The sequence below is a fragment of the Arachis hypogaea genome, chromosome 3 (genome assembly GCF_003086295.3).
Source record: "Arachis hypogaea cultivar Tifrunner chromosome 3, arahy.Tifrunner.gnm2.J5K5, whole genome shotgun sequence".
Lineage (NCBI taxonomy): Eukaryota > Viridiplantae > Streptophyta > Magnoliopsida > Fabales > Fabaceae > Arachis > Arachis hypogaea.
In genome coordinates, this window is record NC_092038.1 from 121,635,792 (window position 1) to 121,707,607 (window position 71,816).

Below are 71,816 nucleotides of genomic sequence, written 5' to 3' on the forward strand. Positions count from 1 at the left end.
ATTATTTGGTATATCTAAGTAGTTATTTTCCATAGCGGAGATGTAAAAAATTATATTAAGATTTATTGCCAAATAATTAGTGGATGAATAATAGTAGAATGTATTATTTTGGGAAAGTATTTTCATTATAATTATATCAAATCAATATTTAATTATGATAAAATATGTTAATTATAATTATATCATAGAATTATAATAATTATGATATTTATGTTATATATTTTAATCATTTATGTACATAAATAATTAGAAATCAATCAAATCGAATTATCACGGTAAATAATATGTTGTATATTATTACGGAAAATAATTCGTAGATAAAATTGAAATTACACCCGTGTCATATAATTATAATTGATTAATTGGTATAAAATAAAATTATACCCGTGTCATGAGTAATAATCTAAATAATTATATCTTAACAAAATATAATTTGAAATAATTTATAAACAATTATCTTAACAAAAATAATTATTTAATAATTGATTTAAAAATCAATGCAAAAAATAATTTTTAATAATAGTATTTTTAACTGGGTAAATAATATAATTTCAAATTATTACTTGAAATATAAATAATATATGGAAACCAATTGAGTAAATCAATAATTTTGCACCTTAATAATTTGACAATTATTACTCAATTAATCAGTTAATTGAATTAGTAATAACAATTTTCAATTTCAAATTTTGTATATTGAGTAATTATTAAAAATTGGGTAATAACGATTTACACGAAAAAATCATTGATAAATTCAATTAACCATAAAGAAGATAATATACTAACAGTTTTAGTATATTATTTATAGTAAGGGAAATTATTTCCTCAAATTAAATTTTATATAATTATAGTAAGTCTCTATAATTAAAGCAATATAAAACTACTTCATATATAGCAATAATATTATACATATTTATATATCTCTTTTTTTATTTTTTTTTAATATTGGCATATAATTAATGTAAAAAATATATAATATTAAACTGTTTTGTTATGCATATATATGGATTTATATAATAATCCGTATAATTTATACGTATGGCATAATACATATGTCAAAAAAAGATTCCATAAATTTTGAAAATCACTGTTTTGTTATATGAAATTGAAATTGAAATTAAATAATTTCTATTTATATAATTTTTTTCTATTAGTATCAAGTATTTCCATTAAAAATTCATATCATTTGTAATTAGTATATATATTGTAATAGTCAATTGTTTCAATTATTTTTTATCTACACAATTCGTACTTTATTCGTATTTCTTTTTCTCTTTATTATTTTCCATACCTAATGACTACGAGTTATGATTCTATCAACAGTATTACCTGTAGTAGATTATGTAATGAAAAGGTTTGAAAAATAAAGGCAATGATTATAAGGTTATGGAAAGTTCCATCCAAATTTGATAAGAGTAAGACAGTTTATCTATAAATGGTTCTCATAGATGATAAGGTAGGTTGATTATTCTACATGATTTCTTCGATTGATGCTAGGTCCAGTTTATATATATTTACTGTTCACATTTTAACTTTATTTCATGAGTAAACTTTTGGAGGACTCAACCACAGTGCGATTTAATAGAGTTGTAAGTGCTAATAGTCTTCGTTTTTAATTTGTTTTACAGTGTGATAAAATCCATTGTTCAGTGAAGAATTATTTGGCAAGGATGTTTGAGAATGATCTGATCGAGGGGAAAGTTTATGTCTTCTCAAATTTTCTGATTGAGGAATCAAGCGGAATTTATCTTCCGACTACACATGTGTGTAGAATAACCTTTAAAAAGGAGTCACGTATAGTAAATACGATCGATGATCGTAACATTCCTGACAATCATTTCAATTTTTTCGATGATGCTGATATATTGAGACAAACAAATAAAAAAGCTAACTTATTTGGTATTATTATTATTATTATTATTATTATTATTATTATTATTATTATTATTATTATTATGTTGTTTCATTTATTTGTCTTTAATTTTATGCTTTTAATTCGCCTTTTTTTTAAATTAGATATTATTGGACTCTTAACCGGACAAGGAGAAGTTATATCATGATCAAAAGCAGGAAAAAGTGGCTATTACATTGTGGTTGATCTCCATAATTTGCAGTATGTGAATATTTAAAATGTCACAATTAGAATTTGTTTTGTAACAATTATCTATTCATATGCAAAATTTTTTATTATATATTATTACTTATTTGTTCTAAATGTCTTACTAAATGTCTTACTAAATCTATTTATTATTAACAAAATGTCTTACTAAATCTATTTATTTATTAAATTTATTACTATCACTTAAAAAAATTTAAAAATTCTAGGAACTAATAGATGAATTCTTATTGTTCATTAATAGTTTAAAAATATTAAAATTATCATAAAAATCCGTATAATTTATTCTCTTGACAAACAATTTTATAATTACGTTAATCATATAATTTTATATACAGACATTGATACAGTGTTGTTTCATGTATATATTTTGCAGGTATCAAAGGATAACATTGAATTGTTATTCAGTAGGTTTAAATTATTTATTGTTTATTACAAAACTTTCTGCAGTAGGATTCTCTATTAATTTGTTCTTCATTTTGAGCTGATTTTGATATTTTCTTACTTCACAGTAAACCAACATATAAAAATTTGTTGGTAGATTTAAGTATTACTAGATTATTTATGGTCATATTGAGTATATATACCTGATTTATTGAAAAAAGTAGATTAAATAACTATTTTATAGTTAATACAATTAACATTATATTAAGAAAAGAAAAATAACGCATACAAGTTATTTTTTTATTAATTAAATTATTATAATTAAAATAAAATTTAACATAATAATTTAAAATTATAATTTCAATCTTATCACGTGCATGACACGGGTGATTAAAGTTGTTTAAATAACACATACATTGATTTATTGTCCTTTGTTTTATATTTATAATTTTTTATTTTTACAGATGAGAGTGAGTGAGGGGGTCTGAGTCTTAGAGAGTGGTATACGCGCTCTTATCGAAGCTCTGCAACTTCTTCTTCTTCTTCTTCTTCAATCTTCAGGTAATGCTATGCTCTCTCCATTCACCTCTTCTTCTTATTCTTCTTAGTCGGTGTTCTATGTGCAATGTATCAATCAATTGCTTCATTTATATTCGATTACTTGTCCCCTGTTTTCTCACTTGCTTTCTTTGCTCTTGCCCCACCCACTAATCCACCATCTCATCTACTTGTGCGTAATCGAATTGGGGCATCGCACAATCTTAGCTTCTGCGTATTATACTTATTGCTGGGTTCGTTTATGTATTGTTTGTTTCGTTGTTTACTGCTTGCACACAACCTGTTTGATGCAATTCCCCAACCACAATTTGAATTTTCAACAACCCATTTTTCATTATTTGTAGCTCTTCCCTCTCTTTTTTTTTTCCTCTTTGGGTTTCGTGTGCATTGATCCTCAATGTTTTTAGATGCAGTGGTTGCAAAAGTTACTTTCTTTTTTGCTTAATTACGCTCTCCGCATTTGCCACTTTCTTGCTCTGTATACTCTGCTTAATTGCTGCCTTGTGCCTGAGTTATCGTGCCCTTATTGGTGTCTTGGAAACAAAGGAAGTTACTAGCTGCTGCTACTACAGTGCATTAAAGTGAAGAAAAAATGAAAAAAGTAAAACCAAAAAGGACCCAATATGGTGCACGAATAAGTTAGCAATTTTAGAGACTTAGCAAAACTTAATCTCTTGTGAATCAAGTTTCTTTTTTGCTCGTGTTACTTGTTCTCCTTAATGTTGATATTAAGCTGTTAAAATTTAACTTCCCCCTAAATTTGCTGTTGCATGCTTACAAAATCAAACACCAGCTTTGATTACCTCTTTTTTGCATATAGCAAATTTTTGGGACTGTTGCCAACTTTGCTCATAGATTTCTCCTGAGCTTGCTAATAAGTTTTATCGAACTCTTAAAGATATATGCTACACGGCCCATATCCTTGATTAATTTTGCATAAGGTAATCCATATAGGAATGTTGAGAGGGGAAAAGTTTATATTTTGCAGATAGATTGAAATGCTAGCCTTCTTTTGTTCAATATTCAGTTCTTTGATGTGGTGGAATGAATGAGGGAGAAATAGTTGTTGTGACTGTTGATAAATAACTGAGTTTTGTGTGATATGCCAAAAAGTTATGTGATACTAACAAATGAAGTTTCCTTTGCACCGCAAAACAGACATGGTTATCCCTTCTCCAGTAAGGCCTCCAAGGATCACACAATTTCTAAAACCCTACGTTCTGAGGATGCATTTTACTAATAAGTATGTGAGTGCCCAGGTGATCCACACGCCAACTGCTACCGTGGCCTCTTCTGCTAGCTCACAGGAGAAAGCATTGAGATCAAGCTTGGAAATTAAGCGTGATGTGGCCGCGGCTGCAAAGATCGGAAAGTTACTAGCCGAACGCCTCTTGCTTAAGGACATTGCTGCTGTTTCTGTTCATTTGAAGAGAGAACAGAAGTATCATGGGAAGGTTAAGGCAGTTATTGATTCTCTCAGGGATGCTGGCGTTATGCTTCTTTGAGTTTAAGGTGGTTGTGTGTGTTTTAGTTGTACCCGAGTGAGTGACATCATCATTGTTGGAACTTGTCTTTAAGGAGAAAAGAAAGATGGTTGGAAATTTCTGGTACTTTTGTATTATTTTAGTAGAAAATAATAACTAAAAAGTTAAACCAATGTAATATCTTTTTATTTTGGTAGTACCCTCATATCAAGAAGGTTCACATTTTTTATGGTGGTTTGTTTGCTCGACAATCTACATCTTTTACGTATGAACATAACTTGCTTCAAGGGATAGTTATTAAAAGGTATGGAAGGATTACAAATCTTGCTTACGGATTATAACGTCAACACTGCGAAGAGTTTCTTCCATGATTAATAATGAAATGAAAATTATGATTAATCAGTAAAAGATATGAAATATTCTTAAAGTCAATATTTACAATATTAAATTCTAATCTGAAGGTGGTTGTCTAATTTTAATTTATCATGTATAATATAATATAGAATTTAAATATTAATTTGAAGTATATATCTTTTTAAAATAGTCATAATTTGCAATTTAAATAACTATTAGGATAATAATATTGTCACTACTATTTTTGATAATGTCACTTCATATATACTTTTCCTATATTATATATTTACACGAATTTATAAAAATGGGTGACTATCAAAATAAAAGTGATGATATCTATTTTCTAACTGTTGTATTCTATTGTTTAAAGAATATCACTCTATTTTTCTTAAAGTGCATTAACATTAGTCATTGCTATCAGTACTTAGAAGTTACAATGTTGCTATTTCTTATTGATATTGTAGAAATAAAATATCTAATATTAAATTAGTTATGTTACAAAAATAAAAAGAGAGTAAATAAAAATAAAATATGAATATTTAAAAATAAAAAATTACACATGTTAAAATAAGTAAATAACCATCCTTACCAATTTATTATTTTTTAATAAAAAGAGAAATAGAGTAGACCTATGTTAAATAGTTTTGTTTTTCTTTTTGTCATGGGACCTATTATTAAAAAATACAGCTTTTTTTGAAATAAATTCTAATTATTCGGGTCATGGGACCTATTATTAAAAAATACAGCTTTTTTTAAAATAAATTCTAATTATTCGCAACAACTGTATCTAACATAAATACTTCTAGTCTACCAGTAACATAAAGGGGAGACCGGAAAAGCTATTATGACTATATTATATCACGACCGAGTTCTATTCTTGTAATTTTCATAACACCGAGAGACAGCAGACTCAGATAAAGTGTCCCAAACCTACAAGGTATGAGTGACAACAATAAATTTCACAGAAAAATCTATCAAGAACACATTTGAATTTTTCTGTGGCACTTTTCACTCACTTGCAACTTTTTCCCTGAGCCTCCTATAGCCAACACAAAGGGGTTGTCCTCTGAAAACGAAATAGAAAATACAGCTCCCTGAAAAGTCGCATCCAAAACCAGAAGTCATCAGTGTTACTTGTATCATGATTCAGATTAGAGAATACATTTTTTTCTTTCGGTTAAATCTCAACAAATAAAAGAAGCAAACTTACAGCATTGGAGTTTTTAGATGCCACAACAGATGGTTGGTTGTTCGATAAATCCTAAAGCTTTACCTGCAACAAATAATAGTACTCGAATGAGATGATTTCCAATTCTGCAAGATATAGTATATAGGAATAGGAACACAACAAACGGACTTCACAATTACTGTTTTGTCCATCGATCCAGTAGCAAGTAGCTGCAAGAAGGCAACAATGTATGGTTAAACTGAGTACATAATAACTTGGTATTTCTCATCAAAACATTGAAAATACATACATTAGGTGCTGACACATTATAGGATACTGAGGTAACAGCTTTGTTATGTGCATGAAGAGTAAATGTAGAACTTAGATCTGATGTGGATTCAGACATTGCGGTCCGAACATCAAAACACTTGACAGTACCATCCTCGAGACTCACCTAGAAGCACAATTTAATTATTATTAGTGAAGCTAAAACTATGCATCCATAAAAATACAATTACAAATTCAATCACTGAAACGAGAAATCAAAATTAACCATAACACACCACAAAATCGTGGTTAGCGTGTGGATCCCAGGCCAAGCTCTCGACATCAGCTGTGACTGACCACTTATAACCAGGATGGGATGGCATCCTTCCATCCCTCTGCAAAGTGTAAAAGCATTGAAAGCATTAGAATGTTAGATAACTAAAAAAAAAAGACAGACAGAGATTCCAATGTGATCATTTTTAAAGAGAAAGTCTGTTTTGGCACATGAATATTATACAATCAAAATCTACAGTGTAATAAGTATCCATTCCAGGACCTCAGTATAAAAAAAGAAATGCAAAAATATAGAGTATATAAGCAACATTCTGTCACTACTAGGACCACAATACGATCAAATGAACCAATAAGAAGAATTTTTGGTTCATGATGATTCCAAGCAACTGCTTGAACGTGTCAAGATAGATGAACAAAGGCATCAGACAACATATTGACTCAAGCAACCTAAATTAATGTTAGTAAGACAAAATATACAATATTAAATGACTTAATTAAGGAAAAAAGTGAAAATCTTTCCTACCAACATATAAGTAATATTTCTAAGCTTGTACACTATTTAGAACTAAGGGAAAAAAGAAAAGAAAAGATGATGGACATGAAGAGGGAAAGTCCTTTTTATCAACAAAAGAAGCTCATATTTGTTATAATTGATTGCACTTTAGCATACTACTTGCCTTGTCTGAGTGATGCTCCATTGTACTCTCACACTTCCCAGTAGCCACATCCCAAATCTTGACTCGCTTGTCAGCACTGGCACTAGCAGGTACATTCCTGAATGTTTTAAGAATGACTATCATCAGAGGTGCAAAAGAATAGAGTTTCAAAATAAGTAATAAATAAAACCTTTATGTCCCAAAAGGTGCCCAACAGATGAAATAATACCAAAATCTAATTTTAAATTTAACAAACCTGAACTTTTTGTTCCAGGTAAGACCAAGTACAGAGTCAGTGTGACTGTCATCTTTGTATTTGATTGATTTCTACAAAACCAATTAACAGAATTAGTAACTGGGTCTATACTCAGAATTGCACTTCAACACAAAAAGATGTACAAACCTTCTTCCCCTTCTTCTTTTTCTCTGAAATGCCACCTAAAACCATGCATGGCTACACTGTATCAATCTGGGAACAAAGGAAGCTTAGAAGGTATTCAATGAAAGTGGCTTTATATTCTGAATGATGTTTCTAACTTTTCAGTGAAATTTATTAACCATATTCACTTACAACATCAAGGTCCCAAATTTCTATTGACGGTTCCATTGAACCAACAGCTAAGAAGTTTTCTGCAATGATAATGAAATAATAATGCGATAGAAAGTAGAGGAAGCATAAGGGGATCAAGTCAAATTTTGAGCATGCAAACGAATGCTAGAATTTAGAACTTATTTACTAAAACAGACAAGAGCACAAAAAACCAACATATTTAATAAAACAAAGGAGTAAACAAGCAAGATGCATTGACAAAGGCAATATTCCCCACCTTTCTCTCTTCCTTGAAGGCAGTCAAGCCAAGCTGTGGATAGTGGAAATGCAGGAATTATGATATCATGATGGACATACATGTTCATCTCACTAGTACCGGCGTCCTCAAGTATATGAACCTTGTGGTAGAAATAGACGCAACTCATATAAGTCTACCATTGCATCACGTAGCAAACATCAAAGAAAAATACATCAGCCAATAAGTGAGGATTTGTTTACCTCGAGAAGACTGAGATCGTCCTCAGTACGAGCACAAACAATGACGGAATCAGTTGGATTAATGAGCATGTCTTCGAGTTCATCAGAGTCATCATCATCCTTAACAATGTAAAACAATATGATGTTGTAGAGTCACAAATGAAGGTCAACAGCAGAATGCAGACAAAGTATTGGAATTTACTTTCTTATCTTTGATATAAGGATCCAGGTCGTTACTTGGATAATAAAGATCACCAATCCCGGAACTAAATACCTCAACTCCTAAGGTCAATAAAAAGATGCAAATTAACACAGACAACACAAGGAGACAGAGCTAGCTAGCTAACCATAGCCATGGCTGATCTCATGCTAAGTGATTCGATAGCTAACTCTAATTAAAACCGCTAACTAAAATTAAAACCGCTAACTAACTAACTAACTAACTATAATAGATAACTCCCTGAGATATTATTGTATACCTTCATCTTCATCATCGCAATGTTCCATGTCAAGATCCTTCAAACCGAGGGCAATATCATCCAATTTATCAGCCTTCCTGAGAGCATCAGCAACATTGAGTGCTCGCGCAACTTTATCGACGGCGCCACCGGCATCATCCATGCATTCATCCCCAGCTTCTTCCTCATTTTCACTGTCTGCTGTACTGCATAACATACATGTATTGTAAAGTATTTGATAAAATTTTATAATTGGCTACGTGAGTTTTGAAGAAGAAGAGAAAGAACTGGCGGCGGCGGTCGTGAATATATCTTGAATTTCTTCCTTGGAAGGAGGTTCCGCTATGTTGGGTTCCGCCTTCGAAGCACCTATCGGTATCCACGAAATAGCTGAAATCATTTTGAGACTCGAAATCAAACGAAAGAAGAAAGTGGTGTGTGTGTGTGTGTAGAATGGTGGTGGCAGCCTCCTGAACCCACAAACAAAGGCTGCCACAATCCACACCATATAATTTCTCAAATAAATATCGTTCCCAACACACTTAGAAAGCACCTTTTTAGAAGTTCAAAAAATACATTAGTTTTTTTCTTTGAAAAAGAAAGGACAAAGTTTCAACAATAATAAACATGGATATGGAGTTGAGCACCACAACGCTTGTTTTATTCATATTGCTGGATGCGTGTGGCATAAGCTCAATCTCTTGTCGTTCCTATTGCAAAATATGGTGGGGTACCTAATTCAGATATAACTCAGGCTCTTACAAATGCACGGAGAGAAGCATGTGCATCACAAACAGCAAGAAAGAGTATTATACCTCGTAGGAATTTTAGAATGCGGGCAGTATATTTGAAAGGGTCTTGTAAGGCTCCTATTGAGCTTTATGTTGATGGAACAGTTATAGCACCAATGAACCCTCGTGGTGTTGGCGATGAATGGCAATGGTTTAAGGTTCAATATGTTGATTACTTCACCCTATCTGGCAATGGTGTTTTTGATGGTCAAGGTGCAATTGCTTGGCAACAAAATGATTGTGGAACCATCCTCAATTGTGCTAGGACTCCAATGGTGAATAATATTTTTCTTTTGTGTGATTTCTTAACATTTTACAATCATGTTATACGTACAAAAAAAATCAGCTACTAAATCAGACATTTGTATGTAATAACTGATTAGCATTTTTATAAATCAATACTGTCTAGATAGTATATAAATTGTTTTTGTGTTTCTTATTTTCAGACCAGTTTTATATATTTATGTCTAAAAGATGATTGAATTGTGTTTGATGACAGAATTTTGGCTTCAACTTCATGAAACATGCAGTTGTTAGGACAATAACATCAAAGGATAGCAAGAACTTTAATGTGAATGTACTGGGGTGCCAAAACTTCACCTTTGATGGGTTCAAGGTCATTGCACCAGGGAACAGCCTAAACACAGATGGTATCCACTTGGGAAGATCAAATGGAGTGAGGAGTCTGAACACAGACATAGCGGCCGGAGACGATTGCATATCGATCAGTGATGAAAGCGTGAACACATACATCTACAATGTGAAGTGTGGACCTGGCCATGGCATCAGTGTTGGAAGCCTTGGCAAGTACACCACTGAGGCTCCTGTGGATGGTCTTATTCTCAAGAAGGCCACTCTCACAAACACTGACAATGGTTTGAGGATCAAGACTTGGCCTAGTGCTCCTGGAACTTCTCCTATTTCTAATCTTTATTATGAAGACGTTACCATAATTAATGTCAGGAACCCTATTATCATTGACCAGGAGTATTGCCCTTTGAACCAGTGCAATAAACCGGTATTATTCATCACTATACATATATACATTACATTATTAATTGTTACTAATTGTTTATGTTTGTGTGCACTTGTTTAGAATCCATCAAAAATAAGGATAAGAAATGTTTCATTCAAGAACATTAGGGGCACCTCATTAACCAGGGAAGAGGTGAACCTCATATACAGCAGTGCTTTGCCATGTCAGCAAGTCACGCTACGTGATATTGATCTCAAATTCAACGGAGCTCCGGCAGTTGCCGTATGTCGTAACGTCAGGCCAACCGTTGCAGGAAGAGCTCTTCCTTTCGTAGCTGCTAATTAGAGCCTTTGCTTAACACATGCATATATGCAATGCAACCATGGCTCTTCTTATAACAGATTTATTTATTTATTTATTTATTCATTTAGCTTCTATGAAGGTGTCGAAGGTGCATAAGTCCTCGTCCTAAGGAGAGTTGTAGTGCTCTTTATGAGTTACAGTACATGCTCCTTCGTACACGTTGGTTCAAAGATCAATAGTGCTTGATTAATTTGAGATGTTTCAAACTGTGTATTTTATTTATTATTATTTTTTTATAATATAATTTATTAATTTTAATTTGACAACCGATAATTCAAACACTCACGTAGTATTTCAAAATCAATTTTAAGAAAATTAAAACAAACAACTCGTTCGCTTTACCATTCTAATTTACCATTGTAATAAACAGTTGAGAACAATGTTAGGAGTTTCGCACACAAGTTCAATTGTAGAAGACGCTGCAACTCGTTATTCACAAGCGCATGACCGCAATTATATTACAAAGGCAAAAAATTGAAACACTCAATGATCCAAGCTGTAGAACAAATGTTCATTCAAAACTTATAAGGATGTTACATGAATTATGAGAGAGAACATGCTATCAAACTCTATATATCTACCATCCTTAATATATTGCTTTCATCCTGTTTCACAACAACTGTATGTAACATAAATACTTCTAGCCTACCAGTAACATGAAGGGGAGACCGAAAAGGCTATTATGACTCACTTATATCACGACCGAGTTCTATTTTTGTTGTAATTTTCATAACGCCGAGAGACAGCAGACTCAGATAAAGTGTCCCAAACCTATAAGGTATGAGTGACAACAGTAAATTTCACAGAAAAATCTATCAAGAACACATTTGAATTTCTGTGGCACTTTTCACTCACTTGCAATTTTCCCTCTGAGCCTCCTATAGCCAACACAAAGGGGTTGTCCTCTGAGAGCGAAATAGAAAATACAGCTCCCTGAAAAGCCACCTCCAAAAACAGAAGTCATCAGTGTTACTTGTATCATGATTCAGACTAGAGAATACCTTTTTTTCTTTCGGTTAAATCTCAACAAATAAAAGAAGCAAACTTACAGCATTGGAGTTTTTAGATGCCACAACAGATGGTTGGTTGTTCGATAAATCCCAAAGCTTTACCTGTAACAAATAATAGTACTCGAATGAGATGATTTCCAATTCTGCAAGATATAGTATATAGGAATAGGAACACAACAAACGGACTTCACAGTTACCTTTTTGTCCATCGATCCAGTAGCAAGTAGCTGCAAGAAGGCAACAAGGTATGGTTAAACTGAGTACATAATAACTTGGTATTTCTCATCAAAACATTGGAAATACATATATTAGGTGCTGACACATTATAGGATACTGAGGTAATAGCTTTGTCATGTGCATGAAGAGTAAATGTAGAACTTAGATCAGATGTGGATTCAGACATTGCGGTCCGAACATCAAAATACTTGACAGTACCATCCTCGAGACTCACCTAGAAGCACAATTTAAATATTATTAGTGAAGATAAAACTATGCATCCATAAAAATACAATCACCAATTCAATCACCGAAATGAGAAATCAAAATTAACCATAACACACCACAAATCGTGGTTAGTGTGTGGATCCCTGGCCAAGCTCTCGATATCAACTGTGACTGACCACTTATAACCAGGATGGGATGTCATCCTTCCATCCCTCTGCAAAGTGTAAAAGCATTGAAAGCATTAGAATGTTAGATAACTAAAAAAAAGGCAGAAAGAAATTCCAATGTGATCATTTTTAAAGAGAAAGTCTGTTTTGGTACATGAATATTATAGAACCAAAATCTACAGTGTAATAAGTATCCATTCCAAGACCACAGTATAAAAAAAAAAGAAATACAAAAATATAGAGTATATAAGCAACATTCTGTCACTACCAGGACCACAGTATGATTAAATGAACCAATAAGAAGAATTTTTGGTTCATGATGATTCCAAGCAACTGCTTGAACCTGTCAAGATATATGAACAAAGGCATCAGACAACATATTGACTCAAGCAACCTAAATTAATGTTAGTAAGACAAAATATACAATATTAAATGACTTAATTAAAGAAAAAAGTGAAAATCTTTCCTACCAACGTATAAGTAATATTTCTGAGCTTTTACACTATTTAAAACTAAAGGAAAAAAGAAAAGAAAAGATGATGGACATAAAGAGGGAAAGTCCTCTTTATCAATAAAAGAAGCTCATATTTGTAATAATTGATTGCACTTTAGCATACTACTTGCCTTGTCTGAGTGATGCTCCATTGTACTCTCACACTTCCCAATAGCCACATCCCAAATCTTGACTCGCTTGTCAGCACTGGCACTAGCAAGTACATTCCTTAATGTTTTAAGAATGACTATCATCAGAGGTGCAAAAGAATAGAGTTTCAAAATAAGTAATAAATGAAACCTTTATGTCTCAAAAGGTGCCCAACAGATGAAATAATACCAAAATCCAGTTTTAAATTTAACAAACCTGAACTTTTTGTTCCAAGCAAGACCGAGTACAGAGTCAGCGTGACTGTCATCTTTGTATTTGATTGATTTCTACTAAGCCAATTAACAGAATCAGTAACTGGGTCTATACTCATAATTGCACTTCAACACAAAAAGATGTTCAAACTTTTTTCCCTTCTTCTTTTTCTCTAAAATGCCACCTAAAACCATGCATGGCTGCACTGCATCAATCTGGGAACAAAGGAAGCTTAGAAGGTATTCAACGAAAGTGGCTTTATATTCTGAATGATGTTTCCAACTTTTCAATGAAATTTGTTAACGATATTCACTTACAACATCAAGGTCCTAAATTTCTATTGACAGTTCCATCGAACCAACAGCTAAAAAGTTTCCTGCAATGATAATGAAATAATAATGTGATAGAAAGTAGAGGAAGCAGAAGGGGATCAAGTCAAATTTTGAGCATGCAAACGAAGGCTAGAATTTAGAACTTATTTACTAAAACAGACAAGAGCACAAAAAACCAACATATTTAATAAAAAAAAGGAGTAAACATGCGAGATGCATTGACAAAGGCAATATTCCCCACCTTTCTCTCTTCCTTGAAGGCAGTCAAGCCAAGCTGGGGATAGTGGAAATGCAGGAATTATGATATCCCGATGGACATACATGTTCATCTCAATAGTACCGAAGTCCTCAAATATATGAACCTTGTAGTAGAAAAATACCCAACTCATATAAGTCTACCATTGCATCACATAACAAACATCAAAGAAAAATATATCATCAAATAAGTGAGGATTTGTTTACCTCGAGAAGACTGAGATCGTCCTCAGTACGAGCACAAACAATGACGGAATCAGTTGGATTAATGATCATGTCTTCGAGTTCCTCAGAGTCATCATCATCCTTAACAATGTAAAACAATATGATGTTGTAGAGTCACAAATGAAGGTCAACAGCAGAATGTAGACAAAGTATTGGAACTTACGTTCTTATCTTTGATATAAGGATCCAGGTCGTTACTTGGATAATAATGATCACCAATCCCGGAACTAAATACCTCAACTCCTAAGGTGAATAAAAAGATGCAAATTAACACAGACAACACAATGAGATAGAGCTAGCTAGCTAACCATAGCCATGGCTGATATCATGCTAAGTGATTCGATAGCTAACTCTAATTAAAATGCTAACAAACTAACTAACTATAATATATAACTCCCTGAGATGTTATTGTATACCTTCATCTTCATCATCGTAATGTTCCATGTCAAGCTCCTTCAAACCGAGGGCAATATTGTCCAATTTATCAGCCTTTCCGAGAGCATCAGCAACATTGAGTGTTCGCGCAACTTCATCGACGGCGCCACTGGCATCATCCATGCGTTCATCCCCTGCTTCTTCCTAATTTTCACTGTCTGTTGTACTGCATAACATACATATATTGTAAAGTATTTGATAAAATTTTATAATTGGCTAAGTGAGTTTTGAAGAAGAAGAGAAAGACCTAGCGGCGGCGGTGGTGATTATATCTTGAATTTCTTCCTTGGAAGGAGATTTAGCTATGGTGGGTTCCGCCTTCGAAGCACCTATCGGTATCCATGAAATAGCTGAAATCATTCTGAGACTCGAAATCAAACGAAAGAAGAAAGTGGTGTGTGTGTGTGTGTAGAATGGTGGTGGCAGCCTCCTGAACCCACAAACAAAGGCTGCCACAATCCACACCATATAATTTTCCAAATAAATATCATTCCCAACACACTTAGAAAACACCTTTTTAGAAGTTCAACAAATACATTAGTTTCTTTCTTTGAAAAAGAAATGACAAAGTTTCAACAATAATAAACATGGATATGGAGTTGAGCACCACAACGCTTGTTTTATTCATATTGCTGGTTGCGTGTGGCATAAGCTCAATCTTTTGTCGTTCCTATTGCAAAATATAGTGGGGTACCTAATTCAGATATAACTCAGGCTCTTACAAAATGCATGGAGAGAAGCATGTGCATCACCAACAGTAAGGAAGAGTGTTATACCTCGTGGGAATTTTAGAATGCGGGCAGTGGATTTGAAAGGGCATTGTAAGGCTCCTATTGAGCGTTATGTTGATGGAACAGTAATAGCACCAATGAACCCTCGTGGTGTTGGCGATGAATGGCAATGGGTTAAGGTTCATTATGTTTATTACTTCACCCTATCTGGCAATGGTGTTTTTGATGGTCAAGGTGCAATTGCTTGGCAACAAAATGATTGTGGAACCAACCTCAATTGTGCTGGGACTCCAATGGTTAATAATATTTTTCTTTTGTGCGATTTCTTAACATTTTACAATCATGTTACACGTACAAAAAAAATCAGCTACTAAATCAGACATTTGTATGTAATAGCTGATTAGCATTTTTATAAATCAATACTGTCTAGATAGTATATAAACTGTTTTTGTGTTTCTTATTTTCAAACCAGATTTATATATTTATGTTTAAAAGATGATTGAATTGTGTTTGATGACAGAATTTCGGTTTCAACTTCATGAAACATGCAGTTGTTAGGGCAATAACATCAAAGAATAGCAAGAACTTTAATGTGAATGTACTGGGGTGCCAAAACTTCACCTTTGATGGGTTCAAGGTCATTGCACTAGGGAACAGCCTAAACACAGATGGTATCCACTTGGGAAGATCAAATGGAGTGAGGATTCTGAACACAGACATAGCGGCCGGAGATGATTGCATATCGATCGGTGACGGAAGCCTGAACACATACATCTACAATATGAAGTGTGGACCTGGCCATGGCATCAATGTTGGAAGCCTTGGCAAGTACACCACTGAGGCTCCTGTGGATGGTCTTATTCTCAAGAAGGCCACTCTCACAAACACTGACAATGGTTTGAGGATCAAGACTTGGCCTAGTGCTCCTGGAACTTCTCCTATTTCTAATCTTTATTATGAAGACGTTACCATAATTAATGTCAGGAACCCTATTATCATTGACCAGGAGTATTGCCCTTTGAACCAGTGCAATAAACAGGTATTATTCATCACTATACATATATACATTACATTATTAATTGTTACTAATTGTTTATGTTTGTGTGCACTTGTTTAGAATCCATCAAAAATAAGGATAAAAAATGTTTCATTCAAAAACATTAGGGGCACGTCATTAACGAGGGAAGGGATAAACCTCATATGCAACAGTGCTTTGCCATGTCAGCAGGTCACGCTACGTGATATTGATCTCAAATTCAACGAAGCTCCGATAGTTACCGTATGTCGTAATGTCAAGCCAACCGTTGCAGGAAGAGCTCTTCCATTCGTAGCTGCTAATTATAGTCTTTGCTTAACAGTTTTTAATAACGAAAAAAAGGTCGGGAACGATTTTGATTTTGATCCAAGACGTTAGGAACGAAAATAATACTTAACCCTTTTATTATTATTTTATGTGTACTAGTGTGGTCAGTAGTCCCTGCTGATTTCAGTTAAAATATAAATACTTTATCTATCTATCTAATAATTACTTTTTAATAACGAAAAAAAAAAGTTGGGGACGATTTGATTTTAATCTAAGACGTCAGGGACGAAAACAATACTTAATCCTTTTATTATTTTTTTATGCGTACTACTGTGGTCAGTGATCCCTGCCGATTTTAGTTAAAATATAAATACTTTATCTATCTATCTAATAATTAAGCATACATATGTATAGAATAAAAAATTCATTGTTACCCAAATAAAAGGATCAGAACCAATGACATGACCAAGTGTGAAGATCATGCATTATTCAATGAGATAATATTCAAATTGTTCCCAAAATTATACTAACGTCTGTTTTAGTTTACTTAGTTAATTTAATTTTTCAACCTAACATTTATAACTCATCTTAATATAGATAAGTTCTACCTTATTTTATTTTTATTTTTAATTTTAAATAATTTTGACTTTTGTGAGTTGATTTTTTGTCCTTATTGTAAAATGTTAGATTGTTTGACTATGTTAGACTTTAATTTTATTTAATCATTAGTAAAGTAAAGAAAATCTTTCACATAGAACAAAAGAAAGGGGCAATATGTTTTTTAACTCATTTGGATAAAATAAAAAATAAGAGTAATATACCAAATTAATCTCTTAAAAAATTTTAATTAGACAGTTTAATCTTTAATAATTTTTAATTACAAAATTAATCTCTAATTTTTATTTAGAAGACAATAATTTTTACATTAAATTTTAATAAAAAATTAAACATTAATTTTTATTGTTTATTTAATAAAGATTTGGCACTTCGTAAAAATTTTTAAAATTTTAAAATTAAATTTTTTACTTAAACAAATATTTTGATATAAAAATAAATTTGTTTAATAAAATAAAAATTTTAAGATTAATTTAATTATTAAAATGTTCTACTAAACAACTCTCAAGAACAGAATTGGAATAGCAGCAAAAGATAGTGTTGCTTTTATGGGACTGGATCATTATCAAAATGTATTGAGAAAATTAATGATTAAGGCCATAAGGGTAAAATTTTGATACTTTTAATATGAATTTGATAGTTAAAAATTACTTAATTATTAATTTCTTATAAAATTAAAAACAAAAATTTAAATATAATTAATTTTATGTAAAATTAATAGTTAAAAATTATTAAATAATTTAATAAATTTAATTAATTTATTATTTAACCCCTCTCAAATATTAATTTCATACCAAGTTATCTCAACTATCAATTTTATGGAAAAAAAAAAACTACTAAGTTTCCACCTTGTTCTGACGAGCTTGCCACCGCAATTTAAAACCCTAATTTCAAACCTAAAGGACTAATCTAACCATGTAAAAACATGACCATAAACCCATATTGACATAGTTACAAAATGCAAAACATAATTCCCAAGAGGAATTGTGGCAAGGATCAGTATGAAGGCTTTTAATCAATGCCGGAAGTTACATTGGAAGCATTAGACAGTGCATTGAAAACAAAAAAACACAATCACCAAAAAGTGTTGGGAGAAGTCTAGGTTGTCAATCCATACTAGAATGCAACCCACGCCTTTTTCTTAACACCCTCTTTTTTATTTAGAAGAAGTTGCGCAGTGTCACATTGCAATAGCTTTGCAAGGAACATGGGTCTTCTTCATTCATCATTGACCAAATTGCCCTTTTGCTTCAAAAACACTGCCATTACTACCCAATGTTTGTTCTTCCAGCTCAAACCTTTTACTATAACCATCATTTCCATGCCAGTCTTTTTCTCTTTTTAGATAACCAATTGAAAAAAGATTTGAACTTTACCATCAAACATGTCGAAGTTTGATTGATTTTGTTGTTCCCAAAAATCCAAACAGAGAACCCTAAACCAAAAGCAATTAAAAAGAAGAAAGAAAACACAGTATTTTGAACTAAAGGAATAAAAATTGAAACATAGAAGTAGAGAGTTGTTGAGGAAAGAAGACGAAGAAGATAGAAACAGCGCCGCCACAGGACTGAGGATTGAACCATGGAAGTGTGATGAAGTAGAAGTGCACACGTTGTGTTGGGGTTTTTCTGCAGGCCTAAAATATAAGACCTTGTTTATATTGGGCTTTTTGGTCTAATGGGCTATGGGCCCAAACATTCTCAAATAAAAAAGTATAATCCCTTTTACACAAGTCTCCATTTTCGATTTTTAAGTTTACAATACTTGCTAGACCAAAAAAAAAAGAGGTTTACAATACTTGCAATAATTATGACAAAAACAGAAAATCTAAATAAATAAGTGGGATTGTAGGAAGAGTATTTTTTAATAAAAAAGGTGAAGATTATTTTTTCAATGGATCAAAAATAAAAAATAAAAAATAAAAAATAAAAAATAAAGATATTATATATAATGCACAATTTTTTCAAAAATTTATTATTTAAATAGTTTTATTTGGATTTTAATCTCAATTACATTTGATTATTATAGTAAATTAAACATATTTTGTTAAGTTATATTTTCGTATATTAACTTTTAATTTTTTTAATTTTTATTGTTTTATATAAAAATATAAATAATAAAAGAACATCGTTGGCAAAAAAAATATTTAATAGAACGAAAGAAAATACACGTAATATTAATTAAAACAGATTTTTTTCAATTATATTACTTTCATTCTATTATTTCACATAAATTTCTATTTCTTGAGATTCTTTGTATTTTTTAATTTATTTCATCTATATTTTTTTTGTTTTAAAACAATGATTTAATTAATATATATTTTTAAGATATAAATTACGATTATTATTAGTAATTTTTTTTAAATATACAAAAAATATTAAATACTAAATTTATCTATATTTTTTGTATTTTTTAATTAATAATTTTAATATATATTTTTAGAACAGATACTAATTAAAACCCTTCAAACTATTATTAATGCTTAGTGTTTACTATGAAATAGTTGACTTATATTTCTTCAAATTCGTCATCCGTTATTTTATATTTTTTACAGTTATTAGTATAAGATCTATTTATGAAAGGGAATTATTTAATTTTTTTATTAAATTTAAGAAAAATTTAATTAATTTGAGTAAATATTTCATTCGATTTCTGACAATTATCACGAAAAAATGATAAAATCCTAAAAAAAACACATCTAATTAACTTCTAATCTTTTTTTGAGATTAATTAGTTTCTATACTAAGAAAAATAGAATTAATTAATTTTATAAAAATAAAATTTAAGAATCAAGTTAAATATTTTTTTATCAAAAATTTCATTATGTTTTGAGATAATTGTCAGGAGGTTCTCTTAATTAATTCTCAAGCAATAGCATACTTGATACTACACACAGGTCACACACATAAATATATCACAACACAAGCTTCTGTTTTCTTTATGCGTTTTTCTTCTCTCAAACGCCAATTTCAAAGGGGTCTGCTACACATACAAGTAAAAGGGCCGTACAAGTTTTACAAGTTATCAACCCAAACTTCATTAACACGCGCATTAACTCACTTTGAATGGAGCGTAACTACACGCGCCCCACTCAAACGGTTCCTCTTCGTCTTCTTCTTCTTCTTCTCTTCTTCTTCTTCTTCACCTTCGTCTTCTTCTTCTTCCTCTTCCTCTTCCTCTTCCTCTTCCTCTTCCTCTTCCTCTTCTTCTTCTTCTTCTTCTTCTTCTTCTTCTTCTTCTTCTTCTTCTTCTTCTTCTTCTTCATTTTTTTTCGATTTTCATGGTTTCTGAAATTCTTCTTATTCTTCTTGCTGCACGTTCTTCTTCCTCTTACTCTTCTTCTTCTCCTTTTCTTTTGTTTCTGCACGTTCTTCTTCCTCGTTTTCCTCCTCCTCTTCTTCTTCTTTATTTACGTCTTTTCTCTCTGTTTTCTCGTTTTTTTTCGATTTTTCATGGTAAAATCGTTTTTGAAGAAGAAGAAGCAACAGAAGATAAGGAGGAGAAAGAGAAAGAGTTCTGAATTATGCATGTACTTCAACGAATTTTGGGTGTATTTTCTTAAATCCTTTGGGTGTATTTTCTGTAACCCTTTGGGTGTATTTGAGTGATATCTGACTGATATCTATGGGTGTATCTGACTCATATCTATGGGTGTATCTTACTGATATCTATGGGTGTATTTTTCATTTCAGAAAAAATGGCAAGCATTACAGAAATACACCCAAACGATTACATAAAATACACCCAAGAGATTACAGAAAATACACCCAAACGATTATATAAAATACACCCAAGAGATTACAGAAAATACACCCAAACGGTTACAGGAATTCACCCAAACGATTATAGAAATACACCCAAAAGATTACAGAAAATACACCCAAAGGATTTAAAGAAATACACCCAAAATCATGCATAATTCAGAATTCTTTCTCTTTCTCCTCCTCGTCTTCTGCTACTTCTTCTTTTTCAAAAACGATTTCAGAGCTTGATGTAAATCGAGAATAACGAAGAAAGAAAACAGAGAAAAAAGCCCGTAAATGAAGAAGGAGAAAGAGAATGCAAGAAACAAAAGAAAAGAAGAAGAAGAGGAAGAGGAAGAAGAACGTGCAGCAATAAGAAGAAGAAGGTGCAATGAAAACGTACCGTAACAGTATGTGGAGAAACTAACGTCAACGACGAAGAACAAACCAGTGAGAAAAGAGGAGAAAAAAACGATCGAAAACGAAGGAGAAGAATAAGAGATATAGCGCGTCGTACGTGGAGCAGCGCGTAATTTGATTTTATTGTTTAATGAACTTGTAAAGCATACAAGCCCTAATGGCTTGTATGGAGACCTTTTCCCAATTTCAAATTGTTTGTTTCTCGGGAAAATTTATTTCTCTTTAATGCTTCCTTTTTCCCGGGATTTTTTCTTCATCGTTCTCGTCCCAATCTGTTCCCCAAATCCAAATCAAACGCTTCCAAACTCTCACAACGCGATTCGCAAAATCCAAAGAACAACAACGACAACAACAATTCGCTGATTTTTCCCCCTTCTCGTTCCTCCTTTCGTTGGTCGCGTCATTGTTCGATTCCGAGGGTTTTGGAATCGAAATTCTGCGCGCGTTCTTGTTATTTTTCAGTGTTTTTTTTTTATTCGTCAGAGGTGCGAGATTCCAACGTGTTTGTTGGTATAGGAATTAGGAAACTGGTGTTGGCTTGAAAGTTAAGTCCTGAATTCTTGGAGGTTCTATGTTGCACATCGTTTCGATGTGAAATTAGGGTTTTTGTGGAAGAAGGAGAAGAAACAGAGCATGATTCTGAGAGCTATGGTTGTTCCGGGAATCAGAAGAAGCGGAAGGTTAACGAATTATGCTCTCGCGATGCTGAAGATTTCAGCAGTGGTTCTGGCTCTTGGTGCAGCGAAGGAGCTTATTGGAATGGTGGTGCTGAGGTTCAGTCCAATTCAAATTCCGTACAGCTGAACGGTAAAATGGCACCGCGTGACGGCGGCGGAGATGGGACTCGGCCGCCATTGTTGCGGTCTACACGGGGCCGCCATCAGTCCTTGCCGTCGAGGTTCAATGACTCGGTTCTTGATTCATGGAAGAACCAAGGAGTCAAAGTGGAGGACACGGATTCCAGCTTTGAGGATGATGCAGATGAAGAGAAGAAAAAGAAGGGTGATAATTATTGTGCTCTTGAAGTGAATATAGAGATGGAAAAGAATGGTTTTGTTAAAACTGAGAGTAACAGTTCTGTCATTCTGTGCTTAGTTTTGAAGGTGGTGTGGAGCAGAAGGTTAAAACTACTGGGAATGGTGGTGAAAGGAGGAAACAGGTTTACAGGCCGGAGGATTTCGCGTTGGGTGATATAGTTTTGGCGAAGTGTGGGAAAAGGTACCCTGCTTGGCCTGCTGTGGTGATTGATCCTATCTTGCAGGCTCCGAAATCCGTCCTCAGCTGCTGCGTTCTTGGTGCACTCTGCGTCATGTTCTTTGGCTTTTCGAAAAATGGGACCCAAAGGGTAAGCTTTCTATTAGGAATTTTACATGTGGTGGTAAATTTATGTGATTTTTTAGTGAATTGGATGAATGTTGATTTGCAGGACTATGCTTGGGTAAAGCAGGGAATGATATTCCCCTTCTCTAAGTTCATGGAAAGGTGGGTGTTGTTGAATGGTTTTGGCTGCGGTTGTTTCTGCAAGAATGCAGAGCGGTTACTCATTATAAATTTTTGTTTATGTTCAGATTCCAGGGTCAGACACAGTTGTACAAGAGCAAACCGAGTGACTTTTGCATGGCATTGGAGGAGGCAATGCTGGCTGTAGATGGTCTTCTCAACTCACAGCTGGAAGTAGAGGAAGTAACTTATGTAAATGCTTATCCGTATGGATATTTAGAGCCCCCAGCCATGCCTGTTGATGATGAATACCACTGCGAGGATCAAGTAAGATTAATTTCTTTTGTTTTTTCATTTTGTGCTGAACGACATCATGGTTAGTGGAGAGCATTCATAAGCTTTGTTTTACTTTCTGAATAAGAAAGAGATATTTTACTCTTGTTGATATGTACTGGACCAAGGCTGCAGTAGTCGTTCCTAATAAAATTTGGATAATAGCTAAGTTCATAGAAATGCCTCTTATGTACACTCTCTTTGATTGTGAATTCTTATCTGTTGAATATATTCTGCAGGATACAATATCTTGTGCTGGCTGTTATTTGATGTTGCCATGCAAAACGATGAAGAAGATTAAGGACCCAAGTGGTGCATCTCAATTTTATTGCAAACATTGCTTTAAGGTTAAGCAGAATGGCTCATTTTGATTGCTTGAAAGTCTTGACTCCATAATTTATAGAAGTTAATTTTTAAAATCTTTTATCCTTTTGTTACAGTTACGAAAATCAAAACAATATTGTGGCATTTGCAAAAAGATTTGGCACCATTCACATGGTGGGAATTGGGTGAGATAATGCATTTCTTTTCAATTAGATGGATGTTCTTTAAATTGCTAATATATGTTTGTTTGAATAAACTCAAAATTTTAATATCTTCTGGGGCTGAACTTCTTGAATTAGGTGTGCTGTGATCGCTGTAATGTTTGGGTGCATGCTGAGTGCGATAAAATATCCATTGAACTTTTCAAGGTTCTGTACCATGATTACTATGTTATTTAATATCTCTTTCTCCTCAACTAATATTACTTTCTTACCAATTTCTTTTTCACATAAACTAGTGGAAGATAAACGAATGGTTTCTTGTTGCAGGATCTTGAAAACACAGATTACTATTGCCCAGCGTGCAAGGGAAATTTCAATAAGAAAGTACCCATACCCAAAACAAGCAAGTCAAAAAAGAAGTATAATGTGGAAGACAGATTGGTAGAGAATAGCCAAAAATCTATAGTACCTGAGACGGTAACAGTGGTGTGCAATGACATGGAAGGACTCTACTTCCCAAAGCTTCATTTGTAAGCGTTCCTTGCGCTTCTTGGAGCTGATAATCTGATTTGAATATTTCTTCTTGTTTATGGTTTAAAGCAATTTATTTTTATGTTCTGTCCCTTTTTTCTGAAATTCATATTTCTGGAGATTCTCTCTATTTAAATCTTATCATTTGCAACCAGGAATTTCATAGAGCTAATCCGTGCAAATAAATCTGTTTTATCTGTATGATTTTTGTGACACTCATGTACCCTCAAAAAACAAATTTAGTTGACAATGGCATTGGCATGATCCCGGGATTATCTTGATCCTTTAAGATACTACAGTCAATATAGATATTTTATCAACCTAATTAGGCTTTGCATGTGCAAAACAGTTTCTGTTCGGACTCCTATAATTTAAAAGAACCATAGGTTAGCAAATTATTTGAAGATTTCATTGAGTTGCTTGTGGTTGCATGCAGAATTATGTGCAAGTGTAGCTCTTGTGGTTCAAGGAAGCATACACCAAGTGAATGGGAAAGGCACACAGGTAGCAGAGCCAAAAAATGGAAACATAGTGTGAAAGTGAAAAGCATGATGCTCCCACTAGAAAAATGGGTTTGTATTCTTGCTACATTAGACTTAAAGACATCAAATCTTTCCTATGGGTATTCTGTGAGGTGGTTGGCTATTACTAATTTCATAGTCATGAAGTAGATCTGTATCACTTGGATTTGCCTATGCTGATACAGTGTCATATTTATTGGGGTGTATTTATGTATTATTTTGCCTTTTTGCTAATTTTTTTATTGGAAATAATTACTTCAGATCACAGAAAACATTTCACAAGATGGAGTTCCACAACAGTTAGATCAGCAGCAGGTGCTTAGCTTTTTGCAAGGTAATTTGCACTTTATATGAACTTCTATACACTGAAGGCGTCAGTTTTTAGTTTCTCAGGTCCTATGGTACTTGCCAATGTATCCTTTCACTAGAATACATCTTGAAGAACAAATATTTATTTTTCCTTTACCTTATTCTCGCAGAAAATTATGAGCCAGTTCATGCAAAATGGACAACAGAAAGATGTGCAGTTTGCAGATGGGTAGAAGATTGGGAAGATAAAAAAATTATTATTTGTAACAGGTGCGTCCATTATTGTTCATGTTTTTGTTCTTAATTCAGAAATATCGGGGATGCTTTGTATTTTGTTCAAAACTTACAAGGCTTAAAGATGGAAACGTCTATCAAGATATATGTTTTCTTTTTCATTATGCAGGTGCCAAATAGCAGTCCACCAAGAATGCTATGGGGCAAAGAATGTTCAAGATTTTACTTCTTGGGTTTGTAGAGTATGTGAAACACCAGATGTGGAGAGAGACTGTTGCCTCTGTCCTGTAAAAGGTATGTCATACTTGGTATTTTGTGCATTTACTCAGTATTATGTGCATTCTATGGGTATTCTGAGTCCTGTAAAAGCAAGACCTCTATGTCATGCAATATTTTACTTCTTGGGATGAAAATGCTTTGCAGGTGGTGCTCTAAAACCAACTGATGTTGAGATGCTATGGGTTCATGTGACATGTGCTTGGTTTCAACCTCAAGTGGTTTTCCAAAATCATGAGGCCATGGAACCTGCGGTAGGAATACTGAGAATTCCTCCTAATACCTTTGTTAAGGTAGAACTCTGAGCTAAAAAGGTTATTTTGGCTTTTGTATTAATCATTAATTCCAAATTATGTTGGTAATCTTGACATTTTGGCATAATTTATTTATTTATTTATCACTATTGAAATTGGCACTTCGAATTTACTTTTGATTTTTCCATCAACATATAGCTCATTCCTTCCAAATCACTTTGGATGAGTATTCCCAAATGTAAAACTAAATATTTTTCTGCTAAAAGTACATTATTATTCATCACACTGCTCTATCCCCTCCTCTCTATGGGAATTTATTAAACTCTCTCTCTCTCTCTCTCTCTCTCTCTCTCTCTCTCTCTCTCTCTCTCTCTCTCTCTCTCTCACACACACACACACACACAGGTGTGCTTCGAGAGCAGGATATAGCACAGAAGTAAGTTTCACACTTCTGATAAATATGAGTAGGTTAATTTGAAACTGTAATCATGAGCTTTCTTTTGGAGGGCATGGGCCACCCTTTACAGTTTGAATTAAGTTATATGAGGGTTAGAAGAGCTGTGGAAATATGTTAAGGTGATATATTAATGTTGTTTAAACTTACAGTTGCATTCTGTGGAGAAGAATGGGACTCAAATAACAAAGAAGCTAATATACTGTGCAGTTCACAGGTTTGAGCTCTGGCGATTGAATCATCTTTAATGATATCTTGGTGTTCTTTTAAGTTCTGTATGTTTATGCTACTTCGATTTCAGGGTCCCAAATCCAGAATCTGTATTGGTTGTACATACTCCCCTGGGGTTTTCTCTCCCAGAGCCTCTCTTGAAAATCATAGAAGATGCTTCCGGGGGTCAAGGCTGGTTTCATCAAAGAATGTAGAGCTTATTCAATCTTCAAACTCTGAAGGTGACAAGATTGAGCCATTTTCTGCTGCAAGATGTCATGTATACTGTAGATCACTGAATAAGGTGATGATTCTAGATATATAATTATGACTGTAATAATGTGTGTACATATTGAAACTTGCCTAATCTTTTGTTATTACTATGCTGTCTTCTTTTTTCCCATTTGCATTCCTTCATTAAGGCTGCTAATGTTATTCTGTGCTAAGGATTTAATTACTTTCATTAACCACTTTCTTTCAATTTGGTCTGATTCAATTATTGTCTCACGTATTGCCAGAAGGCTGAAATACCAATAATTCACTTGCTGAAGGGACCCGGCCATCATTCTTTAAGTGCAATAACTCAGTTGAACAGCTATAAGGTAATCTTTCATGGTCAAGGGGTTATGTGTTTGATCTTCTTGTCCCTCTGATTGTGATTGTGTTATGTGATGAAAAGTAAATTTTGTATGTCTTGATCTGATAGGATTCTGAAGATTCTAAAGTATTTACTTCTTTCAAGGAACGACTTCATCATTTACAGGTTAACCCCGTGTGCTCCTGTCAATTACTTCATTTTAATTTCAGAGGGGGAAAAAAATTTATGTTCTGTTTTTTTTTTAGTGAAGTCTTAAAAGTTTTCACTTTGATATCTCAGAAAATGGAAAAGCTTCGAGTTTGCTTTGGAAAATCGGGTATCCATGGATGGGGTCTTTTTGCTCGTAGAGATATACAAGAAGGAGAGATGGTAACTTACTATTCTAAGATGGTCAATGCGGATGACATATTAGATGAATAGTTGCTTCACCTTAATTTTGTGTTTACGTTTGTGTGAAGGTTGTTGAGTATCGCATTGAGCGGGTAAGGCGAAGTGTTGCTGATTTAAGGGAAGTGAAATACCGTGCAGAAGGAAAAGATTGCTATGTGAGTCTCTTGTGATTTATGAAACATCCTCCATTATTTTCTCTGTGCTTGAAATGCCTGTTTCAGACAGGTTACTCTTTTATTTCTGATCTTAACATGAAACAATAAATAATGCAGCTGTTCAAGATCAGTGAGGATGTGGTAATTGATGCAACGTACAAGGGCAATATAGCACGGCTAATAAACCATTCTGTAAGTTATAATCAAACTCTGCTGTAACTTTATAAATGTTATCTCTGTATTCCTTCATCAATGGAATGCCCCATGAATTTGCCCAATTTGCCCTACACCTTAATCCTTATTTGTAAATAAAGGAGTGGTTGGGCAGGTCGTCGCAGCAACCTAGGGTGCATTTGGTTTTTGTTTTTATTTTCTGAATTTGGGATTCTATTAAGGAAAAAGAGAAAACAATAAAAATGATAAAAAAAATTTTCCTGTTTTTTAGTTTTACCTTCTGTTTTCTCTTTTCTCTTTACAAAATTCTGAAACAGAAAATATTGAAAATGAAAACAGAAAATAAAAACTTACACCAAAGGCACTACAGTCTAAGGCTTTTATTCTATATTTTGATTGCTAGATGAAGTATTGATGTTCATCCTGACTTGCTGCAGTGCATGCCAAATTGTTATGCAAGGATTATGAGTTTGGGTGATCAAGAGAGTCGGATCGTTCTCATTGCCAAGACGAATGTTTCTGCTGGCGAAGAATTAACGTACGGTTTGTTCTGTCTCTACGTATTTATGTTAATGGCATTATTCTTCATTGGCATTATATTTTGGATTAATATGATATGTAATCCCTTTTCTTTGATGTTGCAACAGGTATGATTACTTATTCGATCCAGATGAGCAGGATGAACTGAAAGTTCCCTGCCTTTGCAAAGCCTCCAATTGTAGGAAATTTATGAACTAGGGTTGGCATTTTACTTTTTTTTTTTTTTTTTACTGGAGCAATTGCAGATTCCTAACCATAGGCCATAGTATAGAGTAAACAGTAGTCCATTGATAGGTATATCGTTTTTGCAATCTCATTATAATTGTATATTCTTTTGCTCATATAAATTAGGAAAAAAGATATTCAGATCAATGAATTAGAGGCATTTTTGTAAATTGCCTCTCCCATTCTTGTATATTCTCCAAAATTTTTGACATGACATTTGGAAAACAAAATGTGCATGAACAGAGCATATTCTTATGTATATTCATTTCAGGCTCAATAATGAATATACAGCATTTTTTGCATGCAGAACTCTTGTGATTGTGTGGCTAAAGTTTACATTTATCTCATGCAAGAAAGATATGGAGCTGAAATGATTAAAAAGAAAAAGTCTGGTTTAAATATTTAAGGGTTTAGATTTTTTGGTTAATTGTGACTAAAGTGTGATTGAATTAATTTCATTGTTTAATTTGATTAAACTTTGCAGCTTTTGTTGTAATATAATCTTAGTATACTCTGGGATATCAAAAAAACTACAATAAAATTATGCTCTTAATATTATTGGGACAAACGGTACAACTAATTATCACTATCATAATTCTCTTGACAGGTATCTTATAATCTTTATTTTGTTATTTTTCTACAGCTTTTGAATCAATATTGAGTTGTCATATGTTAAAACATAATACTTAAGTGATGACATTACCAAAGGTCCAAAGCATAATACAGGAAGTTAATTACAAAAAAAAATTAAATTAAATTAAAGCGATAAAGCGATGAGCATAAAAAGCCTATTCAATTTTACACCACTTAAAATAATATTCATTTAATAATTAAAATAAAATACTATCTCCGACCAAAAAGAAAAAAAAAAGGCATAGACTCCCTCTAGGTTGCGGGTTCGAGTAGACCTATGTTAAATAGTTTTGTTTTTCTTTTGGTCATGGGACCTATTATTAAAAAATACAGCTTTTTTTGAAATAAATTCTAATTATTCGCAACAACTGTATCAAACATAAATACTTCTAGCCTACCAATAACACGAAGGGGAGACCGGAAGGCTATTATGACTCAATTATATCACGACCGAGTTCTATTCTTGTTGTAATTTTCATAACGCCGAGAGACAGCAGACTCAGATAAAGTGTCCCAAACCTACAAGGTATGAGTGACAATAGTAAATTTCACAGAAAAATCTATCAAGAACACATTTGAATTTCTGTGGCACTTTTCACTCACTTGCAATTTTCCCTCTGAGCCTCCTATAGCCAACACAAAGGGGTTGTCCTCTGAAAACGAAATAGAAAATACAGCTCCCTGAAAAGCCGCATCCAAAAACAGAAGTCATCAGTGTTACTTACACTTGTATCATGATTCAGACTAGAGAATACCTTTTTTTCTTTCGGGTAAATCTCAACAAATAAAAGAAGCAAACTTACAGCATTGGAGTTTTTAGATGCCACAACAGATGGTTGGTTGTTCGATAAATCCCAAAGCTTTACCTGCAACAAATAATAGTACTCGAATGAGATGATTTCCAATTCTGCAAGATATAGTATATAGGATAGGAACACAACAAACGGACTTCACAATTACCGTTTTGTCCATCGATCCAGTAGCAAGTAGCTGCAAGAAGGCAACAAGGTATGGTTAAACTGAGTACATAATAACTTGGTATTTCTCATCAAAACATTGAAAATACATACATTAGGTGCTGACACATTATAGGATACTGAGGTAACAGCTTTGTCATGTGCATGAAGAGTAAATGTAGAACTTAGATCAGATGTGGATTCAGACATTGCGGTCCGAACATCAAAACACTTGACAGTACCATCCTCGAGACTCGCCTAGAAGCACAATTTAATTATCATTAGTGAAGCTAAAACTATGCATCCATAAAAATACAATTACCAATCCAATCACTGAAACGAGAAATCAAAATTAACCATAACACACCACAAAATCGTGGTTAGTGTGTGGATCCCAGGCCAAGCTCTCGACATCAGCTGTGACTGACCACTTATAACCAGGATGGGATGGCATCCTTCCATCCCTCTGCAAAGTGTAAAAGCATTGAAAGCATTAGAATGTTAGATAACTAGGAAAAAAGGCAAACAGAAATTCCAATGTTATCATTTTTAAAGAGAAAGTCTGTTTTGGCACATGAATATTATACAACCAAAATCTACAGTGTAATAAGTATCCATTTCAGGATCACAGTATAAAAAAAAGAAATGCAAAAATATAGAGTATATAAGCAACATTCTGTCACTACCAGGATCACAGTATGATCAAATGAACCACTAAGAAGAATTTTTGGTTCATGATGATTCCAAGCAACTGCTTGAACCTGTAAAGATAGATGAACAAAGGCATCAGACAACATATTGACTCAAGCAACCTAAATTAATGTTAGTAAGACAAAATATACAATATTAAATGACTTAATTAAGGAAAAAAGTGAAAATCTTTCCTACCAACGTATAAGTAATATTTCTAAGCTTGTACACTATTTAGAACTAAGGGAAAAAAGAAAAGAAAAGATGATGGACATGAAGAGGGAAAGTCCTCTTTATAAATAAAAGAAGCTCATATTTGTAATAATTGATTGAACTTTAGCATACTACTTGCCTTGTCTGAGTGATGCTCCATTGTACTCTCACACTTCCCAGTAGCCACATCCCAAATCTTGACTCGCTTGTCAGCACTGGCACTAGCAAGTACATTCCTGAATGTTTTAAGAATGACTGTCATCAGAGGTACAAAAGAATAGAGTTTCAAAATAAGTAATAAATGAAACCTTTATGTCCCAAAAGGTGCCCAACAGATGAAATAATACCAAAATCCAGTTTTAAATTTAACAAACCTGATCTTTTTGTTCCAGGCAAGACCAAGTACAGAGTCAGTGTGACTGTCATCTTTGTATTTGATTGATTTCTACAAAACCAATTAACAGAATCAGTAACTGGGTCTATACTCAGAATTGCACTTCAACACAAAAAGATGTACAAACCTTCTTCCCCTTCTTCTTTTTCTCTGAAATGCCACCTAAAACCATGCATGGCTGCACTGCATCAATCTGGGAACAAAGAAAGCTTAGAAGGTATTCAATGAAAGTGACTTTATATTCTGAATGATGTTTCCAACTTTTCAGCGAAATTTATTAACCATATTCACTTACAACATCAAGGTCCCAAATTTCTATTGACGGTTCCATTGAACCAACAGCTAAGAAGTTTCCTGCAATGATAATGAAATAATAATGCGATAGAAAGTAGAGGAAGCATAAGGGGATCAAGTCAAATTTTGAGCATGCAAACGAAGGCTAGAATTTAGAACTTATTTACTAAAACAAAACAGACAAGAGCACAAAAAACCAACATATTTAATTAAAAAAAAAAGGAGTAAACATGCAAGATGCATTGACAAAGGCAATATTCCCCACCTTTCTCTCTTCCTTGAAGGCAGTCAAGCCACGCTGTGGATAGTGGAAATGCAGGAATTATGATATCATGATGGACATACATGTTCATCTCACTAGTACCGGCGTCCTCAAGTATATGAACCTTGTAGTAGAAAAAGACGCAACTCATATATGTCTACCATTGCATCACATAACAAACATCAAAGAAAAATACATCAGCCAATAAGTGAGGATTTGTTTACCTCGAGAAGACTGAGATCATCCTCAGTACGAGCACAAACAATGACGGAATCAGTTGGATTAATAATCATGTCTTCGAGTTCCTCAGAGTCATCATCATCCTTAACAATGTAAAACAATATGATGTTGTGAAGTCACAAATGAAGGTCAACAGCAGAATGCAGCAAAGTATTGGAACTTACGTTCTTATCTTTGATATAAGGATCCATATAAGGATCCAGGTCGTTACTTGGATAATAAAGATCACCAATCCCGGAACTAAATACCTCAACTCCTAAGGTCAATAAAAAGATGCAAATTAACACAGACAACACAAGGAGACAGAGCTAGCTAGCTAACCATAGTCATGGCTGATATCATGCTAAGTGATTCGATAGCTAACTCTAATTAAAACCGCTAACTAGCTAACTAACTAACTAACTATGATAGATAACTCCCTGAGATGTTATTGTATACCTTCATCTTCATCATCGTAACGTTCCATGTCAAGCTCCTTCAAACCGAGGGCAATATCGTCCAATTTATCAGCCTTCCCGAGAGCATCAGCAACATTGAGTGCTCGCACAACTTCATCAACGGCACCACCGGCATCATCCATGCGTTCATCCCCTGCTTCTTCCTCATTTTCACTGTCTGCTGTACTGCATAACATACATGTATTGTAAAGTATTTGATAAAATTTTATAATTGGCTAAGTGAGTTTTGAAGAAGAAGAGAAAGACCTGGCGGCGGCGGTGGTGATTATATCTTGAATTTCTTCCTTGGAAGGAGGTTCAGCTATTGTGGGTTCCGCCTTCGAAGCACCTATCGGTATCCACGAAATAGCTGAAATCATTCTTGAGCAAGGTTCTGAAAACCGGACCGGTCTTCAAACTGCTTTAGTTACTGGTTCACTGGTTTATTGGTCCAACCGGTCTAACCGGTGGTTCAACTGGAAAAACCGTTTTAGAATAAAATACGCGTTATCATTATATTATAAACTAACAACATTCTAATAAATCATTAGAAAATAAACTTTAAAACTCAAGCAATAAGTCATTTAGATATTTAATTGTATGTACCGTAAGAAATCGAAAAAAAGTTTATACTTTATACACATACCAAATCATGTGTTTATCATATTCACAAAAATGTCTGATGCAACCAAACAAATATCTCAAAAATGAACACAAAATGAATCATAATGAAACTGAATAAATGCCCTCTCCCTTAATAACTACCTCAGAAAGTGGCTGATTCCAACAATAAAAAAAAACATGCATAAATATAATGCTCTCGAGTGCTGTTATCACTTGAAACACTTGAAAAGTACCAAATGTATATGTATTACTTAGAAAAACATGCATTATCCAGTAAATTATAACAATGTTTCACTAGCCTTAATTCTATGAAGTTTCTCATGAACTAGATGTTTAGCACATAAAGTAAGATAAGAAATGTGACTACAAGTGCAGAAACAGAATATAACAAGAGGCGGGGTAGATCTTCATAGCTAGGATAGATAATTTCAAAGGCATATAATATATAGGACACACAGTATGAAGACGAATGGGTTTGTCTCCTCTTAGTGCAGCCTTTGGCAAGTTGCACTTTAGAGCATAAAGTACATCATCTAAAAGATAGAAGAACTACTGACATAACTACCTTAAAATAAGTAATTTTGCAGTTGCAATCTTCCCTCTAAATTGTAGGAGCAGCTCCACCATTCCAGCATCAGATACAAGGCATGCCAAGTGAAGCACACTTCATCCAGCAACAAACATTATAAAACAAGCATAAAGTAACCACACTAAACCTGAAATCAATAAAGATAAACAAAAATAAAAAAATTTCAATAATGATTTGATTTCTAATTTTTGCAACAGACCATGAGCAAATATGAACAAAAAAATTAGGAGCCATCAGCAACTGGTGAACCAGTAAAACACTATCAGAGCCATCGAGCAATTAGAAAACACTAAAACAGAATAAAAGAGTAAGTATTAGCAGAAACTAAAGGAACTTATTATAAATATTTGTCCATTTCAGTGTAAAGGAAACCTACAGATCATAATTAAATCAATTTCTTTTTTCATTCTCAAATTCTCTTTCATTCTCTCTGACTTTTTGCACAACAACAAACAGGTGCTACATAATTCTGCTATCCACGTTCATCATCTTAGAGCAATTCCCCTTTACCTCTAATCACATCCTTGGCAACAACATACACTTCTTGTTTTTGGAGGCCAGAACCCAAAAGATCATGTTCAAGAATCACAAAAAAGAAATCAGAATAACAAACTTACATGGAAAGTCAAACCACCAGCAACAAAAAATTAAGAATCAAAAAAATTTTAACAAAAATTCTAATAAAATATTCAACAATAAAAACTCAAATCCAAACACAGAGAACTCAGCATCCAAAGTTAGAAAATAAAAAAACAGAAAAAATAAACAAAGAAGTCATACTCAACAATCAGCATCTAAATTAAATTCAGAATTATATCACCAACCACCCCCAACTCAGAACACAAAATTAACAAAATCAACCCCAACTCAAAATTCCATCAACAAAATTAACTCTGCAAAAAAAAAATTCAACAGAATCATTCAAAACAACCATTATTTCAAAAAATCCAACAACATCATAAATTGAAGTAGCACGCTTACCAGCAACGAGGGAGGAAGGGACGTGACGGCAAGGAGGGAAAAAATTCAGCTCGGACAGAAAGAGAAGGAGAGAGAGGGCTCGAGGACAACGACGACAGAGACTGCGACGTCAACAGCTCCAAGCAGATCTTTGAGAGGCGACGACGGCAAGGAGAAGCAACGTCTGCAACGGCGACGAGACACGGTGCGGAGCAAAGAGGCAGCAACGGGAAGACTGACGGAAGCAGAGAAGAGGTGACGGCCAAAAACGACGAGGAGCAGGGCGAGGAGGGGAGAAGCACCGACGACCCACGATGAGGAGTGGATGGCGGTGATGGTGGCGGGCTAGCGGCGGCTGCTCTTCGTTGGAGTTGGAGGGAGATTGAAAGGAAATTAGGGTTGAGGTGTGGTTAGGTGTGGGACTGAACAAAAGGGGCTGGGGCTATGTAGGGTTCAAACGTTTGGGGTTTTCTTTCTTTTTTTTTTTTTAGAGATAAAACGACGCCGTTTAGGAGTTTACTTTCAAACCAAAAAACCCGTTAAAAAACCGGACGGTTCTACCGGTTCACCGGTTAACCGCCGGTTTGACCGGTTTTTTCACCGGTTTTTTGCTAAACGGTTTTTAACCTTACCCGGACCGGCTTAGTGACCGGTTCCCGGTTAATCCGGTTGAACCGGCCGGTCCGGTTCGGTTTTCAGAACCATGCTAAAAACAATCTTTTCGGACACATTCACTGCACATAATTAAGCGAGAGAAGTGAGAGAGAAGTCTGTGAGCCACATACCTGAGCACTAATCTCAACATGGCCGGTTTGAAGGTTACGAACAGGATGATTTTCTCCATGATGACCAAATTTCATCTTAAAGGTTTTGCCTCCTAAAGCTTGGCCAAGCAATTGATGGCCCATGCAAATTTCAAAGACAGACACCTTCTCTAGAATATCCCTTACTGTCTCGACAGCATAAGGAACAGCAGAAGGATCTGCAGGGCCATTGCTGAAAAGTATCCCATTCCCATCTGGCTTCATCTTCAAAGTTTCTGATGCTCTGGCCATGTAGATGTGCCAACAGTGATTTTGCAGCCATAAGATGCTAGTCATCTGAGTATATTTTGCTTTATTCCAAAATCATAGGCAACAACCTACAATGCATAAACCAGAATGAAGGGCATATTAAATTACCAATATTATACAAAAATGAAGGATGCAATAGTACTCTGTGGTTATACTCACATGAAAAGTCTCCTGAGACACTTTAGGATTAAATTCCCATTCTTGCTGTGTCTTATCAACCCAGTCATGTGGAGTTTTGCATGATACACCGCTTATAAGATCAATACCTAAATATGAAAAAGCATCCATGATCCATGTAGTCCATAATTAAGAATATTAGGAAAATCTCATGTTCATATGCTTACCAACAATGTCCCAAAATTGAGACATCTTAAGTAGATGTTCATCAGTTTTGGAATTGTCAGTGCTCAAGACACCAATAAGACTGCCATCTTCCTGAAATCTGCGGATGATTGCACTTGTATCAACATCATCTGTTGTATACGAAATTTTCAGCAACGTTAAAACCAAAACAACAAATTTTACATAATAGAATTTCTCAAAGAACTATAAAAAAAATACTTACAAATTCCCATGATATTCTTTTTTGCTAAGTAATCACCTAGAGTTTCTGCAAATCTCTAGTTTGAGGTACTGAATCAATAGATATTGCAATCAGAAAGCGATAGTTAGTTGATTAAAAAGTAAAGCTAAATTGATGAAAAGCAATTCTAGGGAATGTCAACAAAATCTGATACTCAAGCTTCTAATTACTAGACCCGCAAGGAAGCATTACCTTGATTCCTCATTGGTGCACGAAATTGCAATCACACTTTTGCAACTCCGCACAACTAACCAGCAAGTGCACTGGGTCGTCCAAGTAATACCTTGCGTGAGCAAGGGTCGATCCCACGGAGATTGTCGGCTTGAAGCAAGCTATGGTTATCTTGTAAATCTTAGTCAGGATATCAGAAATTATCAGGATTGATTGTAAAAAGCAAAAGAACATGAAAAAGGTACTTGTTTTGCAGTAATGGAGAATAGGTTGAGGTTTGGAGATGCTCCATCTTCTGAATCTCTGCTTTCCTACTGTCTTCTTCTTCAAACACGCAAGTCTCCTTCCATGGCAAGCTGTATGTAGGGTTTCACCGTTGTCAATGGCTACCTCCCATCCTCTCAGTGAAAGCGATTGCATATGCTCTGTCACAGCATAGCGGAATTCATCTGTCGGTTCTCAATCAGGCCGGAATAGAATCCAGTGATCCTTTTGCGTCTGTCACTAACGCCCCGCCTTCAGGAGATTGAAGCACGTCACAGTCATTCAATCATTGAATCCTACTCAGAATACCACAGACAAGGTTTAGACCTTCCGGATTCTCTTGAATACCGCCATCAGTCCTAGCTTATACCACGAAGATTCCGATTAAAGAATCCAAGAGATAACTACTTAATCTAAGGTAGAACGGAGGTGGTTGTCAGTCACACGTTCATGGTTGAGAATGATGATGATTGTCACGGATCATCACATTCATCCGGATTAAGAACAAGTATTATCTTAGAATGGAAGCAAGCATGATTGAATAAGAAACAGTAGTAATTGCATTAATCCATCAGGACACAGCAGAGCTCCTCACCCCCAACCATGGGGTTTAGAGACTCATGCTGTGGAAGTACACAAAGAAACGTGTAAAATGTTATGAGGTCATAAGGTCCGGATACAATGTCAAAAGATCCTATTAATAGTAAACTAGTGTCCTAAGGTTTACAGAAATGAGTAAATGACAGAAAAATCCACTTCCGGGCCCACTTGGTGTGTGCTTGGGCTGAGCAATGAAGGAATTTCGTGTAGAGACCTTTTCTGGAGTTAAACGCCAGCTTTCATGCCAGTTTGGGCGTTTAACTCCAAATTTTATGCCAGTTCCGGTGTTTAACGCTGGAATTTCTGTAGGTGACTTTGAGCGCCGGTTTGGGCCATCAAATCTTGGGCAAAGTATGGACTATTATATATTGCTGGAAAGCCCAGGATGTCTACTTTCCAACGCCGTTGAGAGCGCGCCAATTGGGCTTCTGTAGCTCCAGAAAATCCACTTCGAGTGCAGGGAGGTCAGAATCCAACAGCATCTGCAGTCCTTTTCAGTCTCTGGATCAGATTTTCGCTCAGGACCCTCAATTTCAGCCAGAAAATACCTGAAATCACAGAAAAATACACAAACTCATAGTAAAGTCCAGAAAAGTGAATTTTAACTAAAAGCTAATAAAAATATAATAAAAACTCAACTAAAACTACCAAAAACATACTAAAAACAATGCCAAAAAGCGTACAAATTATCCGCTCATCACAACACCAAACTTAAATTGTTGCTTGTCCTCAAGCAACTGAAAATCAAATAAGATAAAAAGAAGAGAATATACTATAGACTCCAAATTATCAATGAAACTAAGCTCCAAATTAGATGAGCGGGACTAGTAGCTTTTTGCCTCCGAACAGTTTTGGCATCTCACTTTATCCTTTGAAATTCAGAATGATTGGCTTCTTTAGGAACTCCGAATCCAGATAGTGTTATTGATTCTCCTAGTTAAGTATGATGATTCTTGAACACAGCTACTTATTGAGTCTTGGCCGTGGCCCAAAGCACTCTGTCTTCCAGTATTACCACCGAATACATACATGCCACAGACACATAATTGGGTGAACCTTTTCAGATTGTGACTTAGCTTTGCTAAAGTCCCCAATTAGAGGTGTCCAGGGTTCTTAAGCACACTCTTATTGCCTTGGATCACAACTTTATTTCTTTCTTTTTCTTTTTCTCCCTTTTTTTTCGTTTTTCTCCTTCTTTTTCTCTTTTTTTTTATTTTTTATTCACTGCTTTTTCTTGCTTCAAGAATCATTTTTATGGTTTTTCAGATCCTCAGTAACATGTCTCCTTTTTCATCATTCTTTCAAGAGCCAACAATTTTAACATTCATGAACCACAAATTCAAAAGACATATGCACTGTTTAAGCATACATTCAGAAAACAACAAGTATTGTCACCACATCAAACTAATTAAGCTAGTTTTAAAGATGAATTTGAAATCCTGTACTTCTTGTTCTTTTGTGATAAAAACAGTTTTCATTTAAGAAAGGTGATGGATTCATGTTCATAGCTTTAAGGCATAGACACTAAGACACTAATGATCATAAGACACAAACATGGATAAACATAAAGCACTAAAATTCGAAAAACAGGAAAATAAAGAACAAGGAGATTAAAGAACGGGTCCACCTCAGTGATGGCGGCTTGTTCTTCCTCTTGAAGGTCTTATGGAGTGCTTGAGCTCCTCAATGTCTCTTCCTTGTCTTTGTTGCTTATCTCTCATGATTCTTTGATCTTCTCTAATTTCATGGAGGAGGATGGCATGTTCTTAGTGCTCCACCCTTAGTTGTCCCAAATTCTCCTAGGGAGGTGTTCAGTTGCTCCCAATAGTCTTGTGGAGGAAAGTGCATCCCTTGAGATATCTCAGGGATCTCATGATGAGAGGGGTCTCTTGTTTGCTCCATCTTCTTCTTAGTGATGGGCTTGAGGTCATGCCTTCTCAGTTGAACTGGCTTTGGATGCCATAAATGGTTATGGAAAAACAAAAAGCAATGCTTTTACCACACCAAACTTAAAAAGTTTGCTCGTCCTCGAGCAAAAGAAGAAAGAAGAGAGTAGAAGAAAAAGAAATGGAGGAGAGGGAGATGGCTTTGTGGTTAGGCCAAAAGGGGAAGAAGTAGTGGGTTGAATTTGGATGATGAGGTAAGTGGGGTTTTATGGAGGTGAGTGGTGAAGAGAGAGATGGGATTTGATAGGTGAGGGGTTTGTGGGGATCCTGTGGGGTCCACAGATCCTTAGGTGTCAAGGAAAAGTCATCCCTGCACCAAATGGCATCAAAAATCACGTTTTGAGCCAATTCTGGCGTTAAACGCCGGGCTGGTGCCCATTTCTGGCGTTTAACGCCGGGCTGGTGCCCATTTCTGGCGTTTAACGCCAGGTTCTTGCCCTTTCCTGGCGTTTAACGCCAGTCTGGTGCCCCTTTCTGGCGTTAAACGCCCAGAATGGTGCCAGACTGGGCGTTAAACGCCCAACTGCTAGCCTCACTGGCGTTTAAACGCCAGTGAGTTCTTCCTCCAGGGTGTGCTGTTTTCTTCCTGTTTTTCATTCTGTTTTTGCTTTTTCAATTGATTTTGTGACTTCTCATGATCATCAACCTACAAAAAATATAAAATAACAAAAGAAAAAAAGTTAATTATAAAACATTGGGTTGCCTCCCAACAAGCGCTTCTTTAATGTCAGTAGCTTGACAGTGGGCCCTCATGGAGCCTCACGGAGGCTTAGAGCAATGTTGGAACCTCCCAACACCAAACTTAGAGTTTGAATGTGGGGGTTCAACACCAAACTTAGAAGTTGGTGGTGGCCTCCCAACACCAAACTTAGAGTTTGACTGTGGGGGCTCTGTTTGACTCTGTTTTGAGAGAAGCTCTTCATGCTTCCTCTCCATGGTTACTGAAGGAGAACCTTTATAGTCTGCACTGTCTGCAAGCCACGGAACTTCCTGAATAGCAAACAATTGCTCATCCGGAAAGGTTTCAGAGATCTCAGTAGGAGGGAGGGATGCTCCTACTACTGGTTCTATCCTTGACAGGTGATCAGCTACTTGATTCTCTGTCCTTTTTCTGTCTCTTATTTCTATATCAAACTCTTGCAGAAGCAACACCCATCTTATGAGCCTGGGCTTTGAATCCTGCTTTGTGAGTAGATATTTAAGAGCAGCATGGTCAGTGTACACAATCACTTTTGATCCTACTAAATAAGATCTGAACTTGTCAATGGCATAAACCACTGCAAGTAACTCCTTTTCTGTGGTTGTGTAGTTCTTCTGTGCATCATTTAGGATACGGATGCCATAATAAATGACGTGCAGAAGCTTACCATGCCTTTGTCCCAATACTGCACCAATGGCATGGTCACTGGCATCACACATTAGTTCAAATGGTAATGTCCAGTCTGGTGCAGAGATGACTGGTGCTGTGACCAGCTTAGCTTTCAGGGTCTCAAACGCCTACAGACACTCCTTATCAAAGATAAATGGCGTGTCAGCAGCTAGCAGATTACTCAGAGGTTTGGCAATTTTTGAAAAATCCTTTATAAACCTTCTGTAGAATCCTGCATGCCCCAGAAAGCTTCTGATTGCCTTAACATTAGTAGGTGGAGGTAATTTTTCAATTACTTCAACTTTAGCTTGATCCACCTCTATTCCCTTGTTTGAAATTTTATGCCCAAGGACAATCCCTTCAGTCACCATAAAGTGACATTTTTCCCAGTTTAAAACTAGGTTGGTCTCTTGGCATCTTTTCAGAACAAGTGCTAGATGGTTAAGGCAGGAGCTGAATGAGTCTCCAAACACTGAAAAGTCATCCATGAAGACTTCCAGAAATTTCTCTACCATATCTGAGAAGATAGAGAGCATGCACCTCTGAAAGGTTGCAGGTGCATTACACAGACCAAAAGGCATCCTTCTGTAGGCAAATACTCCAGAAGGACATGTAAATGCTGTTTTCTCTTGGTCCTGAGGATCTACTGCAATTTGGTTGTAACCTGAGTAGCCGTCCAAAAAGCAGTAGTATTCATGACCTGCTAGTCTCTCTAGTATCTGGTCTATGAATGGTAAAGGAAAATGATCCTTTCTGGTGACTGTATTGAGCCTTCTGTAGTCAATACACATACGCCACCCTGTAACTGTTCTTGTAGGAACCAGTTCATTCTTTTCATTATGAACCACTGTTATGCCTCCCTTTTTGGGGACAACATGGACAGGGCTCACCCAGGGGCTGTCAGAAATAGGATAAATAATCCCAGCCTCTAGTAACTTAGTGACCTCTTTCTGCACCACTTCCCTCATGGCTGGATTTAGCCGCCTTTGTGGTTGAACCACTGGCTTAGCATCATCCTCCAATAGGATCTTGTGCATGCATCTTGCTGGGCTAATGCCCTTAAGATCACTTATAGACCACCCAAGAGCTGTCTTGTGTGTCCTTAGCACTTGAATTAGTGCTTCCTCTTCCTGTGGATTTAAAGCAGAGCTTATGATCACTGGAAAAGTGCCGCCTTCTCCTAGAAACGCATATTTCAGGGATGGTGGTAATGGTTTGAGCTCTGGTTTAGGAGGCTTGTCTTCTTCCTGAGGAATTTTCTGAATTTCTTTTATTTCCTTTAGTTCCTCAAGATAAGGCTGAACATCTTTAAAGATGTCCTCTAGCTCTGATTCAAGACTTTCAGTCATATTGACCTCCTCCACCAAAGAGTCAATAATATCAGTGCTCATGCAGTCATTTGATGTGTCTGGATGTTGCATAGCTTTAACAACATTCAACTTGAACTCATCCTCATTGACTCTCAAGGTTATTTCCCCCTTTTGTACATCAATGAGAGTTCGTCCAGTTGCTAGGAAAGGTCTTCCTAGAATGAGAGTTGCACTCTTGTGCTCCTCCATTTCCAGCACTACAAAGTCAGTTGGAAAGGCAAATGGCCCAACCTTGATAATCATATCCTCTATTATGCCTGATGGATATTTAATGGAGCCATCAGCAAGTTGGAGGCATATCCGGGTTGGTTTAACTTCTCCAGTCAACCCAAGCTTTCTGATAGTGGATGCAGGTATTAGATTGATGCTTGCTCCAAGATCACATAGGGCTGTCTTGGTGCAAGCACCTTCTAATGTGCATGGTATCATAAAGCTTCCTGGATCTTGAAGCTTTTCTGGTAAGCTTTTCAGAATGACTGCACTGCATTCTTCAGTGAGAAACACCTTTTCAGTTTCTCTCCAATCCTTCTTATGACTTAAGATTTCTTTCATGAACTTAGCATAAGAAGGTATTTGCTCAAGTGCCTCTGCAAATGGAATCTTTATTTCAAGAGTCCTTAGGTAGTCTGCAAAGCGGGCAAATTGCTTATCCTGCTCCGCTTTGCGGAGTCTCTGAGGATAAGGCATCTTGGCTTGATATTCTTCAACCTTAGATTCTGCAGGTTTATTCCTTACAGAAGTGGTTGAAGAAGCCTTGTTAGAGGGATTGTTATCAGCACTTGCAAGTGTCTGACTCCTTTGTGGCGTTTGAACACCAGACTTGGCTACCCATTGGGCGTTTAACGCCAACTTGTCTCCCTTTTCTGGCGTTTGAACGCCAGAACTGGGCAAGGAATGGGCGTTTAACGCCAGTTTTCCTTCCCTTTCTGGCGTTTGAACGCCAAAAGTATTCCTCTCTGGGCTCTTACTGTCCTCAGAGGGATTTTGGACAGTGGCTTGGTTATCCTCTGTTAATTGTTCCTTATTTGACTTTTTGCTCTTTTGAGTGGTGTTGTTCAGTGTCTTCCCACTCCTCAGTTGAACTGCTTGACATTCTTCTGTTATCTGTTTAGATATCTGCTGTTTTGCTTGACTCAACTGCAGTTCTATGTTCTTGTTAGCAACTTTATTTTCATAGAGCATCTCTTTAAATTCTGCTAACTGTTCTGTCATCAGGAGTAATTGTTGATTAAGCTCAATCATCTGTTCTTGAGGATTAGAATTATTGACTACTGTCATGACTTCCTCCTTTGGAGAGAACTCATTGCTAGAGTACAAATATTGGTTTCTAGCAACAGTGTCTATAAGCTCTTGAGCTTCTTCAATTGTCTTCCTCATGTGTATAGATCCACCAGCTGAGTGGTCTAAAGACATCTGAGCTTTTTCTGTAAGCCCATAGTAGAAAATGTCTAACTGGACCCACTCTGAAAACATTTCAGAGGGACATTTCCTAAGCATACCTCTATACCTCTCCCAGGCATTGTAAAGGGATTCATTATCCTCTTGTTTAAAGCCTTGGATGTCCAGCCTTAGCTGTGTCATCCTCTTTGGAGGGTAAAAATGATTCAGGAATTTGTCTGACAACTGTTTTCATGTCTTTATGCTTGCTGTAGGTTGGTTATTCAACCACCTTTTAGCTTGATCTTTTACAGCAAATGGAAACAGTAATAGTCTGTAGACATCCTGATCTACCTCTTTATCATGTACTGTGTCAGCAATTTGTAAGAACTGTGCCAGAAACTCAGTAGGTTCTTCCTGTGGAAGACCGGAATACTGGCAATTTTGCTGCACTATGATAATGAGTTGAGGATTTAGCTCAAAGCTGCTTGCTTTGATGGGGGGCGTGCAGATGCTACTCCCATATGCAGCTGTAATGGGGTTAGCATATGACCCCAGAGTCCTTCTGGACTGATCAATTCCACTTAAGTCCATAATGGACAAAAGGGAAATGATAATGATTGCAAAGAGATAAATTTTGCTTATTTTTTTTTTCGAATAAGACGAAAAAAAATTAAAATAAAATAAAAGGAAATTAAAAGAAAAATTCGAAAACCAAAAAGAAAATAAAATCAAAGCAAATTGAGAACTTAATCAATTAGTTAATTAAAAAGATTTTGAAAACAGCAATTAAAAAGATATGATTGAAAAACTTTTATGAAAAAGATTTGATTTTTAAAAAGAGGAAAGAGAAAAACAGCAAAAAGACACCAAACTTAAAATTTTAGAAAATCAAACACTAATTTTTTCGAAAATTTTAAAGGAAAAACACAAAGAGGACACCAAACTTAGAACTTTTACAGATCAAAAAGAAACTAAGGACATGCAAATTCGAAAAACTAACAGAAAAACAAAAGCATGCAATTGACACCAAACTTAAAATATGAACTAGACTCAACTAAAAGACTCTAAACCAACAAAAATAAAACAGTCCTAATCTAAGCAACAAAATAAACCGTCAGTTGTCCAAACTCGAACAATCCCCGGCAACGGCGCCAAAAACTTGGTGCACGAAATTGCAATCACACTTTTGCAACTCCGCACAACTAACCAGCAAGTGCACTGGGTCGTCCAAGTAATACCTTGTGTGAGCAAGGGTCGATCCCACGGAGATTGTCGGCTTGAAGCAAGCTATGGTTATCTTGTAAATCTTAGTCAGGATATCAGAAATTATCAGGATTGATTGTAAAAAGCAAAAGAACATGAAAAAGATACTTGTTTTGCAGTAATGGAGAATAGGTTGAGGTTTGGAGATGCTCCATCTTCTGAATCTCTGCTTTCCTACTGTATTCTTCAAACACGCAAGTCTCCTTCCATGGCAAGCTGTATGTAGGGTTTCACCGTTGTCAATGGCTACCTCCCATCCTCTCAGTGAAAGCGATTGCATATGCTCTGTCACAGCATAGCGGAATTCATCTTGCGGTTCTCAATCAGGCCGGAATAGAATCCAGTGATCCTTTTGCGTCTGTCACTAATGCCCCGCCTTCAGGAGATTGAAGCACGTCACAGTCATTCAATCATTGAATCCTACTCAGAATACCACAGACAAGGTTTAGACCTTCCGGATTCTCTTGAATACCGCCATCAGTCCTAGCTTATACCACGAAGATTCCGATTAAAGAATCCAAGAGATAACTACTTAATCTAAGGTAGAACGGAGGTGGTTGTCAGTCACACGTTCATGGTTGAGAATGATGATGATTGTCACGGATCATCACATTCATCCGGATTAAGAACAAGTATTATCTTAGAATGGAAGCAAGCATGATTGAATAAGAAACAGTAGTAATTGCATTAATCCATCAGGACACAGCAGAGCTCCTCACCCCCAACCATGGGGTTTAGAGACTCATGCTGTGGAAGTACACAAAGAAACGTGTAAAATGTTATGAGGTCATAAGGTCCGGATACAATGTCAAAAGATCCTATTAATAGTAAACTAGTGTCCTAAGGTTTACAGAAATGAGTAAATGACAGAAAAATCCACTTCCGGGCCCACTTGGTGTGTGCTTGGGCTGAGCAATGAAGGAATTTCGTGTAGAGACCTTTTCTGGAGTTAAACGCCAGCTTTCATGCCAGTTTGGGCGTTTAACTCCAAATTTTATGCCAGTTCCGGCGTTTAACGCTGGAATTTCTGTAGGTGACTTTGAGCGCCGGTTTGGGCCATCAAATCTTGGGCAAAGTATGGACTATTATATATTGCTGGAAAGCCCAGGATGTCTACTTTCCAACGCCATTGAGAGCGCGCCAATTGGGCTTCTGTAGCTCCAGAAAATCCACTTCGAGTGCAGGGAGGTCAGAATCCAACAGCATCTGTAGTCCTTTTCAGTCTCTGGATCAGATTTTTGCTCAGGACCCTCAATTTCAGCCAGAAAATACCTGAAATTATAGAAAAACACACAAACTCATAGTAAAGTCCAGAAAAGTGAATTTTAACTAAAAGCTAATAAAAATATAATAAAAACTCAACTAAAACTACCAAAAACATACTAAAAACAATGCCAAAAAGCGTACAAATTATCCGCTCATCACTCATCATCTAGCATGAGAGCATAAACATGTAATTCATAAATGAGTTCACCAAATAAAAAAAATTAGAGAGACCAATAATATGAATACTCACCAAAATTTACACCAGTGTTACTGATATGTGGGTTTGTCATTAGCACAAACTGGTCAGCATAACTAGGATCAGTTAGAATTTCTTGATACCTGCAAAGCACATATATAACAAAGTAAACAACCTATATGCACATATTCAGATTGAAGACATGCCAATAAGAAGACTCTGGATCTTAGGCTGCGTTTATTTCTAAGAACAGGATAGGACAAGACACTGAGAACAGGTTAGGACAAGACACTGATGGACAGAGACACAAAATTTTGTGTTCTTGTATTCTGTTTGGTGATAAATTAGAACAAATTATGAAAATTTAATTTATTCTCATTTTTTTCATTCAAAAAATTTGAGATGAAAAATATAAAAATAAAAAATATAATTATAAGAAAAAATAAAAAATAAGTTATGTCCCTTGTTGGTGTCTCCGTGTCCTTCCTGTCAGGATAGACACAAAATACACTAATTCAGTGTCTCTGGACACATTGTCTCTGTCCATGTCTTCTCTGCCAAATACGATTTTGTGTCTCAGTCAGTGTCCTGTCTCTGTAAACAAAGGCGGCCTAAAGATTTATACTTCATCTTACCCAGTTAATGATGTATTGAAACCTACTTCGCCAGCTTGGGTTCCTGTAGCACCAAATGACTTTGCTTTCCAGATTGATCCATCTTCCAAAACAAGCCTAGCATCTAATGTCTTCCAAGGTCTTTCCCCTTTAACTATTTATAAAGCAGGGGAAAAAAAACACTGCATCAATATCTTTAAGGTCTGGCTAATAACCACTTCAAGCATAAACTTACAAAAGCTAAACAGAACATCTTTATATCAAAGTCAAAAAGAAAATCGTCATGAATTAACAGGCTACAAGTATTTTGCTATCAGGATGCATAACTTAGCTTAAGAAGTTAAGAGGGAAAAAGAACAAAAGCATGAAAAGAACAAGCTTTTAAATATTGTCTGTAATAACAAGAAAAGCTCAAGACCCTATTAGTAAACATTCAAGAATTTGTTTAAAACACGATAAGAACGATTAATGTAACGTTTAAATAACATTGCTTTACAAGATTGTTGAGGTGCCCATGATGAAACGGGGATGGGGGTGGTTACCGCGGAACATCTGAGGGTAAAAACGCGAACTTTGGAAGTGGATAGTAGCAATTCGGAACCGAAACTCTTGGAAAGGTCACTCACAGTGACAGAGAAAGCCAAAGATTTTGTTGCCATTGTGAACTTGGCGGCACCGTAGTACAACACACAGGTCTGAAACCACCCAAGTAGAGAAGAGGGAGGCATAGAACCGCAGTTAGAGGAAGACGCGTGCGGCGCGGTGGCGCAGAGGAAGACGCGTGCGGCGCCGCGACGACGCGGGGGCCAGCGAGAAGCGGCGACAGAGAAGGTTGATGCTTTGAGCTCTGCCTCTGCTGTGTTGTGACTTGTGAGTGTGAATAGCGTAGGTTCGAGTAAAGGACAAATCTGTGCCAATGTGCCATAGCTAACACGGCATTTTGCCCCCTCTCTATCTCAAAGGTCTCGGGTTCGAGTTCTACCAACTTCAATGGAGGAAAAAAAATTGGTAAGTATATGAGGAATGTGTAGGTATGTATTGTGTACCTAGGATTGGGGGTTGTCCAATTCATTGGGTATCTAAGATTGGGGGTTGTCTAATCCACCAAACAAAAAAAAGGACAAATCCGTCTCTTTTTTCGTGGATATTTTTGTCTTCGAGGATTGAGAAATATTTTTATGTCTCTGATCCCCTGAAAAAATGGATATATTTACCCCTTTGTTAGAGTCGCTCCACTTGGCCTGACGAAAAATGGTGACGTGGCTCTTGGGGCGCTAATATGGCTGTTACGGGTTGCCACGTGGGATAAATTTTTGAAAAGAGGACGTATTAGTCTCAGGAACCAAAACGTCGTCGTTTCTTTTCCACCCCCAATCTATGAAATCCTTGAGCCTAATCCTTCAAATGCAATGTGAGGGTGAAGCGGGTGAAGGAAGAAAGGGAGCATTCTGACCCATGTCATCCGGCGGACAACATAGGGAAGTGCCCACTCTGCCCCAGTAGATCCGAGCGCGAAAGACTTGACCCTCCCAATTGATGTTGTTGCTGCTGCTGCTGATTCTGTAGCTGAGCTGCCACGGAAGCAGAACTGTTGAAATTCATTTGGCCGCCGTACAACCCGGCCTGCTGCCACATAACGCCAAGCTGCTGCTGAGACTGCATTTGATTGACCCGCGTCATCGAAGGGGACCGCTGGAGGGTCTGCTAGAGTTGGAATTGGGACATAGGGTTCATGGTCATCCCCTGAGACTGCTGCATCACAAGCGATTGTTGCTGCTGCTGTTGCGTTTGTTGCTGTTGCTGTGATTGTTCCTGAAGCTGTTGCTGCTGCTGCTGTTATGGTTGTTGTTGTTGTGATTGCTGAGGGTCTTAGGGGAGAGGGGGGAGAGAAGGGGAAAAGATATTGTGAATTTAAGGAGATTGTTGTTGAGAGAAGTTTGAGATCGACGACAATTGCGCTGACATTGAAGGGTTGGGATTTGAATTAGGGATTGGATTTAGGTTTGGACTTAGGGAAGGCTGGGATTGAGGGTCCATGGTAGAGGGTTTAGGTGAGGACGTTGAGGCGTTTGGAGTTTCAGCTATTTGTAGAAGAATTGCTTAGTGGAATTGGAGAGCAGAGAGTGAGTCTATGAATTCCACGGTGATGCGGACATGGCCAAATTGGGCAGAGAGGTTGAGTGAATCGCAAGAGGAAGAAGAAGAAGGACGGAGGAGGTCACCGGCGTTGATGGTGGTTGATGGAGGTGCGGCTGTGCGGCGGTGATGGAAGCAGGGGCCGAGGAAGAAGAATGGAAGGGAAAAAGGACGAAGGAAGAAGAAAAGGGCAGAGAAATTTGAAAGATTGGGGGAGGTTACAAAAACGGCTTCGTTTTTGTTGCGGGGACTTATATGTCCTGTTTCGAAATAATCACTGCCACGTGGCAGCCCGTAACGGCCAGGTCAGCGCCATGGGAGCCATGTCACCATTTTCCGTCAGGCCAAACGGAGCGACTCTAACGGAGGGATAAATATGTCCATTTTTTCAGGGGTTCAGGGACATGAAAGTATTTCTCAATCCTCGGGGACGAAAATGTCCGCGAAAAAAAAGGTCAGAGACGGATTTGTCCTTTACTCCTTTTTTTTAATTTTTTTCCAAAAATTTTAATTTCGAACCGGTCCTTTTTAAAAAATTCACTGGTTCACCAGTGTCCAATAAAATCGGTTGGATCAAGAAAATATTTCAGTTTTATTTTTATGTTGACACGTTATTTTCGGCTAAAGAATTTAAATATGGAATAAAGATATATATTTTTTTTTAGAAATTGAAGTTTTTGGTGTATATATAAGTAGGTGGACGTTGCAGACATGCATGCAAAACATGTAGATAACGTGCTGACTCAGCATGTTGGACACGTGTCCAAATCTGAAGCAACACGCAAGCTCCGTGTTGACACGTGATCCTCATCCGTCAACACGCATGATGCATGATTCCTACGTGGCAGGCAACAAGCAGGTTGCGTGTTGCACATATGGCAGACCTTGGTTGGATGGTTTAGCAACTAGGGGTGGCAATGGGTAGGGTAGGGTAGGGTTTGGATCCAATCCTAACCCTACCCGCTCTTAACCCGCGGGTACCCGACCCTATTCGCGGGTAGCCGACCCTATCTGCGGGTTATAAAAAAGATACAATTTTATTATATAACTTGATGATAATTTAAAATATAACTAATTTTTATGTAAAAAGAATATTGAATTATCAATTAATAATTTTCTTTTAGTGGCTAAGGATATTTTACATTTAGTGAGAGGTATTTGATTCAACATCCACTTAAAACATATTTTTATATAACTATATAACATATACATATATATGGAGTGCGGGTTGATCGGGTAGGGTTGAGACTCAACCTGCACCCTACTCGACCCGCACGAGAACCCTACCCGCACCCAATCTTACCCGACCGGGTGCGGTCGGGTTGGGTACCCGCGGGTAAGGGACATATTGCCACCCCTATTAGCAACACATAGCCTGCGAGGTGAGTATTCTACCTATAAAAAGCAAAGCATTCTCTACAGGAGTTCGGTTGTCGAATTTGGTGGCCTGATACAATTTGAGGTTATGCCAATAGTCGACGAAACAAGTATTCAGCGGATGTTTCGTATTTACCAGCAAACTCAGGTGTAACACCTGAGAATTGAGTTGTACATTGAGTTTGAGCATATTGTTGCATATGAGGTTCAACATGACCCAAATGTGCAAGATGACAGAGTTGAGGCGTACTTGGGAATGAACAATGATAGCGATGAGGAGTTCGAAGCTACGTACGGAGCCAATGATGAGGACGAGGACGGCGATGTGGGAGGTGAGGTAGTGGCGGAAACTTTATTGGTTCCAACCGCAGTTAGTCAACCGATGGACATTCTACCCTTTATGCGTAGCTTGAAATTTGACTCCATGCATGCACCAGAGTTTTTCAAATATGCAAACATAGGTACGTGAGCAGTGGGTATTATGTTTACTTGATTTTGTTTTAGCGGATCAATGAACGACAAATTTGTTTTCTTATAAGTGTTGTTAATCATTACACTATCTCGAGAGGAGTCAATTACGTTGTTTATGAATCCGAGCCACAGACATTCTATGCAAAGTACAAGACTTACGGACGTGGGTGTGACTGGCTTATCCGAGCCAACTTGATACAGGAAAAAGCCTGTTGAGATATTCGGAGATACAACAGGAGGCACACGTGTTCCATGGGAATGATCTCACAGGATCACTTCAAGTTAGACTCGGACACGATTGCTGAGGCTATAATGCCATTGGTTGAATCCGACCCATCCATAAAGGTCAAATTTATAATTACGGAGGTCCAGGCAAGATTTAACTACAATATTAGTTACCAGAAGGCTTGGCTGGCAAAGCAGAAGTCGATAGCCAAAATTTTCGGTGGATGGAAAGAATCTTACCAAGCTTTTCCGTTGTGGTTCTTGGCGATGGTTCAGAAGATGCCTGGTTCAAAAGTCTAAAGAAACATGATCCCTGTATAACAGGAGTCAAGAGGTGGACGGTGTTAGGATACTTCATTGGGTATTTTGGAGCTTCAATCCATGCATAAGAGCTTTCAAATATTGCAAGCCACTGGTTCAGGTTAACGGAACCCACTTATACAGAAAATATAAAGGTTGCCTTTTGGTTGCAGTTGCGCAAGATGGGAATCAAAATATTATACCGATTGCTTTTGTTATTGTAGAGGGTGAGACTGCTGATACGTGATATTTTTTCTCAGTAATTTACGAGCACATGTTGTAAAAAAAGACGGCGTGGGGATAATCTCCGGTCGTCATAAGTCAATTCGGGCCGTAGTAAATCGTAGCGGAGGTGATTGGAAACCTTCGAGAGACTGGTAGATATTTTGTATTCGGCACATTGGCAGCAACTTCTTGAGGGAATTCAAGGTTACATACTTGCAGAAGCTTGTGGTCAACATTGGGTATTCAAGGACAGCAGATGCTGCAGTGGCTGTTGAGGTGGTTGCTGAGGTGGCTGCTGCAGTGGATACTATGGTGGGTGCTGATGAATGAATTCTGACAAGTTCAGGTACATCCTGTATGATCCAACGTACCAACTCCAATAATCGACATACAGGGTGAAGTCGATAATTGGTTGCAGACCCCGATCTCGCAGACGACTGTTGTGGCCGTTACCTCATTGTTGTATCCATTCGTCATGAATCCCGCGCCAGTCATGGTGCTGTACTCCTTGAAGAGTATAGCAATGCGTGTCAACTGGTATGGCTTGTATTGCCAGAGGGGGGGCTATGCATATCCGTATTGGCGAACCATTCAGTCCGCAGGAAGCCATTCGACACACTCGAATGACACCAATAGCCCCACTGTATCACAGACATCAAGGTGTGCGTGTAGGTCCGCAGGAATGATGATGCCGGCATACGGCCTCTAGACAAATTGCAAAATAATTCGAGAGACAATAGATTATTAATAATACTATAAATTATAACAGAAAACCTCAAAAACCATACTCACCTCTTCCATAAAGTCGATTGCGTGCCTAATAGACGCTGAGTCATATCTCGCCATTTTCGGGGCTCTGGATGATGATTCCATTAGCAACATAGAATATTATCCACATAATTTGAATTACATCTTGCCAGTGAAACATAAATAACATACACGTTAAATTTCAATAAAATAATGATTGTTACCTGCGTGCCACCGGTATCTCCGCCGGCGGAAGCTGGTGTCGGGGAATCGGTGCCAGCCACGTGATATGCTCCTACGCCCAAGAAAACAATAAATCAAGTGGGCCATCCATCTCCTTACAATCGTATATAATGCATGGCACAGTGACCTATAAAGGTGCGCGAGACAAGCTGACCCCAACTGTAATTGCCGATCTGATCAAAGTTCTGGAGCAGTGGTAGATACTTTGCGTGGGCATATGCCGTCGACTTATCGCAGATAGAAGATGTGACACCTAACATAGCGCATAACAGACTCCCATGTGTCCAAAGGTTGTGTGTCTCTAATATGTAGCTCTTGGAGGAACTGCTGACTTCGGGTTTGTTGCCGAGTATCTCGAGGTTCTACGTGACCTAGAAGTCGTGACTGTTATCGGTCCAACCAGTCTCAACCTCTCCATCGATTGTAACACATCCACCAGTATCACTGTAACCTCACCCATTAGCATTACAAACGTATGTGTTTCCAGCCGCCACCTTTCCACAAGAGCAGCTAGCATCGCGGAATGCCGTCTGATCACTCCAACTCTCGAGAGCTGGTAAAATTTTGTGATCCATAAGACTTGCTCAACCTCCGAATGCCACGTCTCTGGTTGGTCAAGCTTATGGGGCAAAAGATTCAACCACAAAAGGAATTAATTTAATAGATAGTAAAACGAATAAAACTTATAACTTCTTTTAACAGAAAATAAAATAAATAACAATTACAAAAATTCAAATTTATTGTTATTCACATCTATATTCTTTGTTAGTTTCACTATAACATATAATTATATATTATTGGCCAGCAAAATATATGTTTATAATCCTAATACTGATTTTGAAACAAAAAAATCACAAAAAATTCAAATTTTTATGTATAAATAATTTTATTATTTTTTTAATTTAATCATCAAAATTTACATAACATAACAATAACCACAATATTATACCAAAAAATTTAAAAAATATATGTCTTATTTATTAATTTAAAAATTAACAAAAATATCATATTCTAATAAAAAATAAAAAGAATAATATTCATTAATTTTAATAATTATTAAAAATATAAAATATCATATTCTAATAAATAATAAAAAATATATATTAATTTTAAAAAAGTTAACATTATTACAATTTATATTAATATTTAACATTACATTTAGAATAATAATATCCAAATAAATAATAACAAACTACTAAATTAATGTTAATGAAGTAAATACTAATAAATTAAACAAAAATAACAAATTTATATAATTAGGATGTCGCAAATAATTGATCACATGATCTTTAAGAGACGTATAATTACATACCATTTTAATTATTTTAATCTCACTCTCAACCTTAAAACTAATTCAAAACCCTAAACCCCAACGAGTAAAAATTCCAGCCTCATCACCGTCAACAATGAAAGGCAACGAACCTCCAACCTCACCACCTTTTAACGATACAATGAGCAATCAACCCCAGCCCCACCACTCTTATACACAGACGCTACCAACCCCTAACCTCCCACCATAAATGACGCTTGTTCCCTGAGGGGGCCTGTCTCTTGCATACAAACACGGGGCAACATGCAGCCTGCGTGTTACTGCATGCTTGACAAATGGCGAAGCAACACTAACACGCAGCTCGCGTGCTACTTCATGGTGGACACGTGTGAAGTGCCACTAACACGTAGCCTGCGTGCTGCTTGGATGGCCGACGCGTGGTGTAGCGTGGTTAACTTGCAGCCTGCGTGCTGCTTGGATGAAGGCACCTTCACTTGCTGAGTTGAGTATGTATGGTTGCCTCTTGCATGGAGTAAGGTTGAGCTGAGTATATATGGTTGCCTCTTGTATGTATGATTGCCTCTTACCTCTTGCCTCTTGCATGGCCGACACGTCAGCACAGAAGCTGCGTGTTGCGTGTTGAGCAACATAGAATCTGCGTGTTGGCCAATGTGTCTTACGGCTCCATAATTTTATAAAACATTTTAAACACCAATATTTAAAAAAAAATACCATTTTTTCATATATAAAATAATTTCCGGTTATTTTTACCTTTTTATTTTGTTTTTGTTTCTTGCGAGTGCCTCCTTTTTGGCTTTTCCGTATGGAAAAGAAAAATTTTGCACTAATGGATGTGTGGATGCGGGCGATTGGGCTAAAGATTTCAAGTTAGGATCTTTGATATTTATGACCAAAAAAGAAAATAGGCATTTTTTTAAAATCCTTTATTAGACATGTTTATCTATAATATTCTATAAGTAAATGAGCTTTGTTTCAAATAAAATTGAAGAATTTTATTTACTTTTAATTTAAACTTAAATATGTTTTGAATTTTTATAAAATATTCAATTTTTTATTTTTAGTTTCTATGATTTTTTATTTTTAATTCATTGAAATTTAAAATATTCTATTTTGAGTTTCAATATTAGTTTGTTGCATTAAGTATTAATATAACAAGACTTGTTATATTAACATTCAACCAATCATTTTTTTATTTAATAGAACAAACTAAATGCAAAACCTAAAAGGAAACGATTCTTAAATTTTCTTAAACAAAAAAATAGTTTATAGAGACTAAATCTTTTTGAACCTAAATTAAATTTATGAATATGTAAATTTTTTTGTTTGTCCTTTTTTTTTAGAGTAATTTTTTTCCTATAAATTTGACAATTCTCAATTTTAGTTACCATACAATACATCCACACACTCTTTATACACTTATCACACATTATAGCAACGGCTAAAAATTTTTTTTTCATCAACTATAGTAAGAGAAATTTAAACTCAACTTTTAAGTAGAAAAAGGAAACCTCTATATTTTTTATGATAAAATAAGGATAATGGTCTAGTCCAAAAAACAATTAAAGTAGGGATGCGGTCAATAGTTGCGGGGCCCTACTCGCAAAAATGCCCAAACAAGTGGCACTGTAGACATTAGTAGGAGTACGAGTTAGTTATAACGTTATTATGCTATTATGGGTTGGGCTTCACTATGCCTTCATGTGGTTATGGCCTATCTTATTGGACTCCAACTAAATTGGCCCAATTATCTATAGTTAAATGACTTTAAAATTGAGTGAACTACATCACAAAAAAAAAATTGTGTGAATTACCAATTTGATCCTTTTTATTTTTCACGAGTTTTGCCGTTAAATCTTAACGGAAATTGCTGATTTTACACGTTAAGCTGGTGAAATGGGTATTAAGTGCCAAGTAGATGGCTAGAAAATTACAGAGACCAATTTATCCTAAAACCCAAATCAACTAAAAATTTATTTATCCTGACAAAACCGTTGTTTTATCGCTAAATTGGTCAAAAATCTTTTTGTCATAAACCTATTTATCCGACAAATTTTGATATAATATTTTTTAAATTATTTTTTATTATATTAATATTTATAGTATAATAAGTACAAATAAATTAATAAATTATTCAAATTTAAAAATATTATTTATTATAAAATTAAATAAATAATTTTTAATAAAATTTTTAAATATATAAATAATAAAGTTGAAATACAGTTAATAAATTAGTAATGATAATTCTGAGATGTATTATTAATTTTATGATCTAAATAATTTAAGTAATAGAGTATAAACTAATAAACACGTTATTTAACATATGTGTCATATATAATAATAAGAATTTAATTTTGATGTGCTATAAGCGTAAATAGTTTAATACATGTATATAATTACATAATATTATATCAGTAAAAATAATTATTTTTTATATTAATCGCATAAATAATTATCTAAAAGAATAAATATAATTGTACGATTGTATAAAACACTTTACACTGTCAATTCATCAAAATTTTTCTAAATAATGAATCTGTTTTGATGACCAAATAAAAGAATATATATATATATATATATATATATATATATATATATATATATAAAGTAATCATCTTTTATATATAATCAACAAAATCAAATAAACGAAAATCGAATAATAAGGTAAAATCATAAATCTAGTGCAACAACTAAGTGATTAACCTAGAAGTAAAATGATGTAAAAATAAAAAATTTTATTTCCATTTTAATGTTTTAATATCATCGATATATTATGGGGTTTTTTATTTTAATAAATAAAATAAATATAATATTTACCAAAATAAATATTTTTATGAGAATTTACTGATTTAAATGTTCTTATCATATCTCATTTATATTATAAGTGAGATAATTTTTTACATATCTCGTTTATACTATATATGTATTTTGGAAAAGTCTAGGGGATTAGCAGTTTTGTTGAATTTTGGCCAGCATATAACCAGCAGAGGAAGGTGAGCCATTGGATGAAATCTCACATCAATCTCACACCATCAAATCATCATTGATGGCTAACAATCACAAAAATTGTTGGCCTCCTAGCATTGCTCATGTATTTTTTTAAAAAATTTGAAAATAATAAAAAATATTAATAATATCAATAATCTAAACTTTTGGCATGCAATTAGTACATAAAAAAATTGGTAGAAAAGATTAAAATGGATATGTTTGATCAATTTTAGTCTATTTTAAATGATAGAAATTAACACATTTACTTGAAAACCATTAAACTCCCCGCTATTAATATAGTTGCCTCTTTTCTAACTACCTACGGTTTCTCACGCGGTTAAGGGAAAATAACGGGAGAGACTATTTCAATTGACCAATATCATAATGACCAATATTATTGCTTCTCATTAAATAATCTCTACTAATTAATCAAACATATTCATTTTAATTTCTTCTACTAACTTTTTTTTGTATTAATTGCATGTTAAAAATTTGAATTATTGATAATATTAATATTTTTTATTATTATTTATTTTTTAAAAAAAATACATGTATCTCATTTACACTATAAACGAGATATATATCTCGATTTACAATATAAACAAATTATACATGTGTCAATTTGACTTGTCATATCTCGTTTACACTGTAAACGAGATACGTGACAAATCATCTCATTTATACGATAAATAAGATATGACAAGAGAATTTAAATCGTTAAATTATCGTAAATATTTATTTCAGTAAATATCATATTTATTTTATTTATTAAAATAAAAAACCCATATATTATGTGTCAAATAATTGTGGTTCATTTAGGATGATTATGGCACGTGAAAAAAAATTCCATTTTTTGGGCTTAGAAGATAATAATTCGCTATTTTATACATGTAAGTTTTGAAAATATATAGAGAAATTTTGAGGAAATAAAAAAGATATAAAACCAAATAAATGAATAAAAATAGGAATAAAAAATTGATAATTAAGAGAAAAAATATTTATTTATGAGATATAAAAAAGTTTGACAAGTGTCAAGTTAGTAGGATAATTAGATTTATTATTTAATCCTTTCAATTATTTTTTATTTATTTAATATCTATAATAATTTATTGAGGAAAAAAATACTAATATAATAAATATCATAATGATAAAAAATTAATTTAAAAATATACTGTATCAAATATTTTAAAATAAATAAGCCCTTGAAAAAATTATTTAACGTTAAAACGACATTGTTTTATTTGAATAAATTGAGATTTAATAATTCTGTAAGTCTTTATAGTTTTACCGAATTTTTAATTAGGTCTCTATATTTTTTTAATTGGGTCTCTATACGTTAATTTTTTTTCAATTAAGTCCCTGCCGTGAGAATAACATTTAAGATAACATAATATTATGTTTAAAAAATGAATATTCTTATGATTGGGTTAGAATATCTAGTTGAACATACATATATTTTTTCGAAATACCAAAAGAACCCTTGGCATTTTGTCCCAAAGAAAAAAAATCGTAGCCAGCCCTAACTTGATTTCTAGAGATCATGCCCATTGCGTTTCTCCTCCATCAGTCCGTCGTCTTCATCCATCTCCGTCGTCGTCCACGGCGGACGCTTGGTGATCGTCCATTTGTCGCCTCTTTCTGCCTGCACTGGTCTGTTCTGCATTGTTCTGTTCTACAGTCTTCTGCGTCGTTCGCCCGTCGAAGCCCTCGCCGCCCCTCGCCGTTCTTCGCCTCGCCGCGCTGCGCCTCCTCTCGATCTGCCTGTACTCGATCTGTCAAAACATGTGACATTAAAATTGATTTTTTTCAATTTTTCATAGTTGATGAAACATGTTTATGCACACATCAATTTTTCAAATATGGCATGATTTGACTACCTATTTCTTGAATTGATTTCTGAATTTTTGTGATATAATAGTTTAGGGTTTACAATATGAATATATATGTACAGGGGTTTTGTTAATTCGTGAATTGACATATGAATTAGTTTTGCTGATTATGAATTTTGTTTATTGTTGATTGTTTTTGTTGTGATGATGTTGCTTTATTAGGATTCTGTTTCTCTCTTTTTTTTAATGTAGTGATGGGGGATTCGGATTTTACCATAAACATATATCATGGTGGCAAGTTTCATGATATAGGACATGGACTAGAATATTTAGGGGGAACGGTGTTGGAAGACCTGCATTTTGAGCTCGATGAATGGAGTTTGCAAGAAATAGTTAGTGAGCTAAAGAAGTTAGGGTACAAAGAGTATGTTAAAATATGGTACTATGAACCAAGCTATCATTTGAACCCGGGTCTTAGAGAGTTGATGAATAATGGAGATGCCATGAGAATTGGTAGGTTATTAATATCACAAACTGTTAAGTACTGCTCGGTGCATGTTGTTGATGGTTGCAGGGAAGGTAATGATATTGAGATATGTTTGAATGATAAGGATTATGTGCCAACTGAAGCTAAGTACAATGGCAATGATTTAATAGAAGTAGAAGTTAAAAGTGAATCAGAGTCACCTAGTGAGGAGGATAGATTTGATGATAGTGCTAATGATGGAGATCACGAAGATCATTTTGGTTTTGATGTTGAAGATGAAAATGATGGTGGAGTTTCAAATACTTTTTGGGGGGGTTTCGATGGCCCGCTAAATAAACATGACAATGCTCAAGCTGCTGGTGTTGATGCTACTGTTCATGATGCCGCTATTGGTTAGGATGTTGAAGTTGGAGAAATTTCTAAAGGTTATGAAACTGAAAATATTGATGGCTTTGAGAGAGATTCAGATGATATGATTAACAAGAAAAGATACCCTAAATATAATGAGGTTGAGATGAGCATGACTATAAGTTTAAGGTGGGGTTAGAGTTCAAGTCACTCGGTCAGTTTAATGATGCTATTAGAGAGCATGCTTTGTTGAATGGAAGGTATATCAAGAATGATAAGGTTAGATGTAGAGTGAGTTGCAGAGGGAAGAAAGGGAAGTGTAGGTGGATGGCATTTGCATCCAAAGTTGGTGGTTCCGATTTCTTTCGACTGAAGACCCTTAATGGAAAGCACATTTGTGGATGAAATTACAATGATATGCTTGCATCAAGTAGTTGGGTGTCTCAGAAGATTGTTACCAATATTAGTAGGGGAGAGGAGATGAAGATTGCAACAGTAATTCAAACCATTCAGGACAAATACATGGCTAATATTTTAGTCACAAAGGCTTATTGGGTAAGGAAAAAAGCGAGGAAAAAAATACATGGTAGGACTATTTTGTAATATGGCAAGCTGAGAGATTATTGTGAAGAAATTATGAGGACAAATCCAGAGTCTACTACTCAAATTTTGGTTGACAGACTTTTAATTATACACCAATCAAGGTTTATAAAGATGTACACGTATTTTGATTTTGTTAAGCAAGAATTCTTGGCTGGTTGCAGGCCTATCATAGGGGTAGATGGCTGCCACTTGAAGGGTGATCATGGTCAACAACTTTTGGTGGCTGTTGGAAGATATCCGAACAATAATTATTTTCTAATTGTTGTTGCTGCTGATAGAGGTTGAGACCAGAGACAGATGAGGTTGGTTTATTAGCCTGCTATTGGATGATATTGGACATGTCAATAGAAGGAAGTGGGTATTCATGTTCGACCAACAAAAATTTAGCACTTGGTATTTAATTATTTATTAATTTGCTATGTATTTATATTAAACATATTAAGGTATTATTTATTTTTAATTAAGTTATCATTATGTATTTATGTCAAGACTTGGCAAAATACTTAAGTATTAATTAAGTTAAGACTTCATAATAAATTTATTAACATAATTTGTTTATTTTTTAGTATTTCATTATATCTATGTTTTTTTATGTTTTTGGTTTATATTATTTATTATAGGGTTTGATATAAGTTTTTCAAAAGATAATGTCAGCTTTAGAGCATAAATTATGCTTGAGGTATTTGTATGTCATTTACAAAAAAGCATATGATGGTGGGACTGTTTTAAAAGACCTAATTCTATCAGTAGCTAAAGTAATATTTATAGAGGAATGAGAGAGGAGGATGACTCAGCTGATGCACATCAACCAACAATACTATGAAAAGTTGGCTAGATCCAAAGTTCTGGTACTAGAGCCACTTCACTTTCCTTACTAAGAACGATATGTTGAATAATATTTCTAAAGCTTTCAATGGAGAATTTTGGAAGCAAGAGACAAGCCTATATTTATAATGTTAAAATAAATTCAATATTATTGAATGTCTGTATTTGCTGACAAAAAAAAGAAGACCAAAAAATATGATGGTATAAATGAAGGGAGAGACTCACATAAAGATGGCCAAAACAACTTTTTTTTAAAGTTACTGACGTGTCACCCTATGATTCGTTGTTTATTAAAAGCCGGTTATAAAATCAGTTTCTAAACCAAATGCTTTAAATCTGGTTTGACCTGGCTGGTTTAAATAATCTGGTCCGGATCTTTTTTTTTCTTAAATCTACAACACTACGTCGGTTCACAGTCCCTTCTCCTTTCTCAACATCATTGCCACAGAAGCTCTCTCATCTCTCACGCCTCATTGACGCAAACCTAAGTTTTCTCCCTCTATCGGCATCGGTCTCCCTCACTGTCTCCGACAAGCTCGTCGTTAGTATCCTGCGGTCTCTGATCTCGCATGCCTTCCCTGCCTTCGTCGTCATTGGCGATAGTAGCAACAGCTCCCGAAACTGGACGTCGTCGCCGCTCCGTGTGTTGTCACCGCCTCGCAATCAGTCTCGCGCTGTCGTTGCGGCTGTCAATGCCGGAGACAGAAGCAGCAGGTTCCCGACTTCCTACTTGCCTTTAGCAACTCCTCGTGTTCCTTCGCATAACCTGGTCCCAATTTGGTGAGTTCCAACAAATTTTCTGTTTGTCTCTTTTGTGTTTGGTTGCTGTGTTTGATTTTTTTACCGAAAATAATCACATTGAGCAAAGATCACCAATATAGGCAAATGGGTATTCATAAAGAGATGAACTGTATGAATGATTGAACCCAAAATTGGGGTTTTTACTATTTTATTAATAACTATACTATTTTTCTTCTTAAGAAAGTAATTTATGAAGTAAATAATGTGGAAGTTTATACAGTTTATTCAAACATGATCATTCCGAACGTTATGTGGATAGTGAGTTGATTATTAGAATTCAAGAAGGGATCAATCAATGTTAAATTGGAATTGTGGATCTCGTTGTACTTGATAGATGATCTTTTAGAAGTGATTTTATGTGATTTAGCCAATTAATTTTTTTATTCAAGTGTTGTCCCTTTCTTTTGCCATTTTATCTATATAAAAATATTTCTCTGCAACAAATATCATCATGTAACACTATATATTAACAAAATGAGAGAGAGTATCATGTTGAATACAGCAAAAAATATGATTAATGTGGAGGTGTAAGGTAGTTTTCAATCTCCACCTCTAACTAAAGTAAGAAAGGACGAGAGAGAGAGACTAGCACTAAGTCTTCGTCTGATAGGCATATATTTGCACACCTAAAAATTAAAGAATGATTCAATTTCTAACCACCTTAGTTTGTGTTGCTCCTTATTCCTAAGTTGTGGGCCTCTATCAAAGAATTTTATCATTCTTTATCCTAAAAAAGTAGACTATAAATATGTTCATCTTCAACTTCGTAGTTACACAACTGTATGTATAAGAACTAAAAAATTAAGTTCATTAAGTGGGAAAAAAGTTCTGATTGGAGAAGCATCACTCATGGATGTTCAAGAAATTTTACCTGGTTGGTTCATTATATTCATATAGGGTTAGGTAACCAATAAGAAATCAAAGATATAAAGAATGTGTGGTTCTATTTTTTTCTATGCCATGTCTAATTGCAAATTTAATTCCTGTAAATACACACTACTATTACTATGCTTCTTTGTTATTTGAGAATGCTTGGAAGCAAGAGAAAAAATGTACACATAAACATTTCTTTCTTTTACGCTTTGTATAATTCTACTGATGAAAGGAAAACAGTAATATCCTCTACATATTGAGCCACAAGTTAATGCTTACCAAAATGTTATCATTCTAACGCCTACTTTTTAATCTTGATAGCTTGATCAATTGTTGAAAAATTGTTGAGATGAATTTGGTACTGATAACATTTACTGAAATTTGAGTTTGTTGCTGTTCTACTCAAATAATCTTGATAGTTAAATCTTTTTGTTGTTGAAAATCATTACTGAATTGAATTTGTTAGTGATTGAACCTTGAATTTATTACTTCTAGGCCCCTTGGGTTACAATTCATCTTTGTATGTTGCGTTTTCTCTTCATAACTTGGTTTTAATTTATCAATTTTTTATTTAAAGTTTGGGTTGCATACAGAGCTCTTGTTAACTCTCTTTTTAGTTTATTTTTTTAGTTTAGGTTAAGATGTCTTATAAAGCTATTTACTACTTCTTCATATTCTTGTTTAGGTGGTAAAATATTCACTTTTTTAGATATATAGAATTAGAAAGAAAATGAGTCTGGATGCAATAGATGTTGATTCGAAACCACTCAATTCACAAGACAATGTTCAAGATTGCTTGATGATTGGTGTGGAAGAGAATGTAAATTGCACTTGTAATTGCGGTGGCAGCAGTAGCAAGTGTGTTGTTGTGACGGCCGATGGTATTATAAACCAGACATTTGAAACATCGGATGCAGCTTATAACTTGTATGTGCATTATGCAAGGTGTGTCGGGTTCAAAGTTCGTAAGGGTGATACAGCGCGTGGAAAAGATGGAACACAACGTAGAAGGTGATTTTTTTGCAATAAGGAAGGAAAGAGAGCCGAGAAATACATCTCTAATTCATATAGGAAGAGGAAACATAAAGCGCTGACTCATACGAGTTGTGAAGTGGTGGACGAAATTGTGATCATATTCATTGTAATTGGATTTTAGAAATTGGCACGAGTGGACACAACTCCGTTCGACTAACCAGCAAGTGTACTGGGTCGTCCAAGTAATAAACCTTACGTGAGTAAGGGTCGATCCCACAGAGATTGTTGGTATGAAGCAAGCTATGGTCACCTTGCAAATCTCAGTTAGGCAGAAAAAAGGGGAATTGTGATTATTGGAATAAATAATAAATAAAAAACAATAATAAAAGGGATAGAATACTTATGCAGATTCATTGGTAGGAACTTCAGATAAGCGGATGGAGATGCTGTAGAGCTCAAGGACGCCTGCTCTCCTACTGCTTCTACTCAATCCTTCTTACTCCTTTCCATGGCAAGCTTTGTATAGGGGTTCACCATCAGCTGTGGCTACTTTCATCCTCTCGGGAAAATGATCCTATGCGGTTGTCAGTCGCACGGCTAATCGTCTGGAGGCATCACCCATGGTTGATGGCTACATCCCATCCTCGCAGTGAAAACTAATGCTCACGCACTCTGTCACAGTACGGCTAATCACCGGTTGGTTCCCGCTCCTACTGGAATAAAATCCCTTGATTCTTTTGCGTCTGTCACTAACGCCCAGCAGGTTGCAAGTTTGAAGCACGTCACAGTCATTCATTACCGGAATCCTACTCGGAATACCACAGACAAGGTTAGACTTTCCGGATTCCCAGGATCCTACTCGGAATACCACAGACAAGGTGAGACTTTTCGGATCCTCATAAATGCTGCCATCTATCTAGCTTATACCACGAAGATTCTGTTGGGGAATCTAAGAGATACGCATTCAAGCTCTGTTGCATGTAGAACGGAAGTGGTTGTCAATCACGCGCGTTCATAAGTGAGAATGATAATGAGGGTAATCTGACTCATAACATTCATCATGTTCTTGGGTACGAATGAATATCTTGGAATAAGAATAAGAGAGATTTGAATAAAAGATAATAGAATTTCATTAATACTTGAGGTACAGCAGAGCTCCACACCCTTAATCTATGGTGTGCAGAAACTCCACCGTTGAAAATACATAAGCAAAAGGTTCAGGCATGGCCGAATGGCCAGCCCCCTAAAACGTGATCAATGATCTCCTAAGATGAAGAATAAAACAAAACTGAGACCAAAGATGTCTAATACAATAGATAAATGTCCTATATATACTAGACTAGCTACTAGGGTTTACATGAGTAAGTAATTGATGCATAAATTCACTTCCGGGGCCCACTTGGTGTATGCTTGGGCTGAGCTTGATTAATCCACGAGCTGAGGCATCTCTTGGAGTTGAACTCTGAGTTATGACGTGTTTTGGGCGTTCAACTCCGGATAATGACGTTTTTCTGGCGTTTAACTCCAGACAGCAGCGTGTACTTGGCGTTTAACGCCAAGTTACGTCATCATTCTTCGAATAAAGTATGAACTATTATATATTGCTGGAAAGCCCTGGATGTCTAATTTCCAACGCCGTTGAGAGCGCGCCATTTGGAGTTCTGTAGCTCCAGAAAATCCATTTCGAGTGCAGGGAGGTCAGATTCCAACAGCATCAGCAGTCCTTTTGTCAGCCTTCTTCAGAGTTTTGCTCAAATCCCTCAATTTCAGTCAGAATTTACCTGAAATCACAGAAAAACACACAAACTCATAGTAAAGTCCAGAAATGTGAATTTAGCATAAAAACTAATGAAAACATCCCTAAAAGTAGCTTAAACTTACTAAAAACTATATAAAAACAATGCCAAAAAGCGTATAAATTATCCGCTCATCACAACACCAAACTTAAATTGTTGCTTGTCCCCAAGCAACTGAAAATCAAATAGGATAAAAAGAAGAGAATATATTATAAAGTCCAAAATATCAATGAATATTAATTTAATTACATGAGCGGGACTTGTAGCTTTTTGCTTCTGAACAGTTTTGGCATCTTACTTTTTCCTTTGTAGTTTAGAGTGATTGGCTTCTCTAGGAACTTAGAATTTCGGATAGTGTTATTGACTTTCCTAGTTAAGCATGTTGATTCTTGAACACAGCTACTTATGAGTCTTGGCTGTGGCCCTAAGCACTTTGTCTTCCAGTATTACCACCGGATACACAAATGCCACAGACACATAACTGGGTGAACCTTTTTAGATTGTGACTCAGCTTTGCTAAAGTCCCCAGTTAGTGGTGTCCAGAGCTCTTAAGCACACTCTTTAGCTTTGGATCACGACTTTAACCACTCAGTCTCAAGCTTTTCACTTGGACCTTCATGACACAAGCACATGGATAGGGACAACTTGATTTAGCCGCTTAGGCTTGGATTTAATTTCCTTGGGCCCTCCTATCCATTAATGCTCAAAGCCTTGAATCCTTGCTTTAAAATTTTCGCCATTTTTTTTTCACTGCTTTTTCTTGCTTCAAGAATCAATTTCATGATGTTTTTCAGATCATCAATAACATTTCTCTTTGTTCATCATTCTTTCAAGAGCCAACAATTTTAACACTTCATAAACAACAAGATCAAAAATATGCACTGTTCAAGCATTCATTCAGAAAACAAAAAGTATTGTCACCACATCAATATAATTAAATTAAATTCACTAATAATTTCGAAAATTATGTACTTCTTGTTCTTTTGAATTAAAACATTTTTCTTTTAAGAGAGGTGAAGGACTAATGGATTTATTCATAATCTTTAAGGCATGGTTACATACTAATGATCATGAAGTAGAGACACAAAACATAGATAAACATACTAATAAAAAAAAACGAAAACAGAAAGAAAATAAAGAACAAGGAATGAATCCACCTCTAGTGGCGTCTTCTTCTTGAAGGACCAATGATGTTCTTCAACTCTTCTATGTCCCTTCCTTGCCTTTGTTGCTCCTCCCTCATTGCTCTTTGATCTTCTCTTATTTCTTGGAGAATGATGGAGTGCTCATGATGTTCCACCCTTAATTGTTCAACATTATGGCTCAAGTCTTCCAAAGAGGTATTGAGTTGCTCCCAATAGTTGTTGGGAGGAAAGTGCATTCCTTGAGGCATTTGTTGATGATGAACTTCCTCATGTTCTTCTTGAGGGCCGTGAGGAACTTCTCTTGTTTGCTCCATCCTCCTCTTTGTGATGGGCTTGTCTTCTTCAATGGAGACATCTCCATCTATGATAACTCCAGCTGAGTAACATAGATGACATATTAGGTGGGGGAAGGCTAGCCGTGCCATTGGTGAAGGCTTGTCGGCTATTTTGTAGAGTTCATTGGAGATAACCTCATGAACTTCTATTTCCTCTCCAATTATGATGCTATGAATCATGATGGCCCGATCCACAGTAACTTCAGATCGGTTGCTTGTAGGGATGATGGATCTTTGGATGAACTCCAACCATCCTCTAGCTACAGGCTTGAGGTCCAGTCTTCTTAGTTGGACCGGTTTGCCTTTGGAGTCTATTCTCCATTGGGCGCCTTCCACACAAATGTCCATTAGGACTTGGTCCAACCTTTGATTAAAGTTGACCCTTCTTGTGTAGGGGCGTTCATCACCTTGCATCATGGGTAAGTGAAACGCCAACCTCACATTTTCCGGACTAAAATCTAAGTATTTCCCCCGAACCATTGTGATATAGTTCTTTGGATTCGGGTTCATACTTTGATCATGGTTCCTAGTGATCCATGCATTGGCATAGAACTCTTGAACCATCAATATTCCGACTTGTTGCATGGGGTTGGCTAAGACTTCCCAACCTCTTCTTTGGATTTCATGTCGGATTTCCGGATACTCATTCTTTTTGAGCTTGAAAGGGACCTCGGGGATCACCTTCTTCTTTGCCACAACATCATAGAAGTGGTCTTGATGGCTCTTGGAGATGAATCTCTCCTTCTCCCATGGTTCGGAGGTGGAGGCTTTTGCCTTCCCTTTCCCTTTTCTAGAGGATACTCCGGTCTTAGGTGCCATTGATGGTGAATGAAAAACAAAAAGCTTAGACTTTTTACCACACCAAACTTAAAATTTGCTCGCCTTCGAGCAAGAAAGAAAAGAAGAGTAGAAGAAGAAGAAGAGAATTGGGTAGAGAGGGAGATAATTGGTTTCGGCTATATGGGAGAAGAAGGGGTTGTGTTGTGTGAAAATGAAGAAGAAAGGAAAGGTATTTATAGGGAGAGGGGGGGTGGGAGTTCGGCCATATTGGGTGGGAAAGGGTGAAAAATTGAATTTGAATTTTATGGAGGTAGGTGGGGTTTATGGGGAAGAGTAGGTTGATGTGAATGGTGAATGGGGTAATTGGGAAGAGGAGTTGAGGTGATTGGTGAAGGGTTTTGGGAAGTGTGATTTGGGGAAGAGTGAAAATGAGATTTGGATTAGGAGAGTGTGATTAGGATTAAAAGAAAAGGTAGGTGGGGATCCTGTGGGGTCCACAGATCCTGAGGTGGGGATCCTGTGGGGTCCACAGATCCTGAGGTGAAAAGAAATACCATTCCTTCACCCTATAGGCATGTAAATTGCCTACATGCATCATTCTGGCGTTCAAACGCCCATTGGTGCATGTTCTGGGCGTTGAACGCCCATGTAATGCTTGTTTCTGGCGTTGAACGCCAGTTTCAAGCTTGTTTCTGGTGTTCAGCGCCAGTTTGTCCTCTGTGTGCACATCCTGGCGTTAAACGCCAGGTTGTTGCTTGTTTTGGGCGTTCAGCGCCAGAAAGATGCTCTGTTCTGGCGTTGAACGCCAGTCTGCGCTGCCTCCAGGGTGAACAATTTTTTTCTTCTGTTTTTGACTCTGTTTTTAATTTTTTTGATTTTTTTCGTGACTCCTCATGATCATGTACCTAATTAAACACAAAAATAACAAAGAAACAAAATAAAATAAAATTAGATAAATAAAATTGGGTTGCCTCCCAACAAGCGCTTCTTTAGTGTCAATAGCTTGACAGTGGCTCTCATGGAGCCACTAGATGATCAGGTCAATTTAGTGTGTTGTCTCCACACCAAACTTAGAGTTTGGATATGGAATTTGAACACCAAACTTAGAGTTTGGTTGTGGCCTCACAACACCAAACTTAGAGTTTGACTGTGTGGGCTCTTCTTGACTCTGAACTGAGAGAAGTTCTTCATGCTTACTCTCTTCTGTCACAGAGGGATGGCCATGTGCCTTAAACACAAGGTAGGCCCCATTCAATTGAAGGACTAACTCACCTCTGTTGACATCTATCACAGCTTCTGTTGTGGCTAGGAAAGGTCTTCCTAGGATGATGGATTCATCATCTTCCTTCCTAGTGTCTAGGATTATGAAATTAGCAGGGATGTAAAGGCCTTCAACCTTTACTAACACGTCCTCTACTGTCCCATAAGCTTGTCTTACTGACTTATCTGCCAATTGTAATGAGAACAAGGCAGGTTGTACCTCAATGATCCCCAGCTTCTCCATTACAGAGAGTGGCATAAGATTTATCCCTGACCCTAGATCACATAGAGCTTTTTCAAAGCTCATGGTGCCAATGGTACAAGGTATTAAGAACTTGCCAGGATCTTGTTTCTTTTGAGGTAGAGTTCTCTGAATCTAAGTATCTAGTTCACTAATGAGCAAGGGAGGTTCACTTTCCCAAGTCTCATTACCAAACAGCTTGGCATGATAGCTCCTAAATATTGAGCAACTTGCTCTTCAGTCACATCTTCATCCTCTTCAGAGGAAGAATAGTCTTCAGAGCTCATGAATGGCAGAAGGAGATTTAATGGAATCTCTATGGTCTCTGTATGAGCCTCAGATTCCTCAGGATCCTTAATAGGAAACTCCTTCTTGCTTGAAGGACATCCCAGGAGGTCTTCCTCACTAGGATTTTCGTCCTCCTCCTCCCCTATGCATTCGGCCACTTTGATTAAATCAATGGCCTTGCACTCTCCTTTTGGATTTTCTTCTGTATTGCTTGGGAGAGTACTGGGAGGAGTGTCAATGACTTTCTTACTCAGCTGGCCCACTTGTGCCTCCAAATTTCTAATGGAAGATCTGGTTTCATTCATGAAACTGAAAGTGGCCTTTGACAGATCAGAGACTATATTGGCTAAATTAGAAGTGTTTTGTTCAGAGTTCTCTGTCTGTTGCTGAGAAGATGATGGATATGGCTTACTGTTACTCAGCCTATTGCGTCCACCATTGTTAAAGCCTTGTTGAGGCTTTTGTTGATCCTTCCAGGAGAAATTTGGATGATTTCTCCATGATGGGTTATAAGTGTTTCCATAAGGTTCACCCATGTAATTAACCTCTGCCATGGCAGGGTTCTCAGGATCATAAGCTTCTTCAGAAGCTGCCTCTCTAGTACTGTTGGATGCATGTTGCAATCCATTCAGATTTTGAGAGATTATGTTGACCTGTTGAGTCAACATTTTGTTCTGAGCCAATATGGCATTCAGAGCATCAATTTCAAGAACTCCTTTCTTCTGAGGTATCCCATTATTCACAGAATTGCTCTCAGAGGTATACATGAACTGGTTGTTTGCAACCATGTCAATGAGTTCTTGAGCCTCTTCAGGCGTTTTCTTCAGGTGAATAGATCCACCTGCAGAATGGTCCAGTGACATTTTCGAAAATTCAGAGAGACCATAATAGAATATATCTAACATGGTCCATTCTAAAAACATGTCAGATGGACATCTTTTGGTCAACTGCTTATATCTTTCCCAAGCTTCATAGAGGGATTCACCATCTTTTTGTTTGAAGGTTTGAACATCCACTCTCAGCTTGCTCAGCTTTTGAGGAGGAAAGAATTTATCCAAGAAGGCAGTGACCAGCTTATCCCAGGAGTCCAGGCTATCCTTAGGTTGTGAATCCAACCATATTCTAGCTCTGTCTCTTACAGCAAAAGGGAAAAGCATGAGTCTGTAGACTTCAGGATCAACTCCATTCGTCTTTACTGTCTCACAGATCTGCAAGAACTCAGTTAAAAACTGATAAGGATCTTCAGATGGAAGTCCATAAAACTTGCAGTTTTGTTGCATCAAGGCAACTAACTGAGGCTTAAGCTCAAAGTTATTGGCTCCAATGGCAGGAATGGAGATGCTTCTTCCATCAAACTTGGACGTTGGCTTTGTGAAGTCACCAAGCATTCTCCTTGCATTATTATTATTATTATTTTCGGCTGCCATCTCCTTCTCTTGTTCGAAAATTTCTGAAAGGTTGTTTCTGGATTGTTGTAATTTAGCTTCTCTTAATTTTCTCTTCAGAGTCCTTTCAGGTTCTGGATCAACTTCAACAAGAGTGCCCTTTTCCCTGTTCCTGCTCATAAGAAAGAGAAGAAAACAAGAAAAGAAAGAGGAATCCTCTATGTCACAGTATAGAGATTCCCTTACGTTAGTAGAAAAAGAAAGGGGTAGAAGGATGAAGAAGATTTCGGATTTTTAGATGAAGAGAGGTGAAGAGAAGTGTTAGTAATTAAATAATTAAATAGAATAAGAAAGGAGAAAAGAGGAGAGAAATTCGAAAATAATTTTAAAAAGGGGTTAGTGATTTTCGAAAATTAGAGATAAAATATAATTAAAATTAAAATTTAAAACAAAAAGAATTTTTGAAAAAGGGAGGGAGAATTTTCGAAAATTAGAGAGGGAAAAGTAGTTAGGTGGTTTTGAAAAAGATAAGAAACAAACAAAAAGTTAGTTAGTTGATTGAAAAAGATTTGAAATCACATTTTGAAAAAGATAAGAAGATAAGAAAAAGATAAGATATTTTGAAATCAAATTTTGAAAAAGATAAATTTTTTAAAAAAAAAATAAGATAAAAGATAAAAAGATATAATTTTGAAAAAGGATATTTTGAAAAAGATTTAAATTTTAAAATTGACTTAACTAACAAGAAATTACAAGATAAGATTCTAGAACTTAAAGATTGAACCTTTCTTAACAAGAAAGTAACAAACTTCAAATTTTTGAACCAATCACATTAATTGTTAGCTAATTTTCGAAAATTTGATATAAAGATAAGAAAAAGATTTTTGAAAATATTTT

General features: G+C 35.8%; 4 protein-coding genes, 1 long non-coding RNA gene, 1 other non-coding gene and 4 pseudogenes across 12 annotated transcripts; 5 read left to right on the forward strand and 5 right to left on the reverse strand.

Moving 5' to 3' along the window:
• The first annotated feature begins 2,936 nt into the window (after nt 1-2,936).
• Nucleotides 2,937-4,771, forward strand: LOC112791162 (uncharacterized). The gene is made up of 2 exons (XM_025833892.3): nt 2,937-3,061; nt 4,217-4,771. The coding sequence occupies exon 2, from the start codon at nt 4,219-4,221 to the stop codon at nt 4,561-4,563; it is 345 nt and encodes a 114-aa protein (XP_025689677.1). The 5' UTR covers nt 2,937-3,061; nt 4,217-4,218; the 3' UTR covers nt 4,564-4,771.
• Nucleotides 4,772-6,252: 1,481 nt separating this feature from the next.
• On the reverse strand, nt 6,253-6,791 carry LOC140173049 (uncharacterized). The gene is made up of 3 exons (XR_011880285.1): nt 6,628-6,791; nt 6,375-6,518; nt 6,253-6,294 (listed from the first exon to the last, which is right to left on the reverse strand). It is a non-coding gene; the product is annotated as an uncharacterized lncRNA (long non-coding RNA).
• A 510-nt stretch (nt 6,792-7,301) lies between these two features.
• Nucleotides 7,302-9,166, reverse strand: LOC112791170 (uncharacterized). Its single transcript, XM_072232020.1, has 9 exons — nt 9,027-9,166; nt 8,788-8,972; nt 8,511-8,590; nt 8,330-8,428; nt 8,109-8,229; nt 7,853-7,911; nt 7,685-7,750; nt 7,538-7,608; nt 7,302-7,399 (listed from the first exon to the last, which is right to left on the reverse strand). The coding sequence occupies exons 1-7, from the start codon at nt 9,164-9,166 to the stop codon at nt 7,736-7,738; spliced, it is 699 nt and encodes a 232-aa protein (XP_072088121.1). The 3' UTR covers nt 7,302-7,399; nt 7,538-7,608; nt 7,685-7,735.
• Nucleotides 9,167-9,342: 176 nt separating this feature from the next.
• Nucleotides 9,343-11,102, forward strand: LOC112791156 (polygalacturonase-like; annotated as a pseudogene).
• A 223-nt stretch (nt 11,103-11,325) lies between these two features.
• On the reverse strand, nt 11,326-14,980 carry LOC112791151 (uncharacterized WD repeat-containing protein C17D11.16-like; annotated as a pseudogene).
• A 22-nt stretch (nt 14,981-15,002) lies between these two features.
• Nucleotides 15,003-22,236, forward strand: LOC112780866 (polygalacturonase-like; annotated as a pseudogene).
• On the forward strand, nt 21,598-28,867 carry LOC112791148 (histone-lysine N-methyltransferase ATX3-like; annotated as a pseudogene).
• A 418-nt stretch (nt 28,868-29,285) lies between these two features.
• LOC112791149 (uncharacterized WD repeat-containing protein C17D11.16) lies at nt 29,286-35,297 on the reverse strand. Of its 7 annotated transcripts, none has more exons than XM_025833876.3 (18): nt 34,875-35,297; nt 33,870-34,020; nt 32,948-33,156; nt 32,682-32,861; nt 32,408-32,499; nt 32,228-32,326; nt 32,007-32,127; nt 31,743-31,801; nt 31,575-31,640; nt 31,428-31,498; nt 31,193-31,289; nt 30,837-30,911; nt 30,518-30,616; nt 30,265-30,408; nt 30,155-30,184; nt 29,998-30,060; nt 29,798-29,875; nt 29,286-29,713 (listed from the first exon to the last, which is right to left on the reverse strand). In XM_025833876.3, the coding sequence occupies exons 4-18, from the start codon at nt 32,821-32,823 to the stop codon at nt 29,639-29,641; spliced, it is 1,311 nt and encodes a 436-aa protein (XP_025689661.1). In that variant the 5' UTR covers nt 32,824-32,861; nt 32,948-33,156; nt 33,870-34,020; nt 34,875-35,297; the 3' UTR covers nt 29,286-29,638. The 7 variants fall into 7 exon arrangements, with proteins under 7 accessions (XP_025689661.1, XP_025689659.1, XP_072089501.1 ...); XM_025833874.3 differs by having other exon boundaries at nt 32,682-32,866; XM_072233400.1 differs by having other exon boundaries at nt 33,870-33,968; nt 34,875-35,271.
• Nucleotides 35,298-35,949: 652 nt separating this feature from the next.
• Nucleotides 35,950-36,570, reverse strand: LOC112780882 (carbamoyl phosphate synthase small chain, chloroplastic-like). The gene is made up of 4 exons (XM_072232021.1): nt 36,492-36,570; nt 36,271-36,399; nt 36,086-36,192; nt 35,950-35,994 (listed from the first exon to the last, which is right to left on the reverse strand). Exons 1-4 carry the CDS (start codon nt 36,499-36,501, stop codon nt 35,950-35,952), a joined length of 291 nt encoding a protein of 96 aa, XP_072088122.1. The 5' UTR covers nt 36,502-36,570.
• Nucleotides 36,571-70,455: 33,885 nt separating this feature from the next.
• On the forward strand, nt 70,456-70,559 carry LOC112793170 (small nucleolar RNA R71). Its single transcript, XR_003197876.1, has one exon. It is a non-coding gene; the product is annotated as a small nucleolar RNA R71 (small nucleolar RNA).
• Nucleotides 70,560-71,816: the final 1,257 nt, after the last annotated feature.

Bases quoted from the DNA above. Each gene is read 5' to 3' on its own strand.
- LOC112791162 (XM_025833892.3), top strand. From the start codon at position 4,219: ATGGTTATCCCTTCTCCAGTAAGGCCTCCAAGGATCACACAATTTCTA.
- LOC112791170 (XM_072232020.1), bottom strand. From the start codon at position 9,166: ATGATTTCAGCTATTTCGTGGATACCGATAGGTGCTTCGAAGGCGGAA. The intron at 8,230-8,329 runs GTAAACAAATCC...TTCTACCACAAG, and splicing joins ACGATCTCAGTCTTCTCGAG to GTTCATATACTTGAGGACGC. The intron at 7,912-8,108 runs GTGGGGAATATT...TTATCATTGCAG, and splicing joins CCTTCAAGGAAGAGAGAAAG to AAAACTTCTTAGCTGTTGGT.
- LOC112791149 (XM_025833874.3), bottom strand. From the start codon at position 33,060: ATGATTTCAGCTATTTCGTGGATACCGATAGGTGCTTCGAAGGCGGAA. The intron at 32,128-32,227 runs GTAAACAAATCC...TTCTACTACAAG, and splicing joins ATGATCTCAGTCTTCTCGAG to GTTCATATACTTGAGGACGC. The intron at 30,617-30,836 runs GTAGTGACAGAA...TACACTTTGCAG, and splicing joins TTGATCATACTGTGATCCTG to AGGGATGGAAGGATGCCATC.
- LOC112780882 (XM_072232021.1), bottom strand. The intron at 36,193-36,270 runs GTAAGCATATGA...TTTCATATTTAG, and splicing joins TCAATTTTGGGACATTGTTG to GTATTGATCTTATAAGCGGT. The intron at 35,995-36,085 runs GTGAGTATAACC...TATGCATTGTAG, and splicing joins TGTCTCAGGAGACTTTTCAT to GTTGTTGCCTATGATTTTGG.